Source organism: Primulina eburnea, chromosome 4, assembly GCF_022965805.1.
Source record: "Primulina eburnea isolate SZY01 chromosome 4, ASM2296580v1, whole genome shotgun sequence".
Lineage (NCBI taxonomy): Eukaryota > Viridiplantae > Streptophyta > Magnoliopsida > Lamiales > Gesneriaceae > Primulina > Primulina eburnea.
The window spans coordinates 36,260,851-36,332,939 of NC_133104.1; the positions used below are offsets into that span (position 1 = coordinate 36,260,851).

The following is a 72,089-nucleotide window of genomic DNA, read 5'->3' on the forward strand; positions in this document are numbered from 1 at the left end:
TTTGTTGTATGTATGTGTGCTAGATTTCAAGCAAATCCTATGCAATCACATTTTACAGCTGCCAAGCATATTTTGAAATATCTTAAGGGCACACAAAATATTGGGTTATGGTATTCTAAAGATTCATCTTTCAATTTAGTTGGATATTCAGATGCATATTATTCAGGATGTAAGCTTGATCGTAAAAGTACTAGTGGATCGTATCAGTTTCTAGGGGACAGACTGATCTCCTGGTTCAGCAAGAAGCAAACATCCATAGCAACTTCCACAACTGAAGCAGAATATCTTGCTGCTGGAAGCTGTTGTGCTCAACTGCTCTGGATTCAGCAACAACTGAGAGATTATGGAAATGATGCTAAAGAATCGCCCATATTTTGTGATAATACAAGTACGATTGCTATAACCTACAATCCAGTTCTACACTCCAGAACCAAGCACATAGATGTCAGGCATCACTTCATCAGAGATCATGCCTTGAAGAAGAACATCAGACTGGAATACGTCTCAACTGAGCAGCAAGCAGCTGATATCTTCACCAAACCAGTGGCTGAGACTAAGTTTTCTCATTTTCGCAATATACTTGGATTAATTGATTTATCCTAATCAGTTTTTGTTGTTGTCTTGGTTGTTAATTCATCTGTCAGTTTTACTGTCATTTACTGATCATTCAGTTAGTTCTTTATTCATATGACTCTCAACTGATGTCAGTTAATCTTCTATCAGTTCATTGTATTTAGTAATTGTGTTTATGATTTACTTATCAACTGATGAAATCAAGTAATGCAGGAAAATAACAAGACAAAGATAAACTGATAACATCATTTTATTCATTTGAAGAAATTGTTGTGAATTACATCATACAATTCTTCCTGAACAAAAGCCCTCCACTTGGCCATCCATTGATTTAAATCTCCAGTACAAGTCTTATGAAAGCTGTCAGACTGAGCTATGAGCTCCAGGATCCTCCTCTCCTTGTAGAGCATCAGCTCGTAAATACTGTCTGGTTCGAAAATATTCACAGTATAGGCAACGTGCAAGCGTTCCCGATATTTCTCCAGTTTTTCCAGCAAAATGGGAGTGGTTGCCATCTCATTCTCCCAAAGAAACTGAAGTTCTTGGAGATTCTCCCAGTAGCGAAGAATTCGATGGAAAACAACATCTTCCATCTCAACTTTTCTCTTCTCCAGAGCTGCTTTCATGAAATCTTCAGCCATGTCCGGAGATTTTGAACTGCTTGCACCTGTCATTTTATTTTACTGAATATAATTTGCTAATATATTTGCGACTAACAGAGCTGCTCTTATTTATAGAACAGGACAAAGAAGATAAAAGGACTATTTCATTATGACAGACGTTTACACTACTAAGCATCAGGATTTCTTTTAATTAATCTTGTTTATATTCTCGAAAATTTCTTTTATGTATCTATTAAGAGGGAATATTGGTTTTAAGAGGTTAACTGAGAAAACAATTATTAGTCAACTCTCAACTGAGGACACAGTCTCACAACTGTTCGTTCAGTTGAGTTTTTCACTAATCTTCTCATATAAGTTAACTAATTAACCATATTATATTCCAAATCAAGTGACGTGACTGTTTTTCAAGCATTAAATGATATCCTTCAGTAAATGATTGGTGGAAACGTGGACATCTTTTGAACCGTTTAAAGTTCACACGCTTACAGCACACGTACACACGTTGTCATTCAAAATTTCTATGGACTAACACGTGTCCAGAATTTGAATAGTCATGTACATATGTACCATTTCCCGCTCCATTTCAGTTTTTTTTATTATTACGTTTATCTTAAAACTCTTGAGAGCAAAAACAAATTTCATCCTTTTTTTTAGGAAATCATTCAGTTCCAAATGGCGAATCAAACTCCCGCTCATATGCTGAATTCAATGGCTATCAACTTCGGATCCATTCTATATTTCGGCGACGCTGATGTCAAGAACGTCTTTCAAAAACTCGAGACTACTGGGTTAAGGACATTCTTGGGTCAATCATCACAAGAGATCTACCCCAAAGAACTTCAGGAATTCTACTCTAGCAGTATGATCAATTCTGATGGAAACATCGCTTCTACTATCAATGGTCAGTTGCTGACCATCTCTGAAGATTACTTTGGAGAAATATTTTCTTTACCGTTTGATGGACTGGCACACCTCTCTGATGTTAAAGCATCTGACGTTGAAGAAATACAAACCTCACTTTCTGCCGATGGACGGAAAATCAAAGTTTCCGATCCAAAGAAGGAGCTGAAGCACGAGGTTCAGTTACTTGCTGATATAGTCGCCAAAGGGATTTTGGCGAAAGCTGGATCTTTTGCTGCACTTACGTTGGAAAAATTTCAAGTCATTTCTATCATTGTGGCTGAACGTAAACTCAACTGGAAGCATCTTATATTCAATATTTTAAAGAATATGTTTCTATCATCCAAACAGTCCAAAGGCTTTGCAGTGAAACTGAGCTATCTACTGAAAGTGAAGGGGTTGTGGCAGATGATTCAGAAAAATCATCCAAATTCAAAGTCTTCAATACGACGAATACTATGCCACTCAAGACCAAATTGGACATTTCTCCTGCTCAGTTGGTAAAGATAAAACAGGAGATTGGGACTCAACATACGGCTCCTAAATCAGTGAAAAAGGACAAGACATTGGCTCAACTGAAGTCAGCAAAAAGGAAATTAGTTGTGGGTGAATCCAATTCAGAGAAAACTCCTTCCCCAAAGATCGCCAAGAAACCAAGAACCCAGAGGATTAAACCAACAACTACAGAGGAATCTATTCCTACTGACAAGCTAATATCTTCAGATGCTCAGCAACCAATTGAAGTAGTTCCTCTGAAGATCATCTCACCAAAAAAATCAGCTGGTGCAAAGAAAGAAACAGTTAGGATCAAAGCTCCTCTGATTAATATTATTCGTCCTACTATTCTGGCACCTGCCCGAATATTATAGAACGGGTGGATACTACTCAAACTGGTCTGGAAATTCCACACATCCTCAGGTCTGATAAAGGCAAGGGCAAATTGATTGAAGAGCCCAGGCCATCCAATACCATTCAAACCCACATTGACCTTGTTTGGGTTACGGTTAATGATTTTGCAGCATCAAAACTTCAACCCTATGATGCTTGGACAACCTATCATACTCATATTTTTGCCAAGCAACTGAGAAAAAAATCACAGCTGAACAAGTTCATCAAACTGGAAGCTTTTGTCCTCAAGATGGTCAAAGCTGCCACAATTGTTCAATCTCTGGAGAGAAAAATATATTTGTTTGATCAGATGAGAGTCAAGAATTTAGCACAAATTATTGACAAACTGAAGGCTAACTACGTTCCAACAAATCCTACTGCCTATGCTGATCATGCGGTGATTACTCAACTAGACACCGATCTGATTGGCTTGCTATCTCAGATAAAGTTTTGGGAAATGGATCAAGAGTTAGTCCTTCATAAAGGAGATCCAGACGATGATGAACATGAAATAGTTGAAGAACCTTCCTCTCAGCAGAAAGAGTCATCCTCAGAACAGGCTATTATTCCAACTGAAGAGCCAGTTTAGGATATGTCTCAATCACCTACTGGTGAACATCAAATGTACACTGAAGCAGAATTATTTTTCGCAAAAACTGATTAAATTATTCAAGCAGTGGTGCAAGAATCCCAATTGAGTGAACCTATTTCTGATAAAGTTGATCACCCCGTTGATCAAATCAATCCAGAGGTTCCTATATCTTCAGAAGCACTAGTTCAGCCAGATTTATCTGTTGAACAAGCTATTCCAACTGTTGTGCCAATTGATTCCCAAGATCATGCTCTAGAGGCACCAGTTTTGGCTCATCAGACTCTATTATTCCTCAAGGCAGCTCATCTGATGATCAGAATCCACTCCACCTCAAGTTCCAGAAGAAATTGCTGCAACAATCACTTCAGTTCAGAATGTTGATGAAACAGTAGCAACTGACCAAGAGTTGGTCATATTTGATCAAACCACAAGAGGACTGGAAACCTCTCATCAGTCTCCTCCTCCATCCTCATTAGATTTTGATCTTGTCCTTGAAGAAATTTAGAATATGCAGAATAGTATGAATCAGATGCTCTCAGCCATCTCAAAGATTCAGAATACGCAACTGTCTCACACTTTAAAGTTGGAACACTCTCAACAGTTCAAATCCGAAAAGCTGAAGGCTATCCAAACTGCTATTACCTCTCTCTCATATGCAGTTGAAGAAATCCATAAGAACAAGGGGATAGCCTTGAGTCTCACTGCAACTCAAAACTCTATTAACAAACGAGTTGACAGTGTTGAGACACTCGTCTCCAGAAAGATATATTTGCTACAAGTCGCAATGACCTCTGCTATCGAAAACATTTCCACTTCTGTCCGGCTTCTATCTACTGACGTTCGGAAATTATCTGTCAAGATGGAGCTGTTTGAAAAAAAAGGGGAAGAGCTCAAAGAGATTTTAGAACAGCAGAAGAAATCTTAAAAAGCAGTAGTCTTTCTTGTATTTGTGAAGAATATGAGTTCAGTTGATCTACTTCTTATTTTATCTACTATGAGTTCAGTTATTCGGTTTACTTTTACTCTAGTTTTGTCAAAATACCATAAAGGGGGAAATTGTTGGAAACTTAATTCCGGTGTTTGACAAAAGATAAACCAACTAAACTAAGCAACTGAATCCAACTAACTGATCGACGCAACTGAAATATAACTGAACAGATGTTTCTCTATCAAGCTGCTCTTTCAGCTGAACATCTCTTCAGTCATTCTCGTCAACTGACTCTTTACTAGCTGATCTCTCAGCTATACACATCATCAGTTGAAAACGATAACCGACAAATAGTACAACTACCTGCAACTAGTAGTGGAACGCCGCATTTCAGAATGAGCAGTGTACGACTTTCAGAGTATATCGACGTGGAAATCAACGGTTAGAATATTCAAATATCCTTTAATGGTACCGTTGAGAGAGAAGCCTATAAATAATCGAAGGTAGTAGCTGAAGACAATACGACTGATTTCAGCTATTACATTCTACTTGTTGTTACGCTGCTAAAATATCCACTCACATTCAGAAGCTAAAAGCTCACGTTTACTAGTTATATCAGTAGCATTCAAGGCTACATTCTTGAGCTTAAATAGAACTTGGTAATCTTTGATAGTTTTTCTAAGTTGTGCTAAGATCAGTTACTATCTGTAAAAGTGTTATATACTAAGAGTTTCAGTTGTGGCAAAGTGATAAGTCCAAACTGAAGTGGGTCAGTACAGTATCTTGTATTTGATCAAAGTCTTTTAGTGGATATCCTATCTTCGTGATAGAAGGGGTGACGTAGGAGTTATTCAAGTCTCCGAACATCCAGAAACAAATTGTGTTATCTTTACTTCAGTCGTTACTTTTCAGTTAGATACTCTATCTTTCAGCCAGTTTATTTTCCGCAACTGTTTCATTCAGTTTAACTGATTGTCATTGACCGACGGGATACCTAGTATCAGTTTGTAACAAAACTGAACTCATATTGTCGAACAATATTTAAATTTGAGGAGTGTTTATTCAACCCCGATTCTAAACACTCTTTATTCGTTTAACCGATCCTTTCACAAAAGCATAAATAAATAGTCTTAAAAAACTTTTAACGTAAATCGTAATCATAAATTATAAGTGCGGAAAAGTAGTAGCTCTGGTCCTCGGGTTGTGTGCACCTTCAGTCCAGCCAAATCAAGCATCAAGACCTCCCTCAACCTCACTTCAGACCTAATGAGTCTAAAGACTCAATACACCATAATCTTGATAACAAGTATATGTTTAAAATCACATGTAACAGTGAAAGATACCTTTGCGTATAAAAATAGCATTTTCATGATATGCAAACATAAACCTTAACATTTTTCCTTTTTTCCTAAACATAACATGACATAAAACCTTTAATCATGATCGTAAATATTTTTCTTTATTGAATTAAGATCGTTAATTGTGACTTTCCTCAATCTTTAAAAGTCGATGGATCCATCTACATGAAACCACAGTACTGGGTAGCAGGGACATCAGCGACATAAGATCGTCAACTAAGCCTTGGCATATCCTCAATCATATCCTCATATCCTCATTAGTCACAATTATTTCACTTTCATCAATGTTTCATATTTTCAACACTTAATAAAATCATGCACAAATATCATTTTTCTTTTGAAACCAAGCATGCAACATATATTTTAAATGTTGTCCTTAACTCATTAAAATCCAATAGACAACTAAAACTCATAATTTAACCATGTAAAATTTCATAAACATTTTAAAAATAATCATAATATCATAAAAACAACATTTAGAGCACTGTCATGACCTTTACTAATTTTTAGGTGTAAAAAGACCATTTTACCCCTAGACATGTCATTTTACATTTTTGACTATTTCTTGATTTCATTGACCCTAAAATGTCCCAATAATTATTTAAGCTTAAATTAAAATTCTCATAATTTTATTTAGCTTAAAAACGAGACTTTTTAATTTATCTTTAATCAATCTTTTGACGGTGTTTTAATCTCGAAAAATCTCAAACTTTAAAAAATAATTCCTAAACTTAAAACTTAGACTTTTTATATCATTTTAGCCCTCATGAACCACGACTCGACCCTCGCGATCTGTGTTTCGATTATTTTAGCTTTTAAAGAAACCCTAACTTGACCTAGTTGATTCGACCCCGAGCCATGGTCCGATTTTCACGAACCACACCCAAGCCAAGCTGGACCAACTGCTGACCAACACCCTTAGGCACCCCATTGGACCCTAGGAACTCACAGAAACCGCCCCTAGCCCCATAACCAAACCACATCAACTTTCACATGAAGTGGCCGAGAAACCCATGTAGACAAGGACTCATGTTTAGGTGCCTAGGACACTAACAATCGACTCGGCTCTCAAACCAGCCTCTCCAGCACTTATCTAGGACCCTTAGGACGCACCCTAGCCCAGCCCTATAACCCCAGGCCGAGCCCTTGACTCCTGCACAAGCCTGCAACCTGCGCGTGCCTCTTGCCACTCTCGGGTAGGAGTCTTAGCCCAGCCCTTAACTCGAGTCCTATCCTGGCTAGGACTCTCCCCCTGACCCTTACCCGACCTTGGCTAGCCCCTGGACTCAAGTCGTGACCAAGCAAGCCATTTACTTCCCACAACCGTGCCCTTCAATCCCTTGTGACAGATTTTCGAACCAACCCTCTACCATCTTGCGTGCAGCCCTTAAGTCGTGGGTTAGGGGCGTTTAAACACTCCTAAAAGCTTCTCTTTTAGTGACACTATTATGGCAGCCTCTTCATGCATCAATATATCAAGTTTTGGAACCAAATTCATGAGTTTAGCATATGTATAGGCATAATCACAAAAATATTAATAAGGGGATCATGTTTATCATACAAATATAATTTCAAACGATAATATGATGTGATAGACGAGAAAAAGAGATGTATGGCGTGCCTTTGCGCTTTAAACGCACGATTGTTCGTTGACGATTTGCGAAGCCATACATGACATGTCTCGATTTTTGTTCCAACAACCGGCCTTTGAAATCCCTACCAACATACTGGCGCTTGAGTTCAGCGGATGGAGAAGCTTTGGACACCATGCGCTGCCAGAAATTTTATTATGGCTTCGTCTTGGCCTTCTCTACAATTTTTGTATTGAAAAGATTTTGAAATTCATGATGGATTTTACCGAGTTGAAAAAAAAAATTATTGTTATTTGGCTTAATTCGGCCGTCCAAAACATTTTTTTTCCGATGATTGTGAGAATAAATGGCCGACAACATTTGTAAACTCTAGAATATTTTGAACACTTTTTATCAAAACCGAAGTGAATGCTGTTAAAGAAGAATGTGTAACTAAAGCTAAAGATAGCTACCTGAGAACAAACTTTCTTGAATTTTTACATAATTTTTCTTCACAAATCTTTGTTTTCTGGGCTAAACATGCTTGGAATAAGACTTATTTATAGCAAGAAAGTAGAGTGGGTGAGTTAAGCTTATTTGAGCATCATTTGGCAAGTGTTTGTCTAACTTGGTGACACTTATTTCATTTAAATTAGTGACACCCATTCTCCATTGATTTATTTATTAATAGAAAAATTTAAATTAATTAAAATTTTATTTAATATATTTTATATTTTATAATGTTCAATTTATTAATATTTATTTTTAGGATAATAAAATTCTCTTTAATTTATTATTATCTGGAAGCATTTTTATTTTTTCATTACGAACATTTTAGAAATCAAGTAGATTAACGTGTAAGAAAAGTATTTATATTTATAGATTAACGTGTATAGAAAAGTATTTATATTTATATATATATATATATATATATATATATATATATATATATATATATATATATATAAATCAATTCTTTTGTTAGACTATATAATTTTATTTATTTGTTATTATTATTGTTGATATTATTATTCTTATCAATTTATTAAATTTTTATTAAACACCTCAAGATTTTTGGGATGTTACAATATAATTCAAAATTAAAATGTACGATATATTTGTATATCGTAATTACATATACTATATATACGTCAAGTTGTTCAATTTGATTGATTAATTGAATTATGGTTTTGGTGTTTCGTATTATCGTTTGTGCAAGTGAAAATTGTTAAGACATATGCTCCAAATGCAAAAAAGAGACACACAAATCATAGCACACATATAACAAATAGTACGGATGTTTGGCTCATAGATTTGAGTGCAATCAATCGTCTCCGACTATGGATCAAAAAAGTTTTATATGTTATACCGTCTCTCTGCATATTTTTTTGACGGAATCACACGCTTGCTAGATCTCCCTTGATTCTCTCTATTTTACTTCGAATTATGGTAGAACTTGTTAGAGTAGATGCCCTGCAAGCCACCTGTTGGCTAGAGATTTTATTGAATCAGTTGTAATAAAAAATCTTTATTTTAATATAATTCATTATTTTATGGTTTGTTATTTCCTTATATGTATACCCATGTTATCAAATATAGATAAAGACCTTGATTATACTTTAATACAAATGAATCATAATTCGATGTTGAAACTCATTTGTAAACACTGTATGATCTAAATTAGTTCCTAGTCGATTCAGCCGTCTAAAACATGGATAAATGTCGCTTGAGCTCGAGACTAGCATCTGTGATGTTGTGTACTGTATTTCTTGATAAGGGCATAGAGATGTCCAAACATGCAGGTGGGTAGTCATATGATGATTATACCGAACAACTCTCCCTCGAACTTTCCAAGTGGTTATCATTTATCGAGAGGATAAGTCCGTGGTTATGATTGTACATCATTAGTCCTTACGACCTGGGACAACACTGAGGCTCTATATGCTAGGACTGTGCTTTGACTCGTTTATCGGCTCCAGGAGAGTCATCAGGTGGCGATGTTGGGTATAGTTGCGACACATATAGGAGCCAGTGCATTGTAGTCGGGGATTCACCGCTCACCTGCGGGTGTGGATATCCTATGTGATCTGATGAAATAATAGTGCATGGAATCTCTGGCCAGAGTACGAGATGACACGCGATGACATTATTATAGTTATCACATAATTGTTGAATTAATATGCAACCCTCGATGAACCAATCCTTGATTCTTCTTTCCAAGGTTAAGCCGCCTCTCGTTTTAGTCTCCAACGTAAAAACTCTTCCATTTTTCTAGTGCAATTTGGAAGAGGAACATACCATCTATTCGTGGACTTGATAGGAGGATCAAACAAGGACTCCCTTGAAGAAAGTTCGTAGGGATTCATTAAGAGCAAATCCCTTTATACCAGATTAGTTGGAGCAACATGATTAATTCACAAAGGTATAATTTTCTAACATCCTATGAATGTTTATGATAAAATCATACGGGCGCCCAAATCAAAACATATTTTGATTGTTAAAAATAAATAAATTTTAAAACTTCCGCTGCGTTTGGGAGCGCAGAAAACCCAGATCCAACAGAACATCCATCACCCGCTCGGCCATGGCATCACAAAGCTGCATCTGCATGCGAAATTGGAATGCCAGATAGGGAAATCGCCAGCTTCTCCAAGTAACAAGGGTGAAGTGTGTGTTAAAATGTGTTGCAGTGTGTGTTTTTGGGTGAAACGAGCCTCTTTATATTTTGAATTTCCAAACATAGCTGTCTGATTTATTTTAAATTCTCGTGCCAGCATGGCTCAGTTGATTCGATATAGCTCAATTCATATTTTCAATACACAATTTAATCTTTCTGAGACAATAATTATTTTGAATTAAGATTGAAAATAATTATTTTGGAATTAGCAATTAATTTCAAAGGCTTACATTTGATTTTTATTTTTAAAAATAAAAGAACAATACCACCAACTATAATAAATCTGTAAATAATCCAATTTGATATATTTTAAAATTTTAATATTTCAGTATTATCATTGTTTCTAAAAAACCAAAATATCTATCAACGAGAGTTAAATTATAATTTTATTGCTGGAGCTTTTTGCTGAAATTTCTACGTTTCCACTAAGGAGCGAGCATTTTAAAAATTGTGAGCGGTTTGATCAAAACTTGATTTGAATAAATTTGAATTTGAATTATTTATACTCAAGTAGCTCGCGAGTTAATCTGATAATTATATATTGAGTTGGGTTGACAGAATAATATGATTTAAAATGCGTTAATTTCATTTATCAAGATTGATGTATAATTTGAGGTTGATCTCTGTTTACGTTTCAAATATATTTGAGCGTATTGAGTAAAAGCTAGTGTAAATCAATGTTTTCCCTGTGAACTACTCGAGTAATTATATATCAAGTTGGGCTGACGGAATAATATAATTTAAAATGTGTTAATTTCATTTATCAAGCTCGATGTATTGTTTGAGATAGAGTTCTATTATGTTATAAATATTTGGCAAAAACTTGTGTGAGACGGTCTCACGAGTCGTATTTTGTGAGACAGATATTTGTTTGGGTCATCCATGAAAAAGTATTATTTTTTATGCTAAAAGTATAACTTTTTATTGTGAATATGGGTAGGGTTGACACGTCTCACAGATTAAGATCTGTGAGACGGTCTTACATGAGACGCACTCTCAATATTTTGAGTTAGTCTCGTATGAGACAGTCTCACGGATCATAATCTGTGAGACCGGTCAACCCTACCTATATTCACAATAAAAAGTAATACTCTTAACATAAAAAGTAATATTTTTTAATGGATCACCCAAATAAGAGATCCGTCTCACAAATACGATTCGTGAGATCGTCTCACACAAGTTTTTGTCAAATATTTTTGAGCGTTTTGAGAATGAGCTAATATAAATTAATATTTTCATGAGTCGATCTCGAAATTGAAATATAATATTCTTCGAGCCAAAATATGAGTAATGAATTTAAGTCGAGACAAGAGTACCTTTTCGCAACCCCAGGAGCAAAGCTAATCCATTATTAACTTTTATAGATTTTTCTTGGATTTGGCGGGAATTGTATGTAGAATAAGGGTTTCTTTTTCTACAATCCTTCCAAATCCCCAATTGAATCGAGAGTTTCTGTTCAACTATCGATTTTGTAGCTTAGTTATGAAAGTTAAATTCAAGATCCTTTAAGCTGTTATCAGACAATTCCATGTGGAAATTTTCTTTTCTCTTTCTTCACAATCGCTAATCGTCGGCAAATGGGGAACAAAGCTACTGAAGAAGTAATTTCTACGGTTCGGTCGGTTGTGGGACCTGAAGTCTCCGACATGGACATAATTCGAGCTCTTCACATGGCGAAAAACGAACCAACTGCTGCTATAAACATCATTTTCGACACTCCGATAAGCTTCAAGAAACCGGGATTGCCGAAAAAACCGGAGCCCTCCAGCTGTAATTTCATGACAGAGCCTCCGATCACTGGCTTGAGCTTAAACCAGAACGGTAGTCGTGTTGAAAATCATGATTATGATTTGAAATCAAACGTTTGTTCAGGCGGTGGTGGTGGAAGAGATGAAAGTGAGAGTGATGGGGACAGTGACTGTGGGCCTGGGGAAGCAATGGGTAGTGACTGGTGGTTTGTTGGAAGTGGTGAGATGGCAGGGCTTTCAACTTGTAAAGGGAGGACTTTGAAACCCAGTGACGAGGTTAGTTTCTTGTTTCCAGTTGAGAAAAAGTTGCCAACCCCCTCGCCGGGTAAGGTTGGGGTTGGACGAGGTCGGCAGGTGGGTTCTTGCTCTGAGATTGTGAGATTTTCTACCAAAGATGGAGAGGTACTGGATTAACCTTTTTGAATTAAAATTGTATATATAACCTATTGGTACAAATTATCAGATGAAACTTTGATTTTTATTTGGTCTTTAGGAACTTCAAAGCACAAATATATGTATTGCATTTAATGAACCAAAATTGTCTTAACACACACAAGTACATATGTAAGACGACAATGTACTCCTGTGCCATATACTTTAGTTTTTTCAAGATTTCCGTATCTATATCATGTTACTTCCATACTCGTGTCACTGTAAATTAGAAATTACGGTTCAGGGGACTGCTATCCTGCCCCTTAGGTCTGACTCCTTGCCAGGTTTTCAGTATTGGGTGCTCTCATGTTGTGGGGTGTATACCTTAATTCGAACTCATATAGCAATCAACAGAAGTAGATTGCCCTTTATCTACTCTACCATGATGGCTCAAATTATTATCATTGCATTAACTCTTTTCAAATAATCCGTAAGATATTGAAGCATGCATGAAAATGAATGCTGGTACTTGAATAAAGAGATAATTATGCATAAACTAACATGGTAGAATGTTTTATTACGTATACAATGTTTGGCTTAAGACTCTTGCAAATGTAGCAAGTCATGAATAGTATGATACTTTGATGGCTCTAGGACCACATGTTTATTGCATTCTACTTCAAATGATGGGTTTTAGTGACTGCAAGTTGCAGATTGGCCGCATTCCAAATGAATGGGCTCGCTGTCTTTTGCCACTTGTGAGGGATAAGAAAGTTTCTCTGGCTGGTCGCTGCATATCTGCTCCTCCTGTGTTGGGGATTATGGACACTATCGTTTTGGCTATCCGGTACTAAACACGCAACAAGTTTTGTGATTACCACTAATCATTAGAACTGATGATTGTTTTTCATTTTTTTTGTGATGGTGCAGTGTTTATATCAACAGTTCAATGTTCCGGAAAGGCCACCTGACTCCACATAAAGTAGCTGGTAATTCAGCAGAGGAGTTAATTGTTCACCCCATCCCAACATTGTTCAGATTATTGGGACTTGTGTCCTTTAAGAAGGTGGCTATTGCTTTCAATACTAAATACCACTGAGTATTTTAAAAAATAATTTCAAGAAAATGGATGGCCTATGCGCCGAAGGTCGTTTACACTGGAAATTGGTAAATTATGTATGACATATATGCTTGTTTCTCGTGTAATCTAACCTTGCCTTTTGTTGTAGGCTGAATTTACTCCAGAAAATCTGTACACAAGGAAGAGGCCCTTGAATTCTGAGGTAAAACAAGTAAACTGTTGGATGCTAAGGTATTCCTAACATGAAGTTTTAGTCATTGCTTTGTGTGAACAGGACAGCTCTGGTTTACATTCGTCACTTTTACATATCAATAAGTTCAAGACCACATTTTCCATGGATGGGAATAAAGTTGAAAATGAAGAGTCAATTTCTGATAATGACATTGACCATATAATTGGTGTTACAGATAGCTCAGAGTTAGAGGTAAAAGGCACTTAAGAGTTCAGGTCTTACTGCTTGTGACAAGTCTTTTGACACATCATATGTTTTATGGTGGCACTTTAGGAAATGGAACCTCCTAGCACACTGCTGTGCGAACTTCGCCCTTACCAAAAGCAGGCTCTCAATTGGATGATTCACCTGGAGAGGGGACACTGCAAGGACGATGCTGCAGTGACTCTGCATCCATGTTGGGATGCTTATCGCCTTGCCGATAAGTATGTGACAGCTACTTTCGTGTATAGTTAAACTGTTGCATGCTCGGAGTTTCCTCCAATATATTTGTTGATCGGCTTTCAGGAGGGGGATGGTTATATACCTGAATGCATTTTCTGGTGATGCGGCCACGGAATTCCCTAGCACACTTCAAATGGCAAGAGGGGGAGTATGTTTTTCATGTTAACTTGCATCTTTGTCTGTGCATCCATTCATTTGTATGTTACTTGTATAATTGAGATATGATTGTAGATTTTAGCTGATTCTATGGGGCTTGGGAAGACTATCATGACTTTATCTCTTCTTCTAACACATTCTGAAAGAGGGGGATCATTTAGTAGCTCATCTTCTAGCCAGACATTCAAAGATCACCGTGAAGAAAGCTATAATTCTGAAAAATCACCAATACCTCCAAAGACAGCATCAAAGTTTACTTCTTTTGTTAAGCTTATGAAACAAAAAGCATTGCTCCCTGGCGGTGGCAATCTGATTGTATGCCCTATGACACTGATCGGGCAGTGGAAGGTAAAAGCTTGTATGTGTTATTAATTCAGTGTTTGAAGATGTTAGTGTGATTTAGACTAAATTGGTTGTGTCAATTGGATCGATAAACACAAAAAATTTATTGAGGTGAGTGTCTTTTTTTTCATCATTTTCTTTTTTGTATTGTTCTTAACAGACTGAAATTGAAACTCATGCTCAACCTGGGGTGCTGTCTCTTTATGTTCACTATGGACAAACTAGATTAAAGGATGCCAAAGTAATAGCTCAAAGTGATGTTGTACTAACTACCTACGGAGTGTTGGCTTCAGAATTTTCAGCAGAGGTACTCTTCTTCTCTTGAACATGGTGGAAGTGGCTGTGGAGGACCTCTCCATCCACCCATTTCACTGCTGGGATTTTGCATATTAAATGTTTGGAACATGATGTGTTACATACTTGGCTTACCTTTTTTCCTCAATAAGCATACTAATTGACGTATTTTTTTGTTGGTTTCTGTGTTTCTTATTTGTGCTTTCGTAACTCTCTCCTTTCTTTTAATTTTGTAGAACACGGAGGACAATGGTGTGTTGTTTTCGGTCCAATGGTTCAGAGTGGTTCTTGATGAGGCACATACCATAAAATCTTCTAAAAGCCTAATTTCTATGGCTGCAGCTGCTCTTGCTGCCGATTGTCGATGGTGCCTTACTGGTACACCTATCCAGGTGAATTTAGTACCACATGCAGTTTGGTTTTGTGTTCAGAAAATAATTGTAATCTCATCTTGAGTTTTTTAAACGTTCATACTTTCTTGTATGTTTTGACTTGAGACTTACTGTTTGTCTTATTAGCCACCAATTTGAGCAAATATACACATGTTTTGTTAAAATTCTAAATGAAAAGAATCCTGACTTGTTGATGGAATATCATTTTCGATATTTAAACTATGTTGTTCCTTTGGTATGACATTGTGTGATTGAATATCTTCAACTACTTGTCATGGCTTTAACTGTTATTAGATCTATTGTTCTAACTGTTAAACTTTGACCCTATATTGCTAATTGTGTGGTCGATCCATTTCTTCGACCTGCCATTTAGTTTTGGAAGCACGTGGAATGAAAATCTCATTCAGCTGAAATAATTAGAGGGATTACTGCCAATATTGTGGCTCTAATGAACTTAATGATCTAATTTTCTGGCTAAGTACATGTGTTTTCAGTTGTTAAGCTCTTTCAATATTTTATAGTCTGTTTCCATAAATTCATATTTTCTCAGCCCTCAGCAAATGTTCATGATGAAAAATTTGTCCTCCTAAAATTGGGTATTGTTAACTGCTCTTTACTTGTATTCATGCTTGGGCTTATCGTTATGAAGGCAGATGATTTAACCATTTTGATTAGAAGTATATGCTAGTCGTTGTTCATATTGTCTAACTGGTAATTTCTTGTGACAGAACAACCTGGAGGATGTTTACAGTCTGCTTCGATTTTTGAAGATTGAACCTTGGGGAAGCTGGGCATGGTAATTTGATTATACATCTCTTGCATAAGCATAATGACCTAAAAGAGGTTATATTCTTATCGCACAAGAATGAATTCGAAATAGTCAGAAGATCTTCTAGATTGTGTTTCTCCAAATTGTTTCAGACGAACTCTGCATTTTAATTTTATATATACAGTATGTAAGATAAATATGCGATAGCATAATAACAATAGATGCATACCCAGCCTTAATGGACCAACAAATTAATGATTGGCCGTTATGTAAATACTAAATGAGGCACACCCAACTTGAAGATGCCCATCAAGTTATTTTCAAGCCTAAGTTCAATCACCTAGGAGAGATGGTTCAAGAAGGAGGGCACCAGCATGGACAAAAGATTTCGTGATAGGAGCGATATCATGTGGAGAGACATAACAATATAACCGTCTCAAGGAATATCATTTTTGTTTTTTCTGTTATTTTGTTTCTTGCAAAGATAGTTGAGAGTAGAATGATATATAGTTGTGAAGAACCATTTTGAGGATAATTGAGAAATATATTGAGTTGGATTTTTTGGAGTTCGGCACAGACTCTAAGTGTGCATATCATTCATATAACTGCTGCTCTCGTTGATCCTTTATCACGAGGAACAAAGATGTTGCTGAGGCGATGAGGCAGCTCGAGGTGAACTTTAAGCTACACGCTGATGCTCAGTTAGCAACTTACACCACCATGTTGGAGCATTTTATGTCTTCCATGGACCTCCGTTTTGGGCAACTGAATCAGAAATTACAAGATTCCTCTGAAAACAAGCTCAAATCGCCACACGTTTTCAATTCTGAGATGGAGACTAGTCGCAAGGTAAATATGCTCGACCCTGAATTTGCTAATTACATGATGGGATTAAAATTGAACCACCAAGGTTTAATGGTGAGGAGCTGCAAAATTGGATTTACAAAGTCGAGAAATACTTCTCTCTGCATTCCATTCCGCCTGAGGTACGTTTGCAAGTGTTGGCCTTCAATCTAGATGGGGAAGCAGCGTCTTGGTATCAATGGATGGATCGGAATAGGGCTTAGTTGATTGGGCAGATTTCTAGAGGAAATAAGAGCGCGATTTGGATCCTCTATCTATGATGATACTTTGGGCAGAATTACAAAACTGGTGCAAACAGGAAGTGTTGCATGATTTCGGGCAGAGTTTGAACGCATAATGAATAGAATAGTCGGAGTTACCGGGCCAATGTTCCTCAATTTTTTTATATGGATCCTCAAACCAGAAATCCGCAGAGAGTTGTTGATCACGCCACCAAAAAGCCTTGTGGAAGCGATGGTTAAAGCACAGCTATTCGAAGAAAGGAACAACGATCTTAGAGGAGTAATGAGGAAGGATACAATGCATACTGGTACGATGACACCGATACACGAAAAGGCAGTGGCAGGGGCTAACATAAAAGGGGAAAGGTTATTTCATTCAGCAACCCGACCCAACCCAACAATACATACTCCACCCAAGCCTCACCAACAACTAAATTTCCCGTTAAGGGATTGTCCCCTACAGAAATACATGAAAGGCGTGAGAAAGTGATTTGTTTCAGTCGCGAGGAGAAGTACAAAGTCAAAAGCGCTTGCCTTGGTCGTTTAAGCGCAAAGTGACTCGAGGCGCAAGGCCTACGCTTCATGAAAATCCGAAGCGCAGCAGGTCTGTGAGGCAGGCGCTTTTGTGCGCTTCACTTTGATGCGCAAGACGCTAGCTTGTGCGCTCCATAGAAGTTGCACATGCCTTTTTTTTAAAAGCTTTGGCAGACTAAAATCGCACTTTGGAAGTGTGATTTTAAGACTGCTTAAAAAATATTAAGCCCTTAAACTCTGCGGCCTGCTGTCTCGCTTCTTAGTTCTCACCACCAGCCTTTGACTCTGGCTCGCCTCCCCGCCTCTCCCCGTCGACCCTGCCGTGTTCCCACTTCCCCTCCTCTGTCTTTGCTGCCCAAAGTTGGTAAAACACTAATCTTATGAATTTCTGTAAAAATATTAACTGTTTTGTTTTTTTAATAGGTAATTGTTATCGATTTTTCAGTTGTGTACCATGTCAAATACAACAATTCCATTAAATCGAAAGGAGATATTGCTTGGAATTATGCAACACTTTTGGATTTAAAAAATCCAAATATTGTATGTTGTTTTTGTCGTAAAACAACAAATGGTGAGATTTATCGACACAAGCTATATTTAGTAAGAGGAAAATAGAAATGTGAAAGCATGTCTGAAATGTTTGGAGCATGATAAAAAAGAAATTAAAGAGTAATGCAAAAATAAAGATTAATTTGAAGAATTGAATTAATATTGTAGATGAAAAAGAGATCAATCTTGATGAGGAAAGTGAGAAAGAATTTACCGATGGATACAAATCAAGCGATGGAGCTGATGACGGAAATTTGAAAACCGAAGATTTTTTGTTATAAGAGACCAAATTTTATTATTGATAAAATGTTTACATTGCGGGTTACATAAGTGGACTAGGAGTCCACTAAGTAAGTTATGTCACCCTATTTGAAAGTACATGATTCTTGAAAGAGCTAGTGATACACAAAATCCCACTGTCGAATCAAATCTAAAACTGCGACGTTATCAAAATCTTTGTGATTTCCGATCCACATTGCGATGGTAGTTTTGATCGTATCCCAGGTGAAGTCCTCATTTTTTTCTCTGTCTTCAAAAATCCGTCTGTTTCTTTCCAACCAAATTGTCCAACAGATGCAATGGACAACAACCTGCCAAAATGTTCTTCCTCTGCTACCTGTTAGGCAACCCAAATCCAAGGCATATAATTCGATGGCCGATTTAGGTATAACCCAAACTAGCCGAAGTTCTTGCAATGCTCTCTCCCATAATGATATTGAAAAAGGGCAATGTATGAGCATATGATCCTGAGTCTCGATCGCATTTCTGCACAGCACGCACCAGTTTGGAGACAAGGCATTTCCCAGGCATCTTTTTTGAATCATCTCCGAGGTAGGTAGCTTACCCAGAGTACAAATCCAGGAGAAAACTTGGATCTTGGTGGGGACTGGAACTTTCCAAATAGCATGGAAGGTCAGAGAAGATGGTTGAGAATTATTCGGTAAAAGAGACTCATAGAATGAACTGACAGAGAAAATACCCGAGGGATCCCCACACCAGTGAATAGAATCATCTACCCCCTCTACTAACGTAACCAAATCTAGGACTCCTAACAACTCAGACAACTGCTGAAGTTCCCCATCTCTCACTTCCCGACGAAAGTTTAAATCCCAAGACTGAGAACGTGACTCCGAATCAAAATGAACAAAGAAAGAAATAGGCACATTGTGAAGAGTTGAAAGCTGAAACAAAGCTGGGAATTGGATTTTGAAAGGAAATTCCCCCCTCCACATATCCTCCCAAAATCTAACCCTATTCCCTCCTCTTACTTGAATAGAGACACGATCTTTAAAGATAGGGTACATACGGGAAATGAACTTCCATGGGCATCTAAACGTTACGCTTCTTGCCAACCCCGCAGCCCACCCATCCTCTTGTACCCCGTACTTACTAACGATAATTTTCTTCCATAAAGTGCCTTCCTCTTGGAAAAATCTCCACCACCACTTCCCTAACAAGGCTTTATTTCTGTTTTGAATGTTCCCAATTCCCAAACCACCTTTTTCCTTCGGCTTACAAACTTGTTCCCAAGCTACCAAATGAATATGTCTGTCATCATCCGCCCCATCCCATAAGAAATCTCTTGAGATCTTATCCATCGAATTCGCTATACTCTTGGGGACCCGGAATAGAGACAAATAATACGTCGGGATAGAATTCAACACCGACAAAATCAATGTAAGTCTTCCACCTCTAGACAGGAATGCTTTCTTCCAATTAGCCAGTTTCTTCGACATTTTAGCTACTACGTTCCCCCAAAACGAAGCCTTTAGCGGGTTGCCACCCAACGGTACTCCCAAATATTGAATCGGTCAACTTTCTGTACCACAGCCCAATTGTGTAGCTAATCTTTCTACCGCTGCTTGGTCCCGGTTAATTCCCAGCAATGCACTCTTCTCCCAATTAATTCTTAATCCTGACATATCACAAAATGAAGTCACAATTTGTACCAAGAATATTAAGTCTTCCTCTTCCTTACCAAAGAGAAGTGTGTCGTCCGCAAATTGAATATGGGATATCGAGATCATGTCTCTTCCTACCTCTATCCATTTTATGAGTTCCATATCCTTTGCCTTGTCTATCAACTTTCCCAATACATCTACCACCAACACGAACAGGAAAGGAGATAATGGGTCTCCTTGGCGAAGACCTTTGAAGGCCTTAATTTTTCCCCTGGGCCTCCTATTAACCATCACAGAATATGAGACATTGGACACACAACCTCGCATCCATGATCTCCATCTCTTTCCGAAGCCTTTTTTTCTTCAAAACAAAGTCCAAGAACTCCCAACTCACACTGTCATAAGCTTTCTCGAAGTCTACCTTCATCACCCAACCCTTCTTTTTCCTTCTCCTCCCTTCTTCAATAAGCTCATTTGCAATTAGACTACAGTCCAAAATCTGTCTTCCTGCCACGAATGCATTTTGTGATTTTGAGACCGTTTCCGCTATCACATTTTTCAATCTCTCTGTTAGTACCTTTGCGATTATTTTGTACAAACTTGTTACAAGACTGATCGGTCTTAAATCCCTTACTTTGTACGAATCAATTTTCTTTCTAATCAAGCAAATGTATGTCTCATTAGTTGCCCCGTTTATAATTCCGCTCTGAAAGAATTCTTTAAAAACCTCCACAAGATCTAGTTTGACTATCTCCCAGCATTCTTGGAAAAAAGCCATTGTAAAACCATCAGCCCCCGGACTCTTCCCTCCATCGCACATGAATACTGCCTTCTTTATCTCTTGCTCCGTGAAGTTAATCTCTAGCTGTCTACTCATCTCCTCTTCAATTGGGTACCAATCCACTCCTTCAATACCCCAACCACCCGCATTCGGCACGCCATACAAACCCTTAAAGAATTCTAAGATTTCTGAAACAATTTCGTCCCCACAAGTTGTAATGCTTCCGTCAGTCCTTTCCAATCTATCAATGGTGGACTTACTCTTGCGTAGGTTTAGTAGTGAGTGGAAAAATCTCGTGTTTTGATCCCCTTCTTTGAGCCATTTTAGCTTGCTTTTTTGGTAATGAATTTGGTTCGATCGATTTGATAATTCCTCTAGCACTCTTTTTGCCTCTTTTCTCTCATCTGCTAAATCTTCTGTACCCCTCCCCTCTGCCTCCAAAGTATCAATTCTGCTGATGGTATTCAACAATTCTGCTGATTTCATATCCACCCTACCGAACTCCTCCTCATTCCATTTTTTAATCTCACCCTTAACTGCCTTGAGTTTCATCATGAATCTATATCCCTCCCACCCTTGTGAATTGTTATCATCCCACCACCTTTTCGTCAAGTTTTTGAAATTTTTATCTCTTAGCCACACATTCTCAAACCGAAAAGGTGTTGGTCCCCACTTATTAATCGTCAAATCAAGCACAAGAGGGAAGTGGTCGGATGTAATTCTTGGCAGGATTGTTTGTCTGTAAATCGGGTATAATTGAGTCCATCCCACTGTAAACAAAAATCGATCTAATCTGCAACAAATGGGTATTCTCCTTAGGTTTGACCACGTGAATTTACCATTCAACAAAGATGGATCACAGAGCTCAAGTTCCTGAATCAAAGTATCGAAACAGCGCATGCTCGATGTTTGTGAGCTGCTGTTAAGTTTCTCTCGCAATGATCTTACCACATTGAAGTCTCCCCCCAAGCACCATCAATCTCCACATATTACCCTCAATCCTGCAATTTCATCCCAAAAATCCGATCTTAGTCTTGGTTGACACGGCCCATAGACGGCAGTGAACCACCAATCAATGTTTTCGTCCTTTTGAATATGAACTGAGACCGAGAATTCCCCAATTAAATTATCCTTGACAGAAATTAATCTTGGATCCCACATAATTAGAATACCCCCTGACCTTCCCACTGCCGGCAGATTAATCCACTCGACGAACCTCGATTTCCAAACACTTGCAATAAATCTCCTATCCACCACCTCTCTTTTAATTTCCTGCATAACTATTAAGTCTGGTTTTTCTTTGGCAAGAATGGCTCGAATCAATCCTCGACGAGTTGCTGAACCACTTCCCCTAATATTCCATGATAGATTTTTCATTAATTCACTTCTACATCCCCATCATTCTCGCTCCTCCTGACTTCAAATATCTTCCAATCTCCTACCTTGCTCCTGTGACTCAAATAAATCTACCTTCTGTATTCCCATCAATTTCAAACACTCATTGTGAACTTGTACATTACCTGCCTGTCTCCCTTGGCTCACACCCTTCTCTACTTCAATCCAAACATCTCCAGACCCCCCGAAGTTATTTCCCATAGTACCCAACTTTTGACTCGATAATATAATTTTCCCCCCCACCCATACTCTCTACCCCTCCCCCCAACCCGACCACCGGTTCTGAATTGGGAAGTTGATTGAAAGAAGACTGATTAGAATGAGAAATATTGGGTATATTGCATACCTTACTCGGAGATTCATCAAAAAATTCGCCCAGGTCTTCGAAAATGAGGGATTGAGTTGTCTTGTCGGAGTGATCTGAAATATGACTATCCGCATCACTGAATTCTCCTCCTTCTTCTGACATATCATCTTGCGTTCCTTGATTTAGTTCATCCTCCCACTTTCCATCCTCCCCATATATTAAGTCTTTGTCTGCCTTGCCAATAAAAATCTTTGAAGCTTCTCCCTCCTGGAATTGGAATGTTTTTTTGTCTGACTTGATATGTTTCCTACAGTACACTTTGTCAAACTTCCTTGCTTTGGGGAAGTACTCCTCCACTGACCCTTTAGTAACAGCCTTTCCTTTGTCTGTAGAGCAGTTAGAATCAATAATCCCCTTCTTGAAATCATTCTCTTCCTTCGGCTTTAATCTTTTGAGAATCTTGATTTGCTTTCCTCGAAAACATGGTTCTGATACGCAGCTCCTACCTTCTGGATTATCAGTCCTATCCAGTACTTTATTTTCAGCAAGTTCTTTACCCATGCACCTGTTCTCCGAGTGACGATTCTGGGAATCTGATGTAGTTCCTTCTTGAGATGCTGCTCGATGAGTTTTGGTGCCCTCCAATTGTCCTGAGTGTCTATCCTCAATGGATTCTACATGTAATGTGTTTCCCTTGCATCTTTGCACTCTACCCCATCCTTCCACAACTCTAGCACCGTTGACCAACACTTGTGCATAAGATCTTTTTTCATGCTTTTCATACGCCGATTTGTTGACTGAATCCACCAGAATGTGAATGATCAAAGGTCCTATTTTTGTTTGGATCCTTATGTTTCTTTTAATGAACCCTCCTTCGATGCCTACAACCTTAATCTTTGCTGCTGACAAGTCTTTTAGCATCAAAGTATCTTGACTAATACCCAACAAACCACCACATTGCTCCCCGATGTTTCTGAAAAGGTCTGTGGACCATAGGTCCCAAGGTATGCCCATTAATCGCACCCAGCTTTCGCAACATTCGAATACTTCTTCTTCACAATTGCTATTTTGACTCCACTTTTCAAAGGACAATGTCACTTTATTTTCGAAAAAGCACTTCTTCAGTTTTAAATAAAAGGATGCATCCTCTTCATTGTGCGGCCACCACACTGCTTTATTGGCTTGGAATGGAAACACTTCAATACTTCTTTGGACTGCTTTCCCTAGTGTCTTACTTACCATCTCCCACGATATGTTAACACAATCCTTTGTAATGATGATGGCTTTGCTCCAGTCCTTAGACCTACACTCTGGCAATGGTTCCAGATTTACAGCATCTGAAGAACCCAAGTCATTAGCATTCAGCCTTAAATTCCCACGCTGCTGTGATTGATCTGCGGGTAACTTTAAATCTACACGTCCAGAACTGTTGTCCCTTCTGTTTGTCGTGATTTTGGACAAAAGCGTAGCCATCCATCTCCAACCGCCATTCAATCTTCCACTTGGAATTATAATGCGCTGAGTCTTTCCTTTCCCTCCTATCTTTGATATTTCCAAATAGTTTCCTCGAGCATTTGCATATTTCTGCATAGAAACCACTACTTCCCTACCTCTGAATCTATTAAATTTAGGGCATGATTGTGGTTTGTTAATGTAATCCCACAATTTCGCCTTAATCCAATGCAGACTTTCGAAATCCAGTTCCAATGCATAGCTTGCATTCCTTGTTCTCTCAGTCATTAAAACCGAATTACCCCTCCTGCCCATACTTAATAAAAACAGTTTTTGTTCAATTTTGGTCTCGCAACAAGATTTGAAATAACCAAGTGATTTCAGGTTTATATGGGAAGTGGGCAATATCTCTGTTGTGATAAAAAGTGTTTGAAGGTTCTATTAGTTCTGCAGGGACACTAATTTTTCACTGATTGTATGTTCTTCAGGGACACTAATTTTTCATTGATTTGTATGATCTACCTATTTGGGGGGTTGAAGTGGTTCTGGGAATGCAATGGCTCCACACTTAAGGCTTTGTTTGCATGACCATGGAGCCTTCACAATGGAATTCTCGTGGAATGACCGACAGGTCTGCTTGACTGGTAACAAAACACTGAAGCCTGAGTCGATCTCTTACACTCAATTACGTGTCTTATTCAGTGAGGAGTCTATTAGTACTTTGTACACCTCAAGTGGGTTTCTGGCAGGGGCACATATAAAAGAGTTTGTCCCAAGGATAGAGTTGGACAATTCTTTAGAACAGATTCCAGAACACAGGGAGCATAATTTGGTGCAGGGGTCGAACAACCATCCAGAAAACCCAACAAGTAAGAACTTTCATGAATTTTGCTCCATTTACTCGCAGCTACACCTTGAGGACAAGGTGTGTTTTGAAGATGGGGGGAGTGATAGCATAATAATAGATGCAGACTCAGCCTTAATGGACCGACAAATCAATGATTGGGCTGTTAAGGAAATACTAAAAGAGGCTATAGCCTAACTTGAAGAAGCCCATCAAGTTATTTCGAAGCCTAAGTTCAATTCACCTTGGAGAGATGGTTCGAGAAGGAGGGCACCAGCGTGGACAAAAGATTCCGTGATAGGAGCGATAACACGTGGAGAGGTGTAACAAGATAACCTTCTCAAGGAATCATGTTTTTTGTTTCTTGCAAATAAAGTTGAGAGCAAAATGATATATAGTTGTGAAGAATCATTTTGACGATCGTTGAGAAATATATTGAGTTGAATTTTCCATGGAGTTTGGCACAGACTCGAAGTGTGCGGGTCATGCATATTACTTTTCCTCTCATAAAATCTTTGGTTTCGTCACTACACTCAAGCTAGTTATACTTCTTAGATTGATTACATTTCCTTTTCCTTAAAATAAGGATGTTGTCAGATCAGATTGGAGCAGTTACGGATTGTGGGACAATGGAAGTATGGAACTGAATCAATCTTATAGGAGACCGGATTAGGAGTATAACCCAATCTGACCCGAAATTGAATTGAATCGGATTGAAACACAATTGAAATCGATATTTAATTTTTTTCCAACAATCATGTACATAAAAAAGTTATGTATGAAGCAAAGTAATCAAAAACTAAATATATTATTGGTCGGATTCAATCGGACCAGAGTATAATGGTCCTAGATTTGTTTTCAAGCAAGCAAATCCGATTAAGTATTGATGCTAGATCCAGTTCAATCTAGAACTGACAGCAAACAGGTTCCAGATTGAGCCAGATTAAATCAGACCGGTTTCAGATTGATCTGGTCGATAAGAATCCCTATCGGAACATCGAATGTCATGGGACCTTTCCTATCATTCTGGTGGCATTCCTATTTTATTTTTATAAAAAAAGTTGTTAAACGATCTAATCTACTAAAAAGCCTGGCTGAAATAGAGGCTTCTGTGCTTGTTGCTATAGATATTCGTTTTTTAAACCCGCGAAGGAACTGGACCTTGAAATAGCTACATACAAAACTGTGCATATTCTTAGGGAAGAACACAACAATTAAAGAACAAATCAATTTGAGAAGTTTCTATTTTTCCATGATTGAAAGTTATACTTACACTTTCACATCCCCTTGTCTGTTAACTGCGTCTTTTTTCTCCATCCTTTTTCTCTTTTGGATACAATATTTGGATACTATTATCTATCTTGAGATTAAATTGTTCATGTTTCAGCAGCACGTTCGTAAAATGTAGTCTTTGATTTTGTCTTCTATTAGGCTAATTAATAATTGCCAATATGCCATTATTTATACTTTTCTTGCTAATTCTCTTAGGTGGAACAAATTAGTACAAAAACCTTTTGATGAGGGAGATGAGAGGGGATTAAAGTTGGTTCAGTCTATCTTAAAGCCAATAATGCTACGAAGAACTAAGTCAAGCACAGACCGAGAGGGCAGGTGGGAAATTTAATGCTTCACTACACATGATTGACATTTACACAATTTTCTGGCTATTATGGTTGCCATGGTCTCTCTTTCTAACTTTATTGAGATGCAGGACCATTTTAATTCTTCCACCTGCAGATATTCAAGTGATATATTGTAATCTGTCGGAAACAGAGGAGGACTTCTACGGGGCTTTATTTAAAAAATCGAAGGTGCCGACTCATATTGATTATGCCTGTTGTAGGATACATATCTTTCTATGTCACTAAAATGATTATTTATGTATTATTAGGTGAAGTTTGATAAATTTGTTGAGCAAGGCCGGGTTCTTCATAACTATGCTTCGATTTTGGAACTTCTTTTGAGACTTCGTCAATGCTGTGATCACCCATTTCTTGTTATGAGGTTCAAATCTGTTTGGGGCTCTGGCTTGAAGTTTCTGTATCTTGCCTTCCTTGTGTAACATCTCATGTGATCACTTGTATTTAAAGTTTTTCGCAAATTGTACCTTATTTTTACCTCTGCGCTCTCTTTGGAAGGCCATTAGAGCATGAACTAGATTCTTGTCAAATTTTGTCAACTCTGATTTAGGCTTCAAACTATTTTCTTGGAATTAAATAATCACTTTACTATATTATGCAAGTGCTACCATGAACTGTTTGCAAGATGAAACACCTTGCAGGGTTTACTTTACAACATCGTCTTTAGTATTTGAGATGCGCATGGTTGGTGTGACATGTGGCTTAATCCTGTATAAGTTGTTTGTGGTGCACACTCCTACTCACTCACATTTGCCTGTTGCGTATAGTTGGATACAAGGAACCTTAGATGTTGACGTGTTTGCACAGGCATGTATCACTTAGCCTAGTGTTATGTTCTGCTTGTGATTTGACTTATTTCATTCATGTTCCCAGTCGAGGTGACACTCAAGAGTTCTCTGATTTGAACAAGCTAGCGGGACGTTTCCTGAAAGCTGGTCAGGAAGGTGTGGATGGCAATGCCAAAGACGCACCATCCCGTGCATATATTCAGGAGGTTGTTGAAGACTTGCGGAAAAAGGAACAAGGAGAGTGCCCAATATGCCTGGAAGCTTTTGAAGATGCAGTATTGACACCTTGTGCTCATCAATTATGCCGAGAATGTCTATTGGCTAGTTGGAGAAGTTCTACATCTGGTCTTTGTCCAGTTTGTAGGTATCAACATGTTTTCCTGTGCAATCATTATCATGTTTTACTTATCAGTTATCCAAATACAGAGAAATCAGAATGTAATTCAAACTCTGAATAGCCATATGTTTAATCCTTCGAGGAGATAATCCTGAGGATGGTACGTTCTTACCAGGAAATTTTGATCTGATATCTCTGATGCTAAAAGTTACTGCCTCACAGGAAGACTATCAGCAAACAGGAACTCATCACCGTGCCAACTGATAGTCGCTTCCGAGTTGATGTTGAGAAAAACTGGGTAGAATCATCAAAAATATCTGCGCTAATGCATGAACTAAAAAATCCAAGGTCCATGGGCTCCAAAAGCATTGTTTTTAGTCAATGGACAGCCTTTTTGGATCTTTTACAGATTCCTCTTTCTAGGTAACATACTTATCCTCTTCTCACAATTTACTTTTTGCGAGTTCGTTTGGTACATGTGGGCTGTGCGAGTACATTGCACTTTTAGAATACATACATTTGTCAATTCATTTCTCGTAGGAGATGCTCATACTGGGGATGTGATCAAGTAATTGGTAGCATGTAATTGTTTAATCATGAACATGAGTAATCAAGGTTTTCTTCTCTCCTCTGGGGAAGGTAGGTTTTCAGATTGTTAGATATTAAATACAATTTTGTAATTATGCATCAGAGTTCATTATTGGCTCTCCATCTTGTAAAAACTTATTCTTTAATTTTTAGCGACATAATTATATTTCCATTTATGGTCTTTCATGATAGTCAAACCATGGTTCTACATCGCCATTGTGTTGGCTTAGATAGTAATGAACTTCATATTACCGATCATTTTCTCTCAACGACAGGGGTAGCATTCCATTTCTTCGGCTGGATGGGACCCTAAACCAGCAACAGCGCGAAAAAGTAATCAAACAATTCTCTGAAGACAATAATATAATGGTGTGTCTTTGTTGCTTTTTAGGGTTGTTAGAAGTAAGCATTTGCTTAAAAAGCAAGGGGGCCAGATTATTTTGGCGATAATTGTTATGCAGGTTTTACTTATGTCGTTGAAGGCTGGTGGAGTTGGAATAAATCTCACTGCGGCATCTCATGCTTATGTAATGGTAAGTTATTGCATCTGATACGTAGTATCACTTGGTCTTTCCAATATGCAAATGCATTGCATTATCATTACATTCTTGTTAATTTTAAATTACGAGAATTATTGTTCGACTATCTCCCATGAGTTCGAGTTTTTGGAAATAGTGTTTTAACATGAATGAGCACCAAGGTTTCCGATTTATGTTTCTTTAGGTGTATATAACGATACCTAGAAAAGTCGTTAATAAAAGTGAGATAGTACGAGAAACCTAATGTCAGAATGCCACAAGTTTGAAAAACCTGGGTGATCATTCATCTACATATTTCGCTAATTTGCTTTTGGGTGTTTATTTTTGGGCCTTTGTTGTGCAATGTACGTGTTCAATTTTTTTTTTTTGAAGAATGTATAATTTAAATTTTAATAGCACCAAGAAAAATGGGTTCTATTCTGCTCTAATTCATCCACATTAATGTGGCACACTGTTGCCGGCCCAAACACACTGAGCCCAGAAACTTCTGAATTAGCAGGCCCAATAGCTTAAGAGATGAACAAACATAGGCCCAAGATTGTAAACGTATACGTCAGAAAAGGAAAAGGGAAGGCACGTGAGAACAATGTATAAAAAGAGAGAGGGGGTTGGCTAGAAGAGGCATTCAGTTAGATTGAGTGATGAGTCATTAACAATTTGTTAGTGTGAGAGAGAGTGGTTGTAACAGAAAGTTGCTATTCCCATTTCATATTATAATACATTTTCCGTTACTAATCGGAGGTTGCTAACAATTTGGTCCGACCTGCCGGATCCGAGGGAACGACGGAACACAATGGCCAGCATGAGATCGGAAGCCAAGATAGAAAGTATGGAAAAGGCGTTGCTAGGGGTGCAAGACAACATGTCACAGGTGCAAGGAAGGCTGGACAAGATCGATAGAGCTGTGGAAGGACTGCTAAGCTTGAAAGAAATGATGTAACATATGATCAAAACACAAGGGGTAGCAACGGTAGTGAGCAATGAAGGAGGAGGACATCCAAGGGAGGGGAGCGAGATGCACGGGAAGGAGGAGAGTGCAGCGCGACAGGTAGGGGGGCGGGAAGAAGCAGCCGAGGAAGTGAGAATGACCTTAAAAAAAATTGAATTACCGGCATTCGAAGGGGAAGATCCACTGGGGTGGCTGGGAAGAATGGAACAGTACTTCGAAATCCACGAAACACCAAGGGAATGCAGGCTCAAGTTAGCTTACATCTGTATGCATAGTACCACTGTGCACTGGTTCCGATGGATGAAAGTAAGAATTCCAAACATAGGATGGGATAGATTTGCAGAGGAATTGATCAAACGCTTCAGTGGATTTGATGCCAACCCTTTTGAACTAATGGCATCATTGAATCAAGAGCAGCAGTCGGTGGACGCTTACATCGAGCGTTTTGAGGTCTTGATTGCGCAGCTGGGTGAGGTCCAGGAAGATCAGAGCCTAGGCTATTCTATGAGTGGATTGAGGGAGGAGATACGGCGGAGGATGATTGTGCACGCACCCCGAACTGTGGATCGTGCAATGATGTTGGCAAGGGGGCTGGAGAGGGAATTGTATGGGACGGCGGTGGATCGAGGAAGAAGTAGAATTGGGTTGGGCTGGGGGACTACGGCGAAACCAGTAACTAATATGGGCCGGGCCAATTCGGCCCCAGTGCGTGATAGGGATCGGAACAAAAATTACCCACAACCCATTAACAGTATGCGGACAATAAGCCCAGGAGAGCAGAAAATACGAAACTCACCTACACTGCAATCCTATGGTGGTGGGTCTCGGGGTTACTCAGGGGGTAGTGGTGGAAGGATGACGAGAATACAAGACCAAAAGAACCGGGACGGTAGGGTGGTATCTCACCAAGAATTCTTACACAGGCGTGAGAAGGGATTGTGTTTTAAATGCGGAGAACCCTACCACCCGATGCACCGATGTGCCAACAAAAGCTTGAGAGTGACAATTCTGGCGGAAGATGAAGGGGAGGATGGCGAGTGGGAGCAGGTTGAGTTGGAGGAAAAGAACGAGGGGACGAGGCGGGAAGTATAGGAGGCAGGGGAAACTAGCGTTGAATACAACACCCTTGAGTTACCGTTGTACTCTGTCAACGACATAAACCACCCGCAAACATTGAAAATGAGGGCGAGGGTGGCTGGAAGGGAAGTAGTGGCGATGGTTGACAGTGGCGCGAGTCACAACTTCGTTTCAAAAAAATTAATCACTGAGTTGGGGCTCGTGGTTGACAGAAGCGTATTTTTGATGTCGGGTGTCATGTCAGGGGGTGTGCAGGGAGTTGGAGGTGGATATGGGGCAGTGCCAAATCCGGATTGATGGGTATCATTTGAGTTAGGAGGTATTGAACTGATTTTGGAGGTTGATTGGCTTCGCTCGTTGGGGGATGTTTTGTTGAATTGGAACAAAATGGAGATGAGATTTAGTTGGCGTGATCAGACGGTTATTTTGAAAGGAGATCCATCCCTTAGTAGGGCCATGGTCTCCCAAGGGATAGCCAAGATGAGTGAGGTCGAGTTCTATGGGGCAGTAGTATTCAAGTGGAATGGAGAAAAGGGGGGTGTGACAGAAAAAGGGGGAGGTGAGGAAGCAATGAACAACATTTTGGCCAACTATGAGGAGGTATTCCGAGAACCTTGTGGATTACCTCCTAGAAGGAGCCAAGATCATGCTATAAGTATAAAGGAAGGTTGTGGGCCGGTCACGGTGAGGTCCTATCGTTATGCTCACCATCAGAAGGATGGAGTTGAAAAGATGGTGAAGGAGATGCTCATTTGGGGTGATACAAGTCAGCAATAGCCCTTATTCGAGCCTCGTTATACTTGTTAAAAAAAAGATGGGAGTTGGCGTTTTTGCATCGACTACCGAGCATTAAACGACATCACCATTGCTGATAAATATCCGATTCCAGTGGTGGAGGAGTTGTTTGATGAGTTACACGGAGCGACACATTTTACCAAGCTGGACCTCAAATCTGGATACCACCAGATTCGAGTTCAAGCTGCCGATGTGCCTAAAACAGCATTCAGGACTCACGAAGGCCACTACGAGTTTCTAGTTATGCCTTTTGGGCTAAAAAACGCACCGGCAACGTTCCAAGCTACCATGAATGAGGTATTCCGCCCTTATTTGCGAAGATTTGTATTAGTTTTATTTGATGATGTTTTGATTTACAGTAAGGGGTGGAAGGAACATATGCAACATGTGGAAGTGGTGTTGAAATTACTGCAGCAACACCAACTGGTGTTGAATAAAAAAAAAATGCCAGTTTGGATTAAAACAGGTGGAGTACTTGGGACATGTCATCACGGCTCAGGGAGTAGAAGTGGACCAAAAGAAAGTTGAAAGTGTAGTGCAGTGGCCACAACCACAGAACACGAAAGGGGTGAGGGGGTTTCTGGGGTTAAAAGGATATTACCGGAAGTTTATTAAAGACTACGGTAAGATTGCGAGACCTCTAACCGAACAGCTGAAGAAGAATAACTTTGGGTGGGATGAGAAAGTTCAGGGAGCTTTTGAGAAGCTTAAGCAAGCCATTGTTACTGTCCCAGTATTGGGGATGTCCGATTTTTCTAAAGAGTTCGTGATAGAATGTGACGCTTCAGGAGTGGGAATAGGAGCGGTGCTGACCCAGGAGGGCCGGCCGATTGCTTTTTATAGTAAGGCACTGGCAGAACGAGCATTGTCTAGTCTAAATCAACTTATGAGAGGGAATTAATGGCATTCGTTTTGGCAGTACAACATTGGCGTCACTATTTACTGGGACGCAACTGGGACGCAAGTTTGTGGTGCTAACTGATCATAAGCCCTTGAAGAACTTGTTGCAGCAGCGTATAACAACAATGGACCAGCAGTACTGGTTGGCCAAGTTGCTGGGGTATGAATTTGACATAAAACACCGAGCAGGGGCAGACAATGGGGCAGCCGATGCCCTATCTAGAAGAGAGGACATGGGAGGGCTGAATGCTTTAACAAAAACCGAATGGGTGGGAGTTAAAGAGATTCAGGAGGCAGTGCAAAATGACCCCGAGTTTAAACACATCATAGAGAGAGTGAAGACGGCTCCGGAAAGTAGCGAACACTACTCTTTGATTAATGGGTGTTTGCTTTTTAAAGGCAGATTAGTTGTTCCTCCAGCCTCATCATGGATTCCCAAGTTGTTGAATGAATTTCACACCACTCCTATTGGCAGACACTCAGGAGCATTTCAAATGTATAAACGAATTGCAAATAATTTCTTTTGGCCAAGGATGAAGAAAGATATCTACAAATTTGTGTCCGAATGTGGGGTATGTCAAAAACAAAAGTATGAAGCTGCGTCACCAGCTGGATTGCTGCAACCTTTGGCGATTCCAGCAGCTATTTGGGAAGACTTGGCCATGGATTTCATTACTGGGCTGCCGAAATCACAAGGTTATGAGGTGATATTAGTGGTGGTTGATCGGCTATCCAAATATGGGCACTTTCTTCTACTTAAAAGGCCGTACACAGGTGGCAGAACTTTTCACAAGCAACGTGATCAAATTACATGGGGTCCCAAAGACAATTGTCAGTGACAGAGACGCAGTTTTTATGAGTTTATTTTGGGCGGAGTTGTTCCGACTACAAAGAACTCAACTCAAGATGAGCACGGCCTACCATCCGGAGACAAATGGACAAAGTGAAGCCCTGAATAAATGTGTGGAGACATATCTGCGCTGTTTCTGCTCCGAGCAACCCAAGAGCTGGTCACAGTGGTTGCATTGGGCAGAATATTGGTACAACACATCGTATCAAACTGCTGCTGGAATGACTCCTTTTGAAGTGGTGTATGGGAGAAAACCTCCTACGCTAACTAAGTTTCTACCAGGGGAAACTAAGGTACCTGCCGTATCACAAGCACTCGTGGACAGAGATGAACTGTTGAGACAGCTCAAATACAATCTAGAGCGGGCTCAACAGCGAATGACCAAGTTTGCCAACAAAAAGAGGAGGGAGGTTCAATTTCAAGAAGGCGATGTGGTGTATTTGAAGCTACGACCACACCGCCAAAATTCTGTTTCCATGAGGCTGTTTCAGAAACTAACAGCCAGGTATTATGGGCCTTATCAGGTACTAAAAAAAGTGGGACAAGTGGCTTATCGTTTGAAGTTGCCTGAAGGATCCAAAATACATCCAGTTTTTCATGTGTCGTGTTTAAAAAAAGCAGTGGGTAGAGGTCCTAATGAAGTCAAATTGCCGAGTGAAGTAGACACGGATTTGTTTCTCTCCTTCGAACCTGAAAGAATTTTGGCTGAAAGAGATACGCGAATGCAAGGAAAAATAGTCCGACAGTTGCTGGTCCAGTGGAAAGGAAGAACCGTTGAGGAAGCAACATGGGAAGACAAGGAAGATTTTGCAGCGCAATTTCCAGAATTTCGCCTCGAGGACAAGGCGATTTTTGAAGAGGCTGGGCATGTTACGGGCCCAAACACACTGAGCCCAGAAACTTCTGAATTAGCAGGCCCAACAGCTGAAGAGATGAACAAACATAGGCCCAAGATTGTAAACGTATACGTCAGAAAAGGAAAAGGGAAGGCACGTGAGAACAATGTATAAAAAGAGAGGGGGGGTTGGCTAGAAGAGGCATTCAGTTAGATTGAGTGATGAGTCACTAACAGTTTGTTAGTGTGAGAGAGAGTGGTTGTAACAGGAAGTTGTTATTCCCATTTCATATTATAATACATTTTCAGTCGGAGGTTGCTAACACACACATTTATTTTTATTTCCAACTTTAGTTTTGCAACTTTTGGACGCCTAAATATATAATTAAGTTTTTGATATTTGATGTTTAATTCTCTGTAGGATCCGTGGTGGAATCCAGCAGTAGAGGAACAAGCAGTCATGCGAATTCATCGTATTGGCCAAACGAAAAGGGTGAGAATCAGGAGGTTTATTGTGAAGGTAATAATATATCTATCGGTCAATTCTCTGTGGGGGTAGAAAGTGTGTTCAGAAATCAAATCAAACAGTAAACCAAATCAAACAAAACTATAAAACCAAATCTATGGGTTTTCAGTTAATTACGATTTAGATTGGTTTTAAAATCAATCAAACCAAAAATATTGGTGTGGTTCAAGTTTTGGATAAAAATAAACATAATCAAATCAATCCAAACCGATTATATTAATATAAACAAATCATGTAATAAATGTTATTAATTTAGTGTGATTTTCTTGTATATAGAATATTTTATTTTATTTTATTTATTATCTATTCTATTAATATAAAAATTTATTTATTGCATTTTAGCTCAGACAAACATAATCATGTCTTTAAAAGTTTAGGTTGTCTTATAAGTTGCTAAATTTTGTAACTTATAAGTATTTTAATTTGTAATACTTCAATTATAATCATTCTACTTCACAATCAAATAAAATGTTCATCTAAATTTTATAATCATTCTACTTCACAATCAAATAAAATGTTCATCTAAATTTTGCCAAGTCTCAATTCCTACTCTTTCAAAATTATGATATCATATGCATTGATACACAATGGATTTTTTCAAAACTTAAAATTAATTATCCAAACCAGAGTAAATAGAACCAAATAAAAAAATTACATGGTTTGATTCGGTTCGGATTTTTTTACCTAAACGCGAACCAAACTGTTGTTGAGTGCCCCCAGGCTAGATCCCACTATTATGCACTAGTCATGCTTCATAGTCACCTCCTTTGTGAATTTGGTTGAAATCGCCTCCAAAATTGTTGTGCGACAACCTTTGCTTAGCTAAAATTATTGGATGGCAGGGCACAGTTGAAGAAAGAATGGAGGCAGTACAAGCTCGGAAGCAACGAATGATATCTGGTGCTCTAACTGATCAAGAAGTTCGAACTGCACGTTTAGAAGAACTTAAAATGCTCTTCACTTAGACCATGCTATATATTGCTGAAGATACTTGTTTGCTCGTGGGATTGTTGTGGAGGTGTGAATCAGCAGTACCGCTCATACTAAAATTTTGCCGTTGGTCTGATAGTTAGCTGGGTTGAGATTTTGGATACGAATGCACTTTAACTAAAGCAAATATTTTGTGAAGCAGAAGCATGGCTGTGACAGGCTATGAAGCTCATGAACGTAGGACCATCGTTGCAACATAAGAAGAGCTGCTTCTTTTTTGGGTTTTTAGTATTAAAAGATTCTGCATCAAAATTGGATGGATGATATTGTACTTTCGGGACTAGAGATGTTTCTTGCGTGCGGCTGCTGGATTAGCTGGGCACCTGAACAGACTAGTAGCAGAGGTGATTGTTTCTGTAACCCAAGGAGTTTAGGCTCGCATATTTATACGCTCACTGTAAATCGATGCAAATTGTGATGCTAGTACAACCATAGATGATTTGTGCAAAAATATTAATCCAAATATCAGTTTTTTTATAATAATTTAGACATGGCAATGTGATTTATGTTTAAATTGGACCAATTATATTCTTTTATAGTATAAATTTAACGAATTTTTTGGATCTTAGCAGGGAAACCTCTAGAATCAAATAGAACAAGTTGGTTTGGGGAAAAATTATTACTGATCACATACATTAAATTTGGACGTGTTATGCAACAAAAGCATATTGGGGGTTGATCTCTGAGTGAGTGATGTCTTTATGATTGAATTTTTATTGGAGCTGAGCATTCGATTCCAGTCCAGGACAAAAGAAGTGGTTTGAATTCTTGATCTTCAAGAATGAGTCCCAGCTGGTCTCACCCTCGGTTCCCCTCGTATACTCGAGTTCTAGTCGTCTAGATCAGGCGAAAAAAAAAAGAGTACCTCTTGGGTACATCTAGTCATCTCTGATAAAAAAAAAACTGGCTGGCTGCTGACTTTTGAAGAACTTTGCATGATATATAATAAGGTGAGCCATTTAATAATGTGAAATCCACTCTATGGTAAAGAAAGACCTTGGTTGGGACCAACTTACGGTTCCGTTTTGATTCCTATACATAAAAAAATGGAAATTGGAACTGTATGGAACTATAACCGGAATCATGAATTAATTTTAAATTTTCAAGTTTTATAGTATTAGAAAACTCAATTTAGATATTTAATTACTCAATTCATATAAATTAAATTTAACCACTATTTTATTATAATATAAAAAATTTGATTAAATCACGAATTAAGCCATTATATTTTTTCCTAGCCATTAAATTTTAAATAAAATTGATCTTAGTTCACTCTTTAAACGGTAACCAAACCAAATATGAAAGAGTAGGAACTGGAATTGAAACAGCATCCAAGCAGTTCTACTTCGATGGATTTCATCTAAACAAACATAAATGGGAAAATAAAGCAAAATGACACCTGATATTTTAAAATGGGAAGGAAATATCTTGTCGTTTTTTTTAAAAAAAAAAATTGCTCAGATGAATTTTAATGTGTGTATAAACTTTATTTTCATCACACGAGTCACGTAGAAGATCATCAAATTCAATTAAATAATATTCGATGAGTTCAATAGCTTTGAACAAAAAAATGAACAAAGAAAATTTCAAGTTACTTGATTAAACCAAACTTTGACAAGTTATATGATTAAAACTCAAAAGAGATCAATTGTCCAGGAAATGATAAAAAGAGAATAATGCGCTTCGAACCAATTCCGGGTATTGAAGAAGCTGTTTATTAACAAAATTTAGTTCAAGTATATTAGTTTGAAGATATTGTTTTAAACAAGAGTATATATGAAGAACAAGAAGTTTTAAGTCAAGATGAATATAATAGAATAGAATTCGAATCTGACTGAAAACGAAGAGTTTCGACACGAAGCATATGAAGATCTGTCTGATTTCTTGGCCAAAAGTGTGTAGTTGTTTGTTCAAATTAGAAGTTTTGAATACTGAAATCCAAAATTAGCACAACTAAGTTTGTGTCGAGCTAGAGTATTTTAATGTTAGCTTATAGCTCAAAGATTATCCCACATTCGATCTTATAAAAAAGGTGGCTCACTATATCTTTCAGTATAACATTTTTCCCCATGTACACAAGTATAATCCTTACAATCGATCAGTTAAGAGACAAGGTGAACTCACAATGCCAGACCGAAGTCACATCGTTAAGATGAACCATATAATTTGATTCGGAATCCTTTGTTCATTGGACTCACTTTTCGATCTGAAGCCGAGTTTTCCAGTGGATTAGAAAATCGGGACAATGACTGGTGTATCGGCTCCATTCAATCATTCGTTTACAATCATAGATCTTTAATCAATAATCAAATATGCCAGACAATAAAATATGCAAATCATTATATATAATCAATTAAGTTACAAACTACTCAATATGATTCAATATGTAAAGATAAAAAATTGTGTGAGAGGGTCTCACGGGTCGTATTTTGTGAGACATATATCTTATTTGGATTATCAATGAAAAAGTATTATTTTTTATGCTAAAATTGTTATTTTTTATTGTGAATATCGGTAGGGTTGACCCGTCTCACAGATAAAAATTCGTGAGACCAATCACAAGAGACCTACCTACTCATATGTAGAATAGTTATAGTTGTTGGGATTACGGAAAATTCAAGATCAAATGCCAAATGAGTCATTTTAAATAAAATCGATAATAAACTTCACCTTTATATTTTACTCAATGATTACTTTGATTGATCTAGTATATCATCAATTTGTGATAATTTATGTGGTAGTGAGGTTTCTATATAATTGACTTGCCTAAGTTCAAACTTTGGTCAAATTTGGGTTTGGACACAACTGTAAAATGTGCGAGAAAAATTATTAATAATTCGAAATCATCTCCAAAAGTTCTAAAGTGGTCACCTTAGTTGTATGTTGTTAAGTTCTATAATTTTTGTATATTAAGTTTTTTGAAATTCCAAATTATTTTGACCAAATTGCGTATATGGTCTTCAAGGGGTTTTGGTAGCTGGAAAAAAAAAATAGTTTTGTTATTTTTTCCAACCATTGACTGAACCTTGGGTATACTTGTCATCATGATGAACATTTTATATTTTATAACCAAGTTCAAAATAGTATGCATACTTGCAAACCGGGCACATCATAGTTAAAGTTAACCATATAAAATTTGTGGGCAAATGATCTAGGTTTTCATCAAAAATTCATCTGGAAAATTTGAAATTTGAAATTTGAAATTTGAAATTATAGCCTGAAACAAGTGTAGAAAACGTCAGAAATAAAATTTTTTATCATCGGAGCAGCGCGTGGGTTACAAACGTCACTGTTAAGAGCGTGACCGAGCTTCCAACACCACGCACGGCCAGAACTTTCAGGGTGAACTTAATTCATTAAGATCTACAACTTTTGTATACAAAGGTTTAGTAAAACCGCATCCAATTTTGCCAAGAATTTTAAATTTCAAAACAATAAGAATGTCTAAGACAACCGGTTGTCATATATGGACTTTATATAACACAAAGAATGACTTTTATGTTATAACTAAAACCTAAAAAAGTAGTAAACAAGAGTTTTAAGTACATGAACACGTAACCTGAAAAGAGCAAATTCTGGACTTGAGCAACTTGTGTTCCTCACGGTTTTGATTTTTCTGCCCTATTCTGATTTCTAGGTTGAATATGAGGGTTTGAGATTTTTTATGAAATTTTGAAGAGGTTTGTTTTCTTTTTCAATTTTTTTCCTTGTCTGTGGGTATTTTCCTAACCGTTTTTCAACATTTTTCTAAGTATCTTTAGGTCGAATTGTTTTTGTTTTTTCTGAGTGACCGAACCTTATTTATAGCCAAGAATATATGTTTGAATGTTGCCATGTGTTAAAGGCCAACTTTGTCACCTATATATAATATAGGAAGCAATCTAATATACAACCATATATAAGTATTTGTAATCTTTATTTATTTATTTATTTTATTATTATTATTAGATATTTTAATATATACATATTCATCTTAATATATTTTGGAGTATTACAATCCCCTCTACTTAAAAAATATGGTCTCAGGTTTACTCATTTCTCTTAAATAACTTGGGATACTTTTGTTTAACATCTTCTTTTTCCTAGGTGGAGTCTTTGATATTGTGCTTATGCCACAACACTTTCACGAGTTGAACTTGTTTATTGCGTAACTCCTGGGCTTTTTGATTAAATATTTGGATATGTCGTTCCTCAAAAGACATATCTCTTTCTAATTTTACTTGGGTGTGGTTGATAATTTGATTTGCGTTCCTTGGGTATTTTCAAAATTGTGATATATGAAAGATGTCATGAATTCTTGAGATGTTTTCTGGAAGCAGTGGCCGATATGCCGCTGATCTGATTCGATGGATTATTTTAAAGGGACCAATAAATTGTGGCTGTAACTTTCCTCTTTTTCACCTCGAAGAATTCCTTTCTAGGTTTTACCTTCAGAAGTACGTAATTGCCTACTTAAATTCTAAATATTTTCATCTCTTATCATCATAGCCTTTTTGTCGACTTTGTGCAGTTCGCATTTTTGTTATGATGGTTTGTAACTTTTTAATGGCCTTGAGTATGAAATCATGTGCTATTATTCTGGTTTTTCCGTCTTTGGTACTTTTTCATTCTTCCATGTCCCAGTTAAGAGGAGAACCACATTTACATCCATAGAAGGCTTTGTAAGGTGGAATCTGTATTGTAGCTTGGTAGCTTTTATTGTAGTCGAATCCCATAAGAGGTAAGTTTCTTCCCCATTTTTGCCAAAATCCAGTACACATGTGCGCAACATGTCCTCTAGCATTTGAATGGTGTTCTGATTGCCCGTAGGTCTCGGGATGTGCGGTTGTGCTAAAGTTTATTTTAGTTCCCAAACATCCTTGTAGCTTTTTTCATAACCTTGATGTAAACTTTGGATCTCGATATGAGACTATAGTGCTAGAAATACCATGTAACATAATAATATCTTTTTGATAGAGTTCGGCTAACTTTTCCACTCCATACTTTTTACTGACATGTATGAAGCGCACAGATTTTGTAAGAAAATCTACCACTCCCCATGTGTTATCATGACCTCCTGAAAGTGTTGGAATTCCAATTACAAAATCCTGATGCTATCCCATTTCCATTCAGGTATGAGTAAAGGTTGTAAAAGCCCATATGGTCTTTGATACTCTACTTTGATCATTTGACGTGATAGACATTTTTTGACAAAATCAGCAACATCTCTTTTCATTTCCTTCCACCAAAAGTGTTGTTTCAAGTCTTTGTACATTTTGGAACCTCTAGGATGATTTGTAAATCGGGATTTATGGGCTTCTTCCAATATTTCTTGTTTCATTGAGTTAGGCACACAATTTTGGTTCTGGTAGAATATGATACCAACCTAGTTAGTGGTGACATCAGGGTTGTGTTCTTTATTTGTTCTTAACCTTATGATGCCAGGGTCTATATCTTGAGCTACTTTCATTCTAGCATATAATTCACGAAAGACTAATTTTTCAACCTAGTGCATTGGCTACCACGTAAGTTTTTCCCGAATATTACAATATAGAACAATCATAATCCTTCAATAGCTCAATCCATCTTTGCTACATAATATTAAGTTTTGTCAGAGTAAATAAATACTTCAAACTCTTGTGATCCGTGTAGATGTCGAAAGTTGTTCCATATGAATAATGTCGTCATTTGGATAACTCAAATATTTTAGCTCCCAACATCAAGTCATGCAGGGACGGATCCAGGAATAAGAGTTGGGGTGGGCTTGAACTCAATATGATAAGTTATATATTATTAAAAAAAAAAGTACATTATATCGTTCAACGAAGTTGTGCCTTACGGGATTTTAAAACATAAAATTCATCAATAATAGAATTTACATCAATATGTTTAGCTAAATCTCGTTCAATATAAAGTGTCAAACAATCGGCAAGAAAGTCATCCTCCATTTTATTGCGAAGTGCCGTCTTCACATGCTTCATTGCTGAAAAAGCCCGTTCAATAGTGGCAGTAGACACAGATAATGTCAAAACAAGATGAATCAATCTAGTCAACATAACATAAACACTTGACCGTCCACTCTCGGTCAATTGCTGACACAACTCAACAAGTGTAGAAACCTTTAAATTCTGCATCACATCGAGTTTATAAATGTATCAATTCATACTTCAAAACAACAATTTCTTGATCTGTGAAATCTCCAGGATAAAACTTCTTCGCAAGCTTGCAAATATCATCACTGTTAAATGAGTCGAATGAATTTTTAGGATCTAAAGCTATACTAAGAGAAAGAAGTTTCACCGATGACTCATTGAACCGAGTATTTAACTCCATCAAAATGAAATCTATTGCTGCATTATAAACATCAAAGTGGTAATGATGTTCTATTGAATAAACTGTCGCTAATTAAAACCGCCGATCCACCTTTTTTTATTTTTTAATAATGTAGCGACGGTTTTAGCAATAACCGTCGCTAATAATTGCGACGGTTTTTGATAAAACTGTCGCCGATCCACATCGGCGACAGGTTTACTAAAACCGCCGCAAAAGTAGCGACGGTTATCAAAAACCGTCGCTAAAACCGTCGCTAAATAAAAAAATGGGCTGGGCTACAGCCCAGTATAGCCCTAGCGTAGATCCGTCTCTGAAGTCATGTATGGGGTAGTTAACTTCATGATTTTCAACTTTCTAGACGCATAAGCGATGACCCTATCATTTTTTTATTAACACACCCAATCTTTGGAGGCGTCTGTATAAACTATAAACTCGTTTACTCCACCAAATAGTGCAAAAACTGGGGCATTTGTAATTAGTTTCTTTAATTTTTGAAAGCTTCTCTCACGTTCCTCATTCCAAATGAATGTAGGATCCTTGATGATTAAGTGCAAGATTGGCGTAAATATTTGTGAAAAATCCTTATAAATCTTCTATAATAACCTACTAATCCAAGAAAACTTCGTACTTCCGTTATATTTTTAGGTTGCTTCCACATAGCTTCTATTTTAGTTGGATCCACTTCAAGTCCATTTTCCGATATAACATGTCCGAGAAAAGTTATCAAGTCCAGCCATAATTCACACTTTAGTGCATAACTGATTGTCCTTTAAAGTTTGAAGGACAATTCGTAAATGTTGCAAGTGTTCTTCATAAATTTTGGAATATATCAGGATATCATCAATGAATATTATGAATTTTTTTTTCTAGAAATGGTTGAAAAATTCAATGCATCATGTCCATAAAATCCGCGGGAGCATTAGTCAGGCCGAATGGAATTACCATAAACTCATAATGTTTGTATTGTGTGTTGAAAACTATCTTGGGGATGTCTTCCTCCCTTGTCCTTAGTTGATAGTATCACTGACGAAGATCCATCTTGTAGTGCACTGTGGATCCTTGCTATGCATCAAATAATTTATCGATTCGAGTCCAAGGATATTTATTTTTTACCTTAAGATTTTTGAGTTCCTGATAGCTATATTGAAGGATCGTGTGTGCTAGCGCCTTCGAAGGCATTTCGCGCACAACAGTCTTCAATGAGCTTCAATAGCTCGTGTTCTAAGAATATTAACACCGATGAATTAAATCGAGTTTGGTTTTAAACCAAGCAGAAGAAACTCGAAGTAATCCTTCGTAAAGAAAACTGAAATGTTAGAAAATATTTTAACTTGTGTAAGCTGACTAACCGAAAGAACACATATTAGTTTTTGCATTCTTGTATTTCAGTTATGGTGACAACTGAACACACGAACACTCCAACTGATCAAAACAATTTTAAAACGATAGTTAATCAGTTAAGTACACAAGATATGTTTATGGATGTTTGGAGACTTCATTTGCTCCTACGTCACCCCTTCTACCTCCACGGGTAGGATCCACTAGAAGACTTTGATTTATACAACACCTTGTACAAACCCACTCAGCTAGGACTTACACTACTGCCTAAACTGAACTCCTAGCTACGACTGAAGGCAGCACCTTTCAGCCAACACTTCTTTAACGTCTATGTGTCAGAGAATACATACACAAGTTTAACGTCTTTGTGCAAGAGTGTATTTGAGTGGTGGTGTGTGTGTGTGAGAGAACTGATATCTAAAAACTACCCGAAAGTGTTCTCACACACTGAGGGAAATATGCTTCTAATCTAAAGCTGATAACACGTTTAAGTGTTCCCTCGACTGGGCTGAATGCTTCTTTCTTAAGCTGACATATCTTTGAAGCGTGCCCTTTTATTTTCTCTCTTGTATTGTATATATTATTTTAGTCTTCACAGATCTTCTCTTTATATAGGCGGGAAAAGCTGATCGTACAGTGAGACTCATTTATTGTATCCGTTGCATTTGAATCGGCTTCTTCAACTTTGTGTCTCGTCTTTTTGACTGCTCTTATGAAGCGTTTTATCTTTAATGCTCTTATGCAACGTCCATTATTGTCCTTTGACTGAATAATGGCTTTGTACCTTCTCGCACAGCTGGAATCCACTAGCTGTAAGCTTGTCTTGATCCACAACTGAGAGGTTCTGACTGATTCTTCAGTTTTTCAACTTGAATGATCTTCAGTTGGGCTAGCTAAATCAGTTGACTCGTCAGTTGAACTGATTTAGTTCCTTTAGTTGATCTGGCTAGCTGGGTTCATCGTTAGTTGGACACGTCATCGGCTGACCAAGCTTTTGAGGTCTTCCTGCTGAATCACTTATCAGCTGGACTATCAACTGAACTGCTTGCTTGAAGAACCAGTTGAACTGATTTGGTTTCGGTGATCAGTTGGTTCGATCAGTTGGTATCTCCGATAGCTTCAGTTATGGCTTTGTAAACTTGATTTAATCAGTTTAAGCTATCCGCGCACTAAGGTAGATTATTAGTAACACAATTAACAAGTTTTTTTATCATCAAAATCAAGATTGCGAACTTAAAAAGTCCAAAATATACATATTCTCAATGTACCGTCCTTTTTTGACAAACAAAACTGAAGCGCGTAAGGGTGATCAGATATAGTTCTTCCCAATCAATTTTTCTAGATGCAAATTTAGATCTTTAACTCTGCAGGGGCCATCCTATATGGAGTTCATTATTTGAGTTTAGCTTGAGTTATTTCAATGGTGAATTCAATGTCACGATGATCAGAAAGAAAAATAATTTCTTTGGGAAAGACTTGAGGGAATTCCTGAACAACTGGAACTTTCGTGATATTATGTTGATCATTTGGTTTGTTTATGAGGTATACCAAAAATCCTTGTCCTCTAGTTTTGGGAATTACTCAAGTTTTGGATACATAAATCATTTTTACTATCCCCATAGAAACGGCGGTCTGAGAGCTAGTCGGAGTGGGGTGACTTAAAAGAGTCACTTCCTTGGTGAAACAGTTTAGTGGAGATTGATGTTGAAACAATCAATTCATGCCTATTAAGATGTCATATTTGTGTATAGGCAGTTCAACTGCTAAATATTCTTGTTTATGGAACTTCAGATGACAATTTTTGTGAATAATATCAGTATTTAACTTAATTCTTACTGGTAGAGCGATATCTAGATGATATGATATTTGTTCTGTTGGTACAAGTAAATCATAGAGAAGCAGGAGAAACAAAAGAATGTGTTGCTCTAGGGTCAACAATAAGTTTCCCAAATTTCGAAAATAAAGCAGTCATACCTTCCGCCATAGTTATCGGATCAGTTTCCTCATTTCCTAGTAATGCATAAGCTCTTGCTAGAATTTTCGGTTTTTGTTGTGGTACATTCTGGGTTCTCTTTGGACAATCTTGGATGTGGTGTTGCTCGCTTCCACAAACAAAATGTTTCTCATTCTTCCTCCAACAACTAGCTTCTTCGTGATTAGGTGATTCACAATACTCACACTTTTCTTGTTACTATTTCTAGCTTCCCCTTGGGGGGTTTTTGTCCGGTTGATCTTCACCTTTTTCTTTTCAAAACTTCTTATTTGTTGTTTCCTTCACCCGGAGTTGGGTTAAACATCATTTTCTCTCTTTGCTCCCGATGGACTAGTAATCTGATGTCGGATTCCACTCTTAAGACTGGTTGATAGCGGACACTTAATCTGTGATTTCATTAAATAAGGTGGCCCAACGAATATCAAGATTTATCCCCTGAACAAATTTCTTGGTTTTTCTTGGTACATCATCCATATAATGCGATGCATAGTGGATCATTCGATGAAATTCAGACTCATATTCAGTTACAGTCGATTACCCTGCATTAATTCCATGAATTCATGTTCTAGAGTATTGACTATTACATGAGTTATATACTTATTTCAAATTCACAGGTGAAGTTGACCCATGTTCGTGCCATCCAGTCTCGTTGCATTGATTCTCTATAAATCTCCACTAATGATGAGCAACATCTTCAAATTTTTATACAGAGAAACTGATTCTTTGTCCATCTGGGTATTTAAGTACTCCAAATATTCTATCAAGTTTCAGTATCCATTTTTTTGTCTGTTGAGCATGTCTGGTGTTCTATAAAATTTTTGCGGATGGAATTTCAAGAATCTCTCAAATTCTTTGTTTGTAGTTTTTTTTTACCTCTCCTAGTATTCATGGGTGGTGCTTGCTGATGGAAGTGTACAAATTGTTGCATAATTTAAAACCATTTCTGTTTGGTACTCCTTTTGGTTGTGGTCGTGGTTGTGGTCGCTCTTCTTCTTGTTCCATATTTCGTGAGGAGACACAAATTTCTTCCTTATTTTTGTTGTCCATGTGCTGTTTTTTATGAGAATTATGTGATGATGTCATTTTAATAGATAGTCATAATAGGTAAAAGATGGAATAATATATAAGATTTTATGTAACATATTTCATTAATATGCATCAATAAGGTCACCCAACATTTTTTTTCATTATTTACAGCCAAAATATTAGTTAATACATGCATCGTTGAATCAAAGGACCAAAAAAGTCGTCGGTCAACAAAAAAAATACTCTACATAACTGAATGCTGGTAACTCTAGGTAATAGATGGTACTGCACATCCTAGTTTTCATCATTAGATAGTATGAATACTCTAGGGAGACATGTATAAAACCTGGCTGATGCAATAAAACCTAACTTCCCCTCCTCTGACAGGGTACACTCTGAAGGATCTGACTCCTCACTAACATGTGTCCCAGTCGAAACTAACAGTACTTCTAGTGATGGTTCTACCGCGGTGGTCACTTGTAGTGCTATATGTCACTGCTCGGTATAACTTCTTCTCCTACTTTTGTCTCTGGATCTAACCCAAACTAATTGGTAAAGACATCATCAAACACTTCGGACATGGGATCAAATGAGGATATTGGGACAACGGACAAATAGTATGTGACAAGGGTGACATCGGGCTGCCCCAACTCTATTGTAATGGGTGGGATGGACACGTGGGAATTCCTACGACCTGCTGTAGTGCTCATCTCTCCTACCTCAAATATAATGACTGGCTTTGAGTACTATTGTGAGTTTTGTAAGACACTATCCACCATATTCCGACCTGACGATGTAGTGTAATGTATCAAAGTATCAGACAATCCTCTCATAGAATCCTCAGTCTGCTATCATAAAACTCATGAATATCACAATCAGAAAAAACCTCATGTACTCTTGCAAATACTGAGCATACACTAATTCTTGTTCACACGTCTTGAGTTTCTCGGATAAGGTTCCTATCTCATTCTGAAAGTGAGTCACTTTATTTTACTGATGGCCTATCTTAGTCTCCATGACTACTCTCTGTACATAATGTGGGCCACTCATCCTCGAATACATAAAACAATAATTGTTGGAACATTTCATGTTCGCAATCTTGATTTTGATGTTAACAAAACTTGTTATTTTGTTTCTAATAATTTTACCTAAGCGCACCGAAACTGGAACTGATCAGAATTCAAACTGATCAGTTATCAAGCCAAAACTGAAGCTATCAAGATGCAAAATGAAAGCGCTAACTGATCATCCAAACTGAACCAGTTCAACTGATTGTCCAGCTGATAGGCAGTTCATCAGAAGACCTTCAGAACCACGGACAGCTGATGAAGAGCACAACTGATGAAGAGTCCAGCTGACCAGTTCAACTGAAGCAGCGAAATCAGTACAGCTGACGAGCCAACTGATTTCATTAAACCAGTTCAAGATCAGTTTAATTGACCAGTTCAGAATTAGGAATCAATCAGTTTGCAAAACACGATAAGCTTATTCAATGGAATCCAGTTGTGCGCACTGAGAAAAAGTTTTTGTCCAGTCAAAAGACAATAATAGACGTTGCAATAGTGCTTAAAGCCAAAACTTTCCAAAGTGACTGTAGGAAAGTAGAGATAAATTTCGAGGAACAAATTCAAAATGCAACAAATACAATAATTGAGTCTCACTGTACGATAAAACTTCGCGCCTATAAATAGAAGATGAAGATCAATGAAGACTGTAGCATAATAAGAGTGTGTGAAGAAGAAGGGCACACTTAAAGTCTTATCAACTTACAAGAAGCAATCAAACCAGTTGTGAGGAAACACTTCAACGTGTTATCAGCTTAGTATAGAAGCTCTTTTCCATCAGTGTGTGAGAACACCTTCCCGGTGTATTCATTGTTCAGTTCTCGCACGCTCACACACTATCACTCACATATATCAGAGAGTAGAGCTTAAAAGAACAGTTGAGCGAGTCTTACATAAAGACGTAAAACTTGTGTATGTAGTCTTTGACACACAGACGTTAAACAAGTGTTGACTGAAAGGTGTTGTCTTCAGCCTAGGCTAGGAGTTTATATTAGGCAGTAATGTAAGTCGTAAGCTGAGTGGGTTTGTACAAGGTGTTGTATAAATCAAAGTCTTCTAGTGTATCCTACCCGAAGAGGTAGAAGGGGTGACGTAGGAGCAGTTAAAGTCTCTAAACATCCATAAACATATCTTGTGTGCTTAACTGTTTAACTATCATTTTCAAACCGATTTGATCAGTTCAAGCTGTTATAATTTCAGTTCTCACCATAATTGAACTGATATATGCAAGAACTGATCCCCCTTATATCAGTTAATCAGTTTCCACAAATTAAAAGATTTAAAATTTATTAGCTTTCTTAACGAAATATTATTTCGAGTATTTTTCGCTTGGTTTAAAATCAAACTCGATCTAATTCATCGGTGTTTACATTCTTAAAACACGAGCTATTACAGCTCATTGAAAATATTGTGTTTGTAGCACCCTCAAAGGTGCCCGCACTGATCCATCAACAATATTAGATATATCATGATATTTTCAAATCAGATTAACATGAATAGCACATTATCTAACTAATGAAGCTGAGTTCTGATACCACTATGTGGGCCCCAACTTATAAAATATGTACTGACGAAACAGAATAAGCGTAATTACAATTTATTTAAATACATAGCATTTCGTCAAACAATGTATACTCTAAATGACCATACGATATATTATTTTACAATTCAGTACATGGCAATCTAACATATTAACCCTTTTTAATTTTCCTCTGAGTGTTGCTCATGTCCTCTTATATCTGGAATTTACAGTAAATAAAATAAAAACAGAGGTTAAATCTTTGAAGATTTAATGAGATAATAACCTAGGCTTTCATTTATATACAAAAAAAAATATATTGTTCCAAGACTATAATCAATAAGTTATGATGTGCTGCAATGAAACATGACAATGAAGTAATGTCAGGTATATGCAGTGACTGTTCCAGATTCTAGAATGAACATGTAGGCTAAAGAGTGCTACTACCATAATTCGATGCAACACTTTTCTCGACATACACAAGTATAATCCGTAAAATAGATCAGTTACGAGCCAAGGTGAACTCACAATGCCAAACTGAAGTCACGCCCTTCAGATAAACCATATACCCAGATTTAAAACTCATTTTTTATTTGAATAACTTTTCGGGCCGAAGTCGCGTTGTCTAGTAGACTAAAAAGTCGGTATCATAACCGTTGTCCCGACTCCATTCAGTCATTGATGATTAATTAGTCAGGAATCAAGCATGCTAGACAATCAAATAAGTAAATCAATATGACCAATTAAGTTTTGAACTACTAAATATGATGCAATATGTAGAACAATTAGTAGTTGGTGAAATTACGGTAAATTTTGGCCAAATGCCAAACGCGTCATATTAAATAAAATTGGTAATATACCTCATTTTTCCATTTTACTCAATGATTTTCTTATCACTCCAATTGCTTCCGTATTCCTGTAATAATCAATTTTGTGATAATTTATGTGTTAGTAAGGTTCTTATATAATTGACTTGTCTAAGTTCAAACTTTGACCAAATTTGGGTTTGGACACAACTTAAAAATTTACGGAAAAAAACATTAATAATTTGAAATTAACTCCAAAAATTCTGAAATTTTCATAGTAGGTTTATGTTGTTGAGTTCTATGATTTTTATACATAAAAGTTTTCGAAATTCCAAATCCATTTTTCCATACTGCGTATTTGAGCTAGCCTTCGATGGATTTTGGAGGCCAGAAAATATGGACTTCTGATACTTTTTCGACCATTGAACGGACCTGGGTATACTTGTCATCATGATGAACATTTTATATTTTTAGTCATATCTCTGATCATGCCAGGTCCGATCTCCGGAACCTCAGAGATATCATCCCAATAAAGAGGTGATTAACATTTCTTTCCGTACAACGCTTCGAAAGAAGTCATTTCAATACTCGTCTGATAGCTGTTGTTGTACGAAAACTCACCAAGTGGCAATGCATCTTGCCAGCTAGTGTTAAAATCAAGTACTACTGCTCTCAACAACTATATTTAAAAAGTCCAAAATATACATATTCTCAATGTACCGTCCTTTTTTGACAAACAAAACTGAAGCGCGTAAGGGTGATCAGATATAGTTCTTCCCAATCAATTTTTCTAGATGCAAATTTAGATCTTTAACTCTGCAGGGGCCATCCTATATGGAGTTCATTATTTGAGTTTAGCTTGAGTTATTTCAATGGTGAATTCAATGTCACGATGATCAGAAAGAAAAATAATTTCTTTGGGAAAGACTTGAGGGAATTCCTGAACAACTGGAACTTTCGTGATATTATGTTGATCATTTGGTTTGTTTATGAGGTATACCAAAAATCCTTGTCCTCTAGTTTTGGGAATTACTCAAGTTTTGGATACATAAATCATTTTTACTATCCCCATAGAAACGGCGGTCTGAGAGCTAGTCGGAGTGGGGTGACTTAAAAGAGTCACTTCCTTGGTGAAACAGTTTAGTTGAGATTGATGTTGAAACAATCAATTCATGCCTATTAAGATGTCATATTTGTGTATAGGCAGTTCAACTGCTAAATATTCTTGTTTATGGAACTTCAGATGACAATTTTTGTGAATAATATCAGTATTTAACTTAATTCTTACTGGTAGAGCGATATCTAGATGATATGATATTTGTTCTGTTGGTACAAGTAAATCATAGAGAAGCAGGAGAAACAAAAGAATGTGTTGCTCTAGGGTCAACAATAAGTTTCCCAAATTTCGAAAATAAAGCAGTCATACCTTCCGCCATAGTTATCGGATCAGTTTCCTCATTTCCTAGTAATGCATAAGCTCTTGCTAGAATTTTCGGTTTTTGTTGTGGTACATTCTGGGTTCTCTTTGGACAATCTTGGATGTGGTGTTGCTCGCTTCCACAAACAAAATGTTTCTCATTCTTCCTCCAACAACTAGCTTCTTCGTGATTAGGTGATTCACAATACTCACACTTTTCTTGTTACTATTTCTAGCTTCCCCTTGGGGGGTTTTTGTCCGGTTGATCTTCACCTTTTTCTTTTCAAAACTTCTTATTTGTTGTTTCCTTCACCCGGAGTTGGGTTAAACATCATTTTCTCTCTTTGCTCCCGATGGACTAGTAATCTGATGTCGGATTCCACTCTTAAGACTGGTTGATAGCGGACACTTAATCTGTGATTTCATTAAATAAGGTGGCCCAACGAATATCAAGATTTATCCCCTGAACAAATTTCTTGGTTTTTCTTGGTACATCATCCATATAATGCGATGCATAGTGGATCATTCGATGAAATTCAGACTCATATTCAGTTACAGTCGATTACCCTGCATTAATTCCATGAATTCATGTTCTAGAGTATTGACTATTACATGAGTTATATACTTATTTCAAATTCACAGGTGAAGTTGACCCATGTTCGTGCCATCCAGTCTCGTTGCATTGATTCTCTATAAATCTCCACTAATGATGAGCAACATCTTCAAATTTTTATACAGAGAAACTGATTCTTTGTCCATCTGGGTATTTAAGTACTCCAAATATTCTATCAAGTTTCAGTATCCATTTTTTTGTCTGTTGAGCATGTCTGGTGTTCTATAAAATTTTTGCGGATGGAATTTCAAGAATCTCTCAAATTCTTTGTTTGTAGTTTTTTTTTACCTCTCCTAGTATTCATGGGTGGTGCTTGCTGATGGAAGTGTACAAATTGTTGCATAATTTAAAACCATTTCTGTTTGGTACTCCTTTTGGTTGTGGTCGTGGTTGTGGTCGCTCTTCTTCTTGTTCCATATTTCGTGAGGAGACACAAATTTCTTCCTTATTTTTGTTGTCCATGTGCTGTTTTTTATGAGAATTATGTGATGATGTCATTTTAATAGATAGTCATAATAGGTAAAAGATGGAATAATATATAAGATTTTATGTAACATATTTCATTAATATGCATCAATAAGGTCACCCAACATTTTTTTTCATTATTTACAGCCAAAATATTAGTTAATACATGCATCGTTGAATCAAAGGACCAAAAAAGTCGTCGGTCAACAAAAAAAATACTCTACATAACTGAATGCTGGTAACTCTAGGTAATAGATGGTACTGCACATCCTAGTTTTCATCATTAGATAGTATGAATACTCTAGGGAGACATGTATAAAACCTGGCTGATGCAATAAAACCTAACTTCCCCTCCTCTGACAGGGTACACTCTGAAGGATCTGACTCCTCACTAACATGTGTCCCAGTCGAAACTAACAGTACTTCTAGTGATGGTTCTACCGCGGTGGTCACTTGTAGTGCTATATGTCACTGCTCGGTATAACTTCTTCTCCTACTTTTGTCTCTGGATCTAACCCAAACTAATTGGTAAAGACATCATCAAACACTTCGGACATGGGATCAAATGAGGATATTGGGACAACGGACAAATAGTATGTGACAAGGGTGACATCGGGCTGCCCCAACTCTATTGTAATGGGTGGGATGGACACGTGGGAATTCCTACGACCTGCTGTAGTGCTCATCTCTCCTACCTCAAATATAATGACTGGCTTTGAGTACTATTGTGAGTTTTGTAAGACACTATCCACCATATTCCGACCTGACGATGTAGTGTAATGTATCAAAGTATCAGACAATCCTCTCATAGAATCCTCAGTCTGCTATCATAAAACTCATGAATATCACAATCAGAAAAAACCTCATGTACTCTTGCAAATACTGAGCATACACTAATTCTTGTTCACACGTCTTGAGTTTCTCGGATAAGGTTCCTATCTCATTCTGAAAGTGAGTCACTTTATTTTACTGATGGCCTATCTTAGTCTCCATGACTACTCTCTGTACATAATGTGGGCCACTCATCCTCGAATACATAAAACAATAATTGTTGGAACATTTCATGTTCGCAATCTTGATTTTGATGTTAACAAAACTTGTTATTTTGTTTCTAATAATTTTACCTAAGCGCACCGAAACTGGAACTGATCAGAATTCAAACTGATCAGTTATCAAGCCAAAACTGAAGCTATCAAGATGCAAAATGAAAGCGCTAACTGATCATCCAAACTGAACCAGTTCAACTGATTGTCCAGCTGATAGGCAGTTCATCAGAAGACCTTCAGAACCACGGACAGCTGATGAAGAGCACAACTGATGAAGAGTCCAGCTGACCAGTTCAACTGAAGCAGCGAAATCAGTACAGCTGACGAGCCAACTGATTTCATTAAACCAGTTCAAGATCAGTTTAATTGACCAGTTCAGAATTAGGAATCAATCAGTTTGCAAAACACGATAAGCTTATTCAATGGAATCCAGTTGTGCGCACTGAGAAAAAGTTTTTGTCCAGTCAAAAGACAATAATAGACGTTGCAATAGTGCTTAAAGCCAAAACTTTCCAAAGTGACTGTAGGAAAGTAGAGATAAATTTCGAGGAACAAATTCAAAATGCAACAAATACAATAATTGAGTCTCACTGTACGATAAAACTTCGCGCCTATAAATAGAAGATGAAGATCAATGAAGACTGTAGCATAATAAGAGTGTGTGAAGAAGAAGGGCACACTTAAAGTCTTATCAACTTACAAGAAGCAATCAAACCAGTTGTGAGGAAACACTTCAACGTGTTATCAGCTTAGTATAGAAGCTCTTTTCCATCAGTGTGTGAGAACACCTTCCCGGTGTATTCATTGTTCAGTTCTCGCACGCTCACACACTATCACTCACATATATCAGAGAGTAGAGCTTAAAAGAACAGTTGAGCGAGTCTTACATAAAGACGTAAAACTTGTGTATGTAGTCTTTGACACACAGACGTTAAACAAGTGTTGACTGAAAGGTGTTGTCTTCAGCCTAGGCTAGGAGTTTATATTAGGCAGTAATGTAAGTCGTAAGCTGAGTGGGTTTGTACAAGGTGTTGTATAAATCAAAGTCTTCTAGTGTATCCTACCCGAAGAGGTAGAAGGGGTGACGTAGGAGCAGTTAAAGTCTCTAAACATCCATAAACATATCTTGTGTGCTTAACTGTTTAACTATCATTTTCAAACCGATTTGATCAGTTCAAGCTGTTATAATTTCAGTTCTCACCATAATTGAACTGATATATGCAAGAACTGATCCCCCTTATATCAGTTAATCAGTTTCCACAAATTAAAAGATTTAAAATTTATTAGCTTTCTTAACGAAATATTATTTCGAGTATTTTTCGCTTGGTTTAAAATCAAACTCGATCTAATTCATCGGTGTTTACATTCTTAAAACACGAGCTATTACAGCTCATTGAAAATATTGTGTTTGTAGCACCCTCAAAGGTGCCCGCACTGATCCATCAACAATATTAGATATATCATGATATTTTCAAATCAGATTAACATGAATAGCACATTATCTAACTAATGAAGCTGAGTTCTGATACCACTATGTGGGCCCCAACTTATAAAATATGTACTGACGAAACAGAATAAGCGTAATTACAATTTATTTAAATACATAGCATTTCGTCAAACAATGTATACTCTAAATGACCATACGATATATTATTTTACAATTCAGTACATGGCAATCTAACATATTAACCCTTTTTAATTTTCCTCTGAGTGTTGCTCATGTCCTCTTATATCTGGAATTTACAGTAAATAAAATAAAAACAGAGGTTAAATCTTTGAAGATTTAATGAGATAATAACCTAGGCTTTCATTTATATACAAAAAAAAATATATTGTTCCAAGACTATAATCAATAAGTTATGATGTGCTGCAATGAAACATGACAATGAAGTAATGTCAGGTATATGCAGTGACTGTTCCAGATTCTAGAATGAACATGTAGGCTAAAGAGTGCTACTACCATAATTCGATGCAACACTTTTCTCGACATACACAAGTATAATCCGTAAAATAGATCAGTTACGAGCCAAGGTGAACTCACAATGCCAAACTGAAGTCACGCCCTTCAGATAAACCATATACCCAGATTTAAAACTCATTTTTTATTTGAATAACTTTTCGGGCCGAAGTCGCGTTGTCTAGTAGACTAAAAAGTCGGTATCATAACCGTTGTCCCGACTCCATTCAGTCATTGATGATTAATTAGTCAGGAATCAAGCATGCTAGACAATCAAATAAGTAAATCAATATGACCAATTAAGTTTTGAACTACTAAATATGATGCAATATGTAGAACAATTAGTAGTTGGTGAAATTACGGTAAATTTTGGCCAAATGCCAAACGCGTCATATTAAATAAAATTGGTAATATACCTCATTTTTCCATTTTACTCAATGATTTTCTTATCACTCCAATTGCTTCCGTATTCCTGTAATAATCAATTTTGTGATAATTTATGTGTTAGTAAGGTTCTTATATAATTGACTTGTCTAAGTTCAAACTTTGACCAAATTTGGGTTTGGACACAACTTAAAAATTTACGGAAAAAAACATTAATAATTTGAAATTAACTCCAAAAATTCTGAAATTTTCATAGTAGGTTTATGTTGTTGAGTTCTATGATTTTTATACATAAAAGTTTTCGAAATTCCAAATCCATTTTTCCATACTGCGTATTTGAGCTAGCCTTCGATGGATTTTGGAGGCCAGAAAATATGGACTTCTGATACTTTTTCGACCATTGAACGGACCTGGGTATACTTGTCATCATGATGAACATTTTATATTTTATAACCAAGTTCAAAAATAGTATGCATGCTTGCAAACCAGGAGCATCAAATTTAAAGTTAACCAACTAAAATTTGTAGGCAAATGACCTTGTTTTTCATAAAAAAAAAAATTCATAGAAATTCAAAATTCTAAAATTTGAAATCATAACCTAAAACAAGTGCAGAAAATGTCGGAAATAAAAATTTCAATCATCGGAGCGGCGCGTGGGTTACACATGCCACTGTTAAGACACGTGACCGAGTTCCCTACACCGCGAGCGGCCGGAACTTTCAGGACGAACTTAATTCATCAAGATCCACAGGTTTTGTAAAATCGCAGTCGATTTTTCCCAGAATTTGAAATTTCAAAAGAGTAGGAATGCCGCTTTTTTGTCGGAAAAATACTATTCTATCGACTTTTTGGACGATCGATCGCCATGCATGGACTCTATATATAACACAATTAGGAAAAGCTTTTGTGGTATAACCAAACCATAAAAGAAGTGGTAAACAAGATGTTTAAGTGCATGGACATGCAACTTAAGAATAACAATTTCTGGACTTGGGCAAGGTGTGTTCTCCACTGTTTTGATTTTTTTGCACCGATTCTGGTTATAGTTTGATACGCCTTTTAGAATAAATGATTTCTGGGTTGAATAGAAGGGTTTGATTGTCAGAATTACATATCCGCTTGTTGTCAAATTGATTTATTCTTCAATAGGAGAAGCCAATTTGATTTATTATTCAAATTTTACATTATTTTCATAATTACATATACAATTGTTGTCTGATTCGTTGTAAGACATGATTGAATCTAGACTGTGCAATCATAATTACATATACAATTGTTGTCTGATTCGTTGTAAGACATGATTGAATCTAGACTGTGCAATATAATAATAAGAATAAAAATCACATTTAATTGTAAGACATGATTGAATCTAGACTGTGCAATATAATAATAAGAATAAAAATCACATTTAATTGACTGTTGTTGAATAGTAATAATAGTGATGGAGACAAAATTATTTAATATACATTCTGAATAATTTGTTAGAAAGCAGTTTGGGAGAAACATGGATGTTTAAACTCCTCATGTACTTTATATCATGAGTGAGTCTCTTGTGAGACCGTCTCACGGATCTTAATATGTGAGACAGATCAACCCTATCGATATCCATAATAAAAAGTAATACTCTTAGCATAAAAAGTAACACTTTTTCATGGATGATCTAAATAAAAGATCCGTCTCACAAAAACGATCCGTGAGACCGTCTCTCACAAGTATTTGCTTTATATCATTAGGTGAGATGTTAGGTCAATCCCATACACACACGCACAGAGATATACATACATACATACATATATATATATATTTATATATATATATTTATATATATATATATATATATATATATATTAATAGTTTTGTTTTGACAATTTCCTTACGTGTGTCATCCTTGTGAAGACCCGAAATTTTGCAACGAGAAAATCTATATATGTGTGACACCCTGACCCGTAACTGATAAAAATACTGCGGAATTTAAAATTTTCTTTCAAATGGAAGGAGTTTCAAAATACATTTCATAAAAATATTTACAAAATAAATACACTGATCATTCAAATGATATACAAAATACAAAATAATCATTTCTATGATCATGTCCCAAAATGATAACAAAATAATCATCCTTCCAATCTTCGTATGCATATGACTCCCGGCCACAATCAATGTCCTGGTCCGTCGCTCTTATCTGCATCACATGAAAATAACTGAAATGAGTATAAAAACTCAGCAAGTGGAACTCTACATAGCAACGATACATAGTATACTCTGTAAAACATGACTTTGAAATCATAAATACCATCAACTCTGAAATATGAATACTATAGCAATAATTGTAGCAATAAGATAGCAATAAGATGGTATTTCTCTTTTCTCTGGTTGGATTGATATCAATAGTATCTCTGACTGTGGTACCCGTATCCCAAATCGATATAAACCGATAACTCTGAGGGATACAAGCCTATGGGCGTTGATCAACTAATTGCATGCAATGCTCTGACTATGATTAAATCAATCCAATAAAACATTTGAATTCTCAATAGCATTAAACAATCACTTTGGAAACTATATCTTTTCTCTTGTATTCCCTTTTTAATAAATGAGACATACAATGCCTCCAATAAATAATCAATGAAATCAATACATAACAATGGATCAATTGAAGGGAATAACACTTTGAAACCTTTGAAATACAATATATATAACATCATGTGAGCGAAGGGATGAAATTCCACTTACAAACCAATAGAACACCTCCAAACTATACTCTTGGTACACCACCTACAACAATAATCCATAAATAACACCAATATCAACTCTATATCCAAAAATACAAGTCAAATAACCCATTGAACCATCAAAAACATCAACCTATAGCATCTCAATTCCAACACCATGATAGAACTCAACCAAAAACTTACCTTAGCTTCCTCTCACCACGTAGAAGCTCGATCTCAACTCGGAAATCCAAACAAATCCAAGAATCAAAGCTAGGAAATGAAATGAAATGAAGGAAACCCTTGTTTCTAGAGAGAAATCTCGAAAATGGAGGAAAGGAAAGGTGAAAAGTGAAGTCAACTCAACCAAAAAGCAACTTAAAGCTTCGCCCATACCTCAATAATACAAGACCGCGGGTGCGCTGCCACAAGCACCGCGGGTGCGCTATGCCTTCGGCCAACCAAATTAAAATGCATGCACGATGACCGCGGGTGCAGTCCCTATAATGAGTGCGGGTGCGGTACAACTTCGGCCAAGAAGCAATCCAAAGCAACTAAAATCAATCCGCAACGCTGAAACGACGCAACCAACAACATCTAATACAACAACCAAGCCACAAACAATAATACCAACTAAACTATAACCCATAACACAACTCAAATCATCTAAATCATAAAACCCAATAAACACATAAAACTTAAACCGTACCGTACACCGGGCTCGGCTATTACAATCTCCCCTCCTTGGAGGAATTTCGTCCGCGAAATTGACGTCACTGCACGAACAACTCAAGATACTTCTCTCTCATCTCATCCTCGGGTTCCCACGTAGCCTCTTCGATCAAATGGTTCCTCCAAAGGACTTTAACGATGCCGATCTCTTTGTTCCTCAAAACTCTAACTGTGCGATCCAAAATCTGGACCGGAATATCTTGGTACGTCAAATTCGGCGTCAAGTCCAATGGCTCGTGGTGAAGAACATGGGAAGGATTCGCAATATACTTCCTGAGCATCGATACATGAAACACATTATGAACTCTGTCAAGATCTGGCGGTAGGGCTAATCTGTAGGCTCTGTCACCAACTCTGTCCAATATCTCAAATGGACCAATAAACCTTGGACTCAACTTGCCCTTCTTGCCAAATCGCATCACACCCTTGAGAGGTGCAATCTTAAGGAACACGTGGTCGCCAACCTCAAACTGCAAAGGTCTACGACGAACATCTGCATAGCTCTTCTGCCTAGACTGAGCAGTCTTCATCCTCTCACAGATAACAGCAACCACATCGGCAGTCTGCTGGACCAACTCGGGACCCAACATCCTCCTATCTCCAACCTCGTCCCAATACAAAGGAGATCTGCACTTCCTGCCATAAAGTGCCTAATACGGTGCCATCCCAATCGTCGCTTGGTAGCTATTGTTGTACGTGAACTCCACAAGAGGCAATTTGGAATCCCAGCTACCAGAATAATCAATGGTACAAGCTCTGAGCATATCCTCTAGAATCTGAATGACTCTCTCTGATTGACCGTCGCTCTGAGGGTGATATGCTGTACTAAACGCTAACCGCGAACCCATAGCTCTGTGCAAACTCTTCCAAAACTCTGAAGTAAACCTGGGATCACGATCAGACACGATCGACACTGGAACACCATGAAGTCTAACAATCTCTGCTACATACTCCTCAGCATACTGATTCATGGAGTACGTCGTCTTGACTGAAAGAAAGTGCGCTGACTTGGTTAATCGATCAACGATAACCCAAATGGAGTTAAAACCCTTCTGCGTCCTGGGAAGACCAGTCACGAAATCCATCGTAATATGCTCCCACTTCCACTGAGGAATCGGCAATGACAACAATGTCCCAGCAGGTCTCTGATGCTCAATCTTCACCTGCTGACAAGTTAGGCACTGAGAAATGAACAAAGCAATATCTTTCTTCATACCTGGCCACCAGTAAAGTCGACGAAGATCCTGATACATCTTCGCACTGCCTGGATGAATCGAATATGGCGCGGTATGAGCCTCTGCCAAAACATCCCGCCGAATATCATCGCCAATAGGAACACAAATACGGCCTCTGAAGGTCACCAAACCATCACCATTCAAACCAAACTCTGAGTTCCCTCTAACCTCTGCTCTAGCTCTCAACTCTGTCAACTGAACATCAGTTGACTGCTCTCTACGGATCCTGTCCGTCAATGTAGCCCGAATGACCAGCGCTGAAAGGCGAGCAATGGTTCCCGGAACTACCAAAGAAATATCCTCTCGCTGCAAGTCCATCAACAACGGCCTCTGAATCAAAGAACTCAAAGAAGAACTCGACTTACGGCTCAAAGCATCAACCAAAACATTCGCTTTCCCTGGGTGGTAACTGATCGTCACATCATAATCCTTGACAAGCTCTAACCACCTCCTCTGTCGCATGTTGAGCTCTTTCTGAGAGAACAAATACTTCAAACTCTTGTGGTCCGTGAAAATCTCACACTTTTCGCCATACAAGTAATGTCTCCAAATCTTCAGGGCGAAAACCACAACTGCTAGCTCCAAATCATGCGTCGGATAATTCTTCTCATAGTCTTTCAACTGGCGAGAAGCATAGGCAATAACCTTACCTCGCTGCATCAGCACTGCACCAAGGCCTCTCTTCGACGCATCGGTATAGACCACAAAATCCTCTGAACCACTAGGCAAAGAAAGAACAGGAGCTGACGTCAACCTGTCCTTCAACTCTTGAAATGCACTCTGGCAATCAATGGACCACTCAAACTTCACAGTCTTCCTCGTCAGATTGGACAATGGCAGGGCAATCTTGGAGAAATCTGAAATGAAACGACGATAGTAACCCGCCAAACCAAGGAAACTGCGTACCTCTGATACAGTAGTAGGAATAGGCCAATTCTGAATCGCCTCTATCTTCAATGGATCAACTGAAATGCCATCCTTCGAAACGACATGGCCTAGGAAAGAAATTTGATCCAGCCAAAACTCACACTTCTTCAACTTGGCGAACAACCTCTTCTCCCTCAACAACTGAAGAACAACTCTGAGATGCTCTGCATGAAGCTCTCTGGTCTTGGAATAGATCAAGATGTCATCGATAAAGACAATGACGAAGCTATCCAGATAAGGCTTGAATACACGGTTCATCAAATCCATGAAGACTGAAGGGGCATTGGTCAAACCAAAAGACATAACCATAAACTCATAATGACCGTACCTGGTCCGGAACGCTGTCTTAGGGATATCAGACTCCCTAACCTTCAACTGTTAGTAGCCAGACCGAAGATCAATCTTCGAGAATACAGTAGCACCATGGAGCTGATCGAACAAATCATCTATCCGTGGCAACGGATAATTATTCTCGACAGTCACTTTGTTAAACTCCCTGTAGTCGATACACAGTCGCAAAGAACCATCCTTCTTCTTGACAAACAGAACCGGAGCTCCCCAAGGCGAAGAACTCGGACGAATAAAACCCTTGTCTAATAGATCCTGCAACTGCGACTTCAACTCATTCATTTCGGTAGGGGCCATCCTGTACGGAGCCTTAGAAATAGGAACCGTACCTGGAGCTAAATCGATCTAAAACTCAACATCTCTATCCGGCGGCAAACCCGGAACATCATCCTCAAACACATCAGCAAACTCCCTCACAACATCAATATCATCTATATTCAACTTAATCAGTCTATCCACATCCACAATAGAAGCCAGAAACACATCACAACCTCTACACATCAACTTCTCAGCCTCAAGGCAAGAAATAAAAGGAAGGACCAGCGAAGTACCTGTGCTGGCGAGAACTCCTCCCTGGCCATCATCTGCAAAAGTCACCTTCTTAGCGACACAATCGATAACTGCACGGTAAGTCGAAAGCCAATCCTTGCCAAGAATAACATCAAAGGCAACCATAGGGATAACAATCAAATCAGCGAAGACAGCTCGCTCCTCAATACGAACAGGGCACGCAAACACAATTGATGTCGGGCACAACACGTCCCCCGAAGGCAAAACAACACTAAGCTGGAGGGGAAGAACAGAAGGAACTATACCCAAAGATCTCAAAAACAGTTCAGACATAAAAGAATGAGTAGCACCAGTATCTAACAATGTCGTAGCTACTCTATCTGAAATCAAAATAGTACTAGAGATCAATGAAGAATCATGATTAATACCTTCCTTAGACATCGTAAAGATACGATCCTGCACCTTCCCTTGGCTAGCTCCTCGAGGACAATCTCTGGCAACGTGGCCTGCCGTGCCACAACGATAGCAAGAATGAGTGCCAAATCTGCACTCTCCTCGATTATGCTTACCACACTTAGGACACAGTGGCTTCTCGGGATCAACTGGAACTGGCGGCGGTCTAAGACTCGACTCCATCTTGCCCTTGCCCTTGAAACGATCCTTGCCCCTCTGATTCGAGCCCTGGCCTCTCTGAGCAACAGCTTGGTGTCTCTCTTGCCTTTCTCTAGTGATGTCCTTCTCATCCTGCTCGGCCAACAGTGCCTTGGACACAATCTCCTTGAAAGTCACAGCCTTGGACATGTTGATATCCCGTCGAATCTCCGCTCTAAGGCCTCGAATGAAATGAGCACCTTTATCCTTATCATTGGAAGCAACATACGGAGCAAATAGGCAACCCTCCTCGAACTTCAGAATATACTCATCCACGTTCATGCTCCCCTGACGAAGCTCCAAGAACTCCGTAACCTTCCTCGCTCTAAGTGCGTCTGGAAAATACTTGTCATAGAACAAATCTGTAAAGTCTGACCACTTCAGTGTCGAAACAGTCACACCAACCTTCGTCGCATTCCACCAAATGCGGGCAGCCTTAACCAACATGAAAACTGCACAACTGATCCTGTCTTTGTCCTCGTACTGGAGATGATCGAAGATAGCTTCAAGCGCCTTGACCCACTCAACAGCCACTAACGGATCAGTGCTACCTGCGAATTCCGGTGGATCCATCCTCTTGAAAGCAGAAAAGACGGCATCAGTGCCAACTTCCTGAGCTACTGGAACTCTACCTTGGCCTCTACCCTGTCTTGTTCCTTGCAATCGAAGCAGCTGCTGAATCTGCTCACTATGAACTTTAGCCTGCTCCTTAAGCAACTTGCCGAACTCATCGACAACTCTAGAGGAAGAACTATCCTCACCCTCTACGGCTTTCCTCTTAAGTGGCATACTCTACAATGTGCTCACAAGATAACAATCAATAGATAACAATGAATAGATGCAAAGAAAACATAACCGGACAGTTGAAAGTAGACGAAGTCATATGCATTGGTCCGAAGAACCGGTGCTCTGATACCACTAAATGTGACACCCTGACCCGTAACGATAAAAATACAGCGGAATTTAAAATTTTCTTTCAAATGGAAGGAGTTTCAAAATACATTTCATAAAAATGTTTACAAAATAAATACATGATCATTCAAATGATATACAAAATAATCATTTCTATGATCATGTCCCAAAATGATAACAAAATAATCATCCTTCCAATATTCGTATGCATATGACTCCCGGCCACAATCAATGTCCTGGTCCGTCGCTCTTATCTGCATCACATGAAAATAACTGAAATGAGTATAAAAACTCAGCAAGTGAAACTCTACATAGCAACGATACATAGTATACTCTGTAAAACATGACTTTGAAATCATAAATACCATCAACTCTGAAACATGAATACTGTAGCAATAACTGTAGCAATAAGATAGCAATAAGATGGTATTTCTCTTTTCTCTGGTTGGATTGATATCAATAGTATCTCTGACTGTGGTACCCGTATCCCAAATCGATATAAACCGATAACTCTGAGGGATACAAGCCTATGGGCGTTGATCAACTAATTGCATGCAATGCTCTGACTATGATTAAATCAATCCAATAAAACATTTGAATTCTCAATAGCATTAAACAATCACTTTGGAAACTATATCTTTTCTCTTGTATTCCCTTTTTAATAAATGAGACATACAATGCCTCCAATAAATAATCAATGAAATCAATACATAACAATGGATCAATTGAAGGGAATAACACTTTGAAACCTTTGAAATACAATATATATAACATCATGTGAGCGAAGGGATGAAATTCCACTTACAAACCAATAGAACACCTCCAAACTATACTCTTGGTACACCACCTACAACAATAATCCATAAATAACACCAATATCAACTCTATATCCAAAAATACAAGTCAAATAACCCATTGAACCATAAAAAACATCAACCTATAGCATCTCAATTCCAACACCATGATAGAACTCAACCAAAAACTTACCTTAGCTTCCTCTCACCACGTAGAAGCTCGATCTCAACTCGGAAATCCAAACAAATCCAAGAATCAAAGCTAGGAAATGAAATGAAATGAAGGAAACCCTTGTTTCTAGAGAGAAATCTCGAAAATGGAGGAAAGGAAAGGTGAAAGGTGAAGTCAACTCAACCAAAAAACAACTTAAAGCTTCGCCCATACCTCAATAATACAAGACCGCGGGTGCGCTGCCACAAGCACCGCGGGTGCGCTATGCCTTCGGCCAACCAAATTAAAATCCATGCACGATGACCGCGGGTGCAGTCCCTATAATGAGTGCGGGTGCGGTACAGCTTCGGCCAAGAAGCAATCCAAAGCAACTAAAATCAATCCGCAACGCTGAAACGACGCAACCAACAACATCTAATACAACAACCAAACCACAAACAATAATACCAACTAAATTATAACCCATAACACAACTCAAATCATCTAAATCATAAAACCCAATAAACACATAAAACTTAAACCGTACCGTACACCGGGCTCGGCTATTACAATCTCCCCTCCTTGGAGGAATTTCGTCCGCGAAATTGACGTCACTGCACGAACAACTCAAGATACTTCTCTCTCATCTCATCCTCGGGTTCCCACGTAGCCTCTTCGATCAAATGGTTCCTCCAAAGGACTTTAACGATGCCGATCTCTTTGTTCCTCAAAACTCTAACTGTGCGATCCAAAATCTGGACCGGAATATCTTGGTACGTCAAATTCGGCGTCAAGTCCAATGGCTCGTGGTGAAGAACATGGGAAGGATTCGCAATATACTTCCTGAGCATCGATACATGAAACACATTATGAACTCTATCAAGATCTGGCGGTAGGGCTAATCTGTAGGCTCTGTCACCAACTCTGTCCAATATCTCAAATGGACCAATAAACATCGGACTCAACTTGCCCTTCTTGCCAAATCGCATCACACCCTTGAGAGGTGCAATCTTAAGGAACACGTGGTCGCCAACCTCAAACTGCAAAGGTCTACGACGAACATCTGCATAGCTCTTCTGCCTAGACTGAGCAGTCTTCATCCTCTCACAGATAACAGCAACCACATCGGCAGTCTGCTGGACCAACTCGGGACCCAACATCCTCCTATCTCCAACCTCGTCCCAATACAAAGGAGATCTGCACTTCCTGCCATAAAGTGCCTAATACGGTGCCATCCCAATCGTCGCTTGGTAGCTATTGTTGTACGTGAACTCCACAAGAGGCAATTTGGAATCCCAGCTACTAGAATAATCAATGGTACAAGCTCTGAGCATATCCTCTAGAATCTGAATGACTCTCTCTGATTGACCGTCGCTCTGAGGGTGATATGCTGTACTAAACGCTAACCGCGAACCCATAGCTCTGTGCAAACTCTTCCAAAACTCTGAAGTAAACCTGGGATCACGATCAGACACGATCGACACTGGAACACCATGAAGTCTAACAATCTCTGCTACATACTCCTCAGCATACTGATTCATGGAGTACGTCGTCTTGACTGAAAGAAAGTGCGCTGACTTGGTTAATCGATCAACGATAACCCAAATGGAGTTAAACCCTTCTGCGTCCTGGGAAGACCAGTCACGAAATCCATCGTAATATGCTCCCACTTCCACTGAGGAATCGGCAATGACAACAATGTCCCAGCAGGTCTCTGATGCTCAATCTTCACCTGCTGACAAGTTAGGCACTGAGAAATGAAGAAAGCAATATCTTTCTTCATACCTGGCCACCAGTAAAGTCGACGAAGATCCTGATACATCTTCGTACTGCCTGGATGAATCGAATATGGCGCGGTATGAGCCTCTGCCAAAACATCCCGCCGAATATCATCGCCAATAGGAACACAAATACGGCCTCTGAAGGTCACCAAACCATCACCATTCAAACCAAACTCTGAGTTCCCTCTAACCTCTGCTCTAGCTCTCAACTCTGTCAACTGAACATCAGTCCACTGCTCTCTACGGATCCTGTCCGTCAATGTAGCCCGAATGACCAGCGCTGAAAGGCGAGCAATGGTTCCCGGAACTACCAAAGAAATATCCTCTCGCTGCAAGTCCATCAACAACGGCCTCTGAATCAAAGAACTCAAAGAAGAACTCGACTTACGGCTCAAAGCATCAGCCAAAACATTCGCTTTCCCTGGGTGGTAACTGATCGTCACATCATAATCCTTGACAAGCTCTAACCACCTCCTCTGTCGCATGTTGAGCTCTTTCTGAGAGAACAAATACTTCAAACTCTTGTGGTCCGTGAAAATCTCACACTTTTCGCCATACAAGTAATGTCTCCAAATCTTCAGGGCGAAAATCACAGCTGCTAGCTCCAAATCATGCGTCGGATAATTCTTCTCATAGTCTTTCAACTGGCGAGAAGCATAGGCAATAACCTTACCTCGCTGCATCAGCACTGCACCAAGGCCTCTCTTCGATGCATCGGTATAGACCACAAAATCCTCTGAACCACTAGGCAAAGAAAGAACAGGAGCTGACGTCAACCTGTCCTTCAACTCTTGAAATGCACTCTGGCAATCAATGGACCACTCGAACTTCACAGTCTTCCTCGTCAGATTGGACAATGACAGGGCAATCTTGGAGAAATCTGAAATGAAACGACGATAGTAACCCGCCAAACCAAGGAAACTGCGTACCTCTGATACAGTAGTAGGAATAGGCCAATTCTGAATCGCCTCTATCTTCAATGGATCAACTGAAATGCCATCCTTCGAAACGACATGGCCTAGGAAAGAAATTTGATCCAGCCAAAACTCACACTTCTTCAACTTGGCGAACAACCTCTTCTCCCTCAACAACTGAAGAACAACTCTGAGATGCTCTGCATGAAGCTCTCTGGTCTTGGAATAGATCAAGATGTCATCGATAAAGACAATGACGAAGCTATCCAGATAAGGCTTGAATACACGGTTCATCAAATCCATGAAGACTGAAGGGGCATTGGTCAAACCAAAAGACATAACCATAAACTCATAATGACCGTACTTGGTCCGGAACGCTGTCTTAGGGATATCAGACTCCCTAACCTTCAACTGATAGTAGCCAGACCGAAGATCAATCTTCGAGAATACAGTAGCACCATGGAGCTGATCGAACAAATCATCTATCCGTGGCAACGGATACTTATTCTCGACAGTCACTTTGTTAAACTCCCTGTAGTCGATACACAGTCGCAAAGAACCATCCTTCTTCTTGACAAACAGAACCGGAGCTCCCCAAGGCGAAGAACTCGGACGAATAAAACCCTTGTCTAATAGATCCTGCAACTGCGACTTCAACTCATTCATTTCGGTAGGGGCCATCCTGTACGGAGCCTTAGAAATAGGAACCGTACCTGGAGCTAAATCGATCGAAAACTCAACATCTCTATCCGGCGGCAAACCCGGAACATCATCCTCAAACACATCAGCAAACTCCCTCACAACATCAATATCATCTATATTCAACTTAATCAGTCTATCCACATCCACAATAGAAGCCAGAAACACATCACAACCTCTACACATCAACTTCTCAGCCTCAAGACAAGAAATAAAAGGAAGGACCAGCGAAGTACCTGTGCTGGCGAGAACTCCTCCCTCGCCATCATCTGCAAAAGTCACCGTCTTAGCGACACAATCGATAACTGCACGGTAAGTCGAAAGCCAATCCATGCCAAGAATAACATCAAAGGCAACCATAGGGATAACAATCAAATCAGCGAAGACAGCTCGCTCCTCAATACGAACAGGGCACGCAAACACAATCGATGTCGGACACAACACGTCCCCCGAAGGCAAAACAACACTAAGCTGGAGGGGAAGAACAGAAGGAACTATACCCAAAGATCTCAAAAACAGTTCAGACATAAAAGAATGAGTAGCACCAGTATCTAACAATGTCGTAGCTACTCTGCCTGAAATCAAAATAGTACTAGAGATCAATGAAGAATCATGATTAATACCTTCCTTAGACATCGTAAAGATACGACCCTGCACCTTCCCTTGGCTAGCTCCTCGAGGACAATCTCTGGCAACGTGGCCTGCCGTGCCACAACGATAGCAAGAACGAGTGCCAAATCTGCACTCTCCTCGATGATGCTTACCACACTTAGGACACAGTGGCTTCTCGGGATCAACTGGAACTGGCGGCGGTCTAAGACTCGACTCCATCTTGCCCTTGCCCTTGAAACGATCCTTGCCCCTCTGATTCGAGCCCTGGCCTCTCTGAGCAACAGCTTGGTGTCTCTCTTGCCTCTCTCTAGTGATGTCCTTCTCATCCTGCTCGGCCAACAGTGCCTTGGACACAATCTCCTTGAAAGTCAGAGCCTTGGACATGTTGATATCCCGTCGAATCTCCGCTCTAAGGCCTCGAATGAAATGAGCACCTTTATTCATATCATTGGAAGCAACATACGGAGCAAATAGGCAACCCTCCTCGAACTTCAGAATATACTCATCCACGTTCATGCTCCCTGACGAAGCTCCAAGAACTCCGTAACCTTCCTCGCTCTAAGTGCGTCTGGAAAATACTTGTCATAGAACAAATCTGTAAACTCTGACCACTTCAGTGTCGAAACAGTCACACCAACCTTCGTCGCATTCCACCAAATGCGGGCAGCCTTAACCAACATGAAAACTGCACAACTGATCCTGTCTTTGTCCTCGTACTGGAGATGATCGAAGATAGCTTCAAGCGCCTTGACCCACTCAACAGCCACTAACGGATCAGTGCTACCTGCGAATTCCGGTGGATCCATCCTCTTGAAAGCAGAAAAGACGGTATCAGTGCCAACTTCCTGAGCTACTGGAACTCTACCTTGGCCTCTACCCTGTCCTGTTCCTTGCAATCGAAGCAGCTGCTGAATCTGCTCACTATGAACTTTAGCCTGCTTCTTAAGCAACTTGCCGAACTCATCGACAACTCTAGAGGAAGAACTATCCTCACCCTCAACGGCTTTCCTCTTAGGTGGCATACTCTACAATGTGCTCACAAGACAACAATCAATAGATAACAATGAATAGATGCAAAGAAAACATACCCGGACAGTTGAAAGTAGACGAAGTCATATGCATTGGTCCGAAGAACCGGTGCTCTGATACCATTAAATGTGACACCCTGACCCGTAACGATAAAAATACAGCGGAATTTAAAATTTTCTTTCAAATGGAAGGAGTTTCAAAATACATTTCATAAAAATGTTTACAAAATAAATACATGATCATTCAAATGATATACAAAATAATCATTTCTATGATCATGTCCCAAAATGATAACAAAATAATCATCCTTCCAATCTTCGTATGCATATGACTCTCGGCCACAATCAATGTCCTGGTCCGTCGCTCTTATCTACATCACATGAAAATAACTGAAATGAGTATAAAAACTCAACAAGTGAAACTCTACATAGCAACGATACATAGTATACTCTGTAAAACATGACTTTGAAATCATAAATACCATCAACTCTGAAACATGAATACTGTAGCAATAACTGTAGCAATAAGATAGCAATAAGATGGTATTTCTCTTTTCTCTGGTTGGATTGATATCAATAGTATCTCTGACTGTGGTACCCGTATCCCAAATCGATATAAACCGATAACTCTGAGGGATACAAGCCTATGGGCGTTGATCAACTAATTGCATGCAATGCTCTGACTATGATTAAATCAATCCAATAAAACATTTGAATTCTCAATAGCATTAAACAATCACTTTGGAAACTATATCTTTTCTCTTGTATTCCCTTTTTAATAAATGAGACATACAATGCCTCCAATAAATAATCAATGAAATCAATACATAACAATGGATCAATTGAAGGGAATAACACTTTGAAACCTTTGAAATACAATATATATAACATCATGTGAGCGAAGGGATGAAATTCCACTTACAAACCAATAGAACACCTCCAAACTATACTCTTGGTACACCACCTACAACAATAATCCATAAATAACACCAATATCAACTCTATATCCAAAAATACAAGTCAAATAACCCATTGAACCATAAAAAACATCAACCTATAGCATCTCAATTCCAACACCATGATAGAACTCAACCAAAAACTTACCTTAGCTTCCTCTCACCACGTAGAAGCTCGATCTCAACTCGGAAATCCAAACAAATCCAAGAATCAAAGCTAGGAAATGAAATGAAATGAAGGAAACCCTTGTTTCTAGAGAGAAATCTCGAAAATGGAGGAAAGGAAAGGTGAAAGGTGAAGTCAACTCAACCAAAAAGCAACTTAAAGCTTCGCCCATACCTCAATAATACAAGACCGCGGGTGCGCTGCCACAAGCACCGCGGGTGCGCTATGCCTTCGGCCAACCAAATTAAAATCCATGCACGATGACCGCGGGTGCAGTCCCTATAATGAGTGCGGGTGCGGTACAACTTCGGCCAAGAAGCAATCCAAAGCAACTAAAATCAATCCGCAACGCTGAAACGACGCAACCAACAACATCTAATACAACAACCAAGCCACAAACAATAATACCAACTAAACTATAACCCATAACACAACTCAAATCATCTAAATCATAAAACCCAATAAACACATAAAACTTAAACCGTACCGTACACGGGGCTCGGCTATTACAATCTCCCCTCCTTGGAGGAATTTCGTCCGCGAAATTGACGTCACTGCACGAACAACTCAAGATACTTCTCTCTCATCTCATCCTCGGGTTCCCACGTAGCCTCTTCGATCAAATGGTTCCTCCAAAGGACTTTAACGATGCCGATCTCTTTGTTCCTCAAAACTCTAACTGTGCGATCCAAAATCTGGACCGGAATATCTTGGTACGTCAAATTCGGCGTCAAGTCCAATGGCTCGTGGTGAAGAACATGGGAAAGATTCGCAATATACTTCCTGAGCATCGATACATGAAACACATTATGAACTCTGTCAAGATCTGGCGGTAGGGCTAATCTGTAGGCTCTGTCACCAACTCTGTCCAATATCTCAAATGGACCAATAAACCTCGGACTCAACTTGCCCTTCTTGCCAAATCGCATCACACCCTTGAGAGGTGCAATCTTAAGGAACACGTGGTCACCAACCTCAAACTGCAAAGGTCTACGACGAACATCTGCATAGCTCTTCTGCCTAGACTGAGCAGTCTTCATCCTCTCACAGATAACAGCAACCACATCGGCAGTCTGCTGGACCAACTCGGGACCCAACATCCTCCTATCTCCAACCTCGTCCCAATACAAAGGAGATCTGCACTTCCTGCCATAAAGTGCCTAATACGGTGCCATCCCAATCTGCACTTCCTGGCCTCACCCCTTAGAGGACTAACATATTGGGGACAATTTGACCATGGAAAACGAGATGAGTAACAGTGTTTTCGTTTGTTCTGATTCGTTCTGTTCTGAATTGTCTGATAATCTATGTTTTGCACTTCGATTCCGATTTTGATATGATATAAGACACTATGTTTTGAAAAATCAGTTTGCAATATGGGTTATAAATTATATTTATATGTATTTGTGGTAATCGATCG

At 38.5% G+C, this 72,089-nt stretch overlaps 1 protein-coding gene across 5 annotated transcripts; it reads left to right on the plus strand.

The window, feature by feature from the left end:
- The first annotated feature begins 11,421 nt into the window (after positions 1–11,421).
- LOC140831034 (DNA repair protein RAD5A) lies at positions 11,422–36,116 on the plus strand. 5 transcript variants are annotated; one of them, XR_012117770.1, is made up of 21 exons: positions 11,425–12,260; positions 12,944–13,077; positions 13,161–13,296; positions 13,460–13,513; positions 13,586–13,735; positions 13,817–13,968; positions 14,051–14,135; positions 14,219–14,491; positions 14,646–14,792; positions 15,016–15,171; positions 15,900–15,967; positions 26,277–26,399; positions 26,500–26,599; positions 26,680–26,792; positions 27,302–27,580; positions 27,776–27,976; positions 28,417–28,510; positions 28,603–28,674; positions 34,508–34,606; positions 35,455–35,643; positions 35,745–36,116. XR_012117770.1 is itself a non-coding variant. In XM_073194725.1 (20 exons), exons 1-20 carry the CDS (start codon positions 11,688–11,690, stop codon positions 35,575–35,577), a joined length of 3,132 nt encoding a protein of 1,043 aa, XP_073050826.1. In that variant the 5' UTR covers positions 11,425–11,687; the 3' UTR covers positions 35,578–36,116. The 5 variants fall into 5 exon arrangements, 3 of the variants coding, with proteins under 3 accessions (XP_073050828.1, XP_073050826.1, XP_073050827.1); XM_073194725.1 differs by having other exon boundaries at positions 35,455–36,116; XM_073194726.1 differs by having other exon boundaries at positions 12,125–12,260; positions 12,928–13,077; positions 35,455–36,116.
- The last annotated feature ends 35,973 nt before the right edge of the window (positions 36,117–72,089 follow it).

What these genes read in the sequence shown, in the direction of transcription:
- LOC140831034 (XM_073194725.1), top strand. Translation starts at nt 11,688, where the DNA reads ATGGGGAACAAAGCTACTGAAGAAGTAATTTCTACGGTTCGGTCGGTT. An exon ending in GACTTGTGTCCTTTAAGAAG is followed by an intron (nt 13,297 to 13,459) that starts GTGGCTATTGCT and finishes CTTTTGTTGTAG; the next exon opens with GCTGAATTTACTCCAGAAAA. An exon ending in CATCTCATGCTTATGTAATG is followed by an intron (nt 28,675 to 34,507) that starts GTAAGTTATTGC and finishes AATTCTCTGTAG; the next exon opens with GATCCGTGGTGGAATCCAGC.